We start from the raw sequence: 72,089 nt of genomic DNA on the forward strand, positions 1-72,089 counted from the left end.
TACAGTGGAACCATATTCTGAGGATAGGTTCAGAATCAGTGTATAATATGAAAATTTTGCATGGTCACTATAACCCTTGGAGGTCCCTTGAATGTGTACTCCAAAAGCAGCGGTACAGATTTCATTTAGTCCAATAAATCTAATTCCTCTTCCGGCATTAAAACAGCTTATTTTCTTTTTGATGAGTACCGTATGCACTAATTCCCCTGCGTTTAGGGACACTTTTGTTTAAAAAAATAAAATAAAAATAGAAGTCTTTTAACTTTTGAATCACACTCAATCTTGAACACTTAACCAAATCTCAAACTCTTTCTGGTACAATTTTTATAAGCAGATGGCTATATAATTTGACTCTGTCAGCCTCATTCATCCACCTGAATTGTCTCCCCTCTTTCCTCAGTGGTTCCCATGCAAGAACCAAAAGATACAATGTCTCTTTTTTTAAGAATCTTGAAAGAAAGTAATGTATGTTTTAATCAAAATTAAATTACCAGTATGCAATTACTATACTACCAGAGGCACAGAACAAAATGCACAGACATGCAATTGTTTGAGATTGCACAATTCAACATATTCATGTTAGCACCACCTACTCAAAATATAAATAAAACGTTGCTGTCTCACTAAATTAAATGGGCCTCTTACCAGTCATCCTCTTCAACCTCTTTTTGTTCTCTGTCCCCACAGATTAGTTTTGTCTATTCGTGATTTCATACAGTGGAACCAATAGCATGTAATTTGTGTGTGTGTCATTTCTTTTGCTTAGTGTGATATTCCTGAGTTTTATGCAAGCCATTTTTCATTCATGCAGAGTAGTACTCCCTTGTATGAATACATTACGATTTCTTTTTTCTATTGATGGATATTAGGGTTGTTTTTCATTGAAGCTATTACCCAAAAAAATCCTTCTATGAATATTGTGTACTTCTGTGTAAAGAAAGAGATTTGTGTTCCTTGGATAAATATTTTACATGACACTTCCAAACAGATCATAAAAGGTGCAACCCCAGAAAGGTGTGAGAATTTAATTTGCTCACCAACATTAGGTATTGTTTTTTTTTTTTAAATTTTAGCCCCATCAGTATATATGTAATGTTTATTCATAAACATTCTGGTTTTAATTTTTATTTCCGTAATGATTAGAGATTTTGATGATCTCTTTGTATATTTATTATATATCTTTTTTCATGAAGTGTCCAAGTCCTTTACCAATTATCTGCTGGGTTGTTTTATTACTGATGAGGGAATTTGTTATATATCCTGATTCCATTCTTTTTTCTTCTGTTTTAAAATTCTCATGTGCTTTTTTACTTTATTAAAAATTTTTTTCTGATGTTTGTTTATTTTTGAGAGAGAGAGAGAGAGAGAGAGAGAGAGAGAGAGAGAGAGAGAGAGACAGAGACAGAGTGCAAGCAGAGAGGGGCAGGGAGAGAGGGAGACACAGAGTCTGAAGCAGGCTCCAGGTTCTGAGTGAGGCGGGGCTCAAATTCACAAACCACAAGATCATGACCTGAGCTGAAGTCGGATACTTACCCAACTGAGCCACCCAGGCTCCCCTCTCACATGTTTTTTTTTTAATTATTTAAATTCCAGATAGTTAACATACAATGTAGTATTAGTTTCAGGCATATAATACAGTGATTCAACACTTCCCTTTGCTACCCGGTGCTCCTCACATTAAGTGCCCTCATGGACCCTCATCACCTATGTAACCCATCCTCTACTTCCCTCCCATCTGGTAACCATTAGTTTGTTTTCTGTAATTAAGAGTTTGTTTCTTGGCTTTTGTTGATACGTTTTGCTAATTTTTTCTTTCAATATGCGGCTTATTTAATAATAGTATTTTTTGACAGTGTAAATATTTCATTTTGACCAAGGCCAGCTACTCCATTTTTGTTTTCTATAGTTCATTTTATGCCCTGTCAGAAATTCTGCCCCCATTTTGCAGAGATAGTTTCCTATGTTTTGTTCATCATAATTTTGGTTTTTATACCTAGATCTATGATCCATCTCAAATTAACTTGTGTATGAAATGAGCTAGAGATCCCTGCTCTCTCTTTTTTTTTTTTTTTTTACATTTTAAATATTCGGTTGATATAGCAATATTTGAAAAAAGACTTAGGTTTCTTCGTGGAATTAACTTCTAACCTTGGTTGAAAACCATTTGTGTATGTATAGGTCTGTTTCTGGAGTCCTTTTTTTGTTCCTTGATGTGTTAGTCTATGCCAATAATGCATTGTTTTCATTACTGTAGTCTTAAAATCGGGCAGTGTAAGTCCTCTCAATTATTCTTTTGTAAAATGGTTAATGCTGGGGCACCTGGGTAGCTCAGTAGGTTAAGTGTCCGACTTTTGTTCAGGTCATGATCTCATGGTTTGAGTGCTGCACTGGGCTCTGAGCTGACAACTGGGAGCCTGGAGCCTGCTTCAGATTCTGTGTCTCCCTGTTCCTCTGTGCCTCCCCTGCTCATGCTCTCTCTCTCTCTCTGTGTCTCTCAAAAAGAAATAAACATAAAAAAAGATTGTTGAAGCTATTCTAGGGCCTTTGCATTTCCATAAAAAAATTAGAATTGGCTTTTTAAGAAAGCGGATGGAATCCATTAAGCAATTTAGACAGAATATTGAGTAGATATTTAGCTCTCCTATGTATAAAGATAGGTCTAATTATGTAATTAAAGTAAGAAAATAGAAAAAAATGAAAGAGCTAAAGATAAATTTTAGTATTTTTAAGAAAAAATATATTCTTTTTTTTCCCTTCCAGTGAGAAATTTTTTTCTTCTTTTTTTTAATAGTGTCCTAGCCATTGGAATACTGTTTATTTTTACACATACATAATTTACAAAAACAGTTTTCATTAGTTCATTTGGAATCTCTAATAATAATATTGATATTGAGAATTACTAATTTTCACATTTTTCTACATTTTACATTGTATGAGCAAGGAAGATACAAAAGACTTTTGGAGCTTTGCTATTCTTTATTCTTTGTCAGTGTAAGTTTAGATCAATAGAATTACATCCCTTCCCCCCACCGCCCCTCCTTAAGAAATAACTGGTTTTTAGTTTTTCCCAGCCTGAACTCTCACACTAACTCTCTACAAGGCCATGTTCTGTCCTCTTCCGGGGCTATTGCACATCCCTTTATCCTTTAATGTTCTTCTCCTTTATCTTTCCATGGCAAACCCCTCATTGTTCAGAGTGCAGCTCAAATCTGACCTCTTCAGGGATTCTCCCTAATAAGTGTGTCTAAAATACTTATTTCCATAGTTCTCTATACCAGCATCCTTTGATTTTCATTACTTAGTTTTTCACTATCTGAAATCACTTGCTTATTCATTGCATATTGACTATTTGCTTCCACTAAAGTGTAAGCTCTCAGAGGCAGGAACCATGTTATCCTCAGCATGCCTACCACATCAGCAAGGCAATAAATACCTGCTAAGTGAATTAATGGATTTTGAAGTTGGTCATACCATTTTAACTTACCAGTAAATGTTATTTGAATCCATTCATTCTACCTTTTCAGAGTTGAACATTGAAAAAAAAGTTAATGTTTGTACGTTCTATTTTTATTTCTGGTATTATTGACAATGCAGGACATTTTTACACACTGTAATAATAGTTATATTTACTCTTGTGTGATAAGGTGGAAGTGGATCTGACTTTAGAGTCAAAACAATGATTTCAAATTTTGGCTTTATCATTTACTAATTGTTCAAACTTGCACAGCCACTGAATATTCCTGAGCCTCAGTTTCCTCACATGCAGATTTCAGATAATAACACTTGCTCTGCTCATTCCATAAAATTTTTGTGAAGGTGAAATTAGATAATGTATTTATGAATGCACTTTGCAAATGGAATATGTAAGTTCTTATTATTAAATTTAATGTGCTAATGCATTGCCTAATGGACCGAAAGAGTTAATTGTTCTGCAAAAATTATCTAATTTATTTTCAGGGTTGGGGAGAATTTTATGCAAGGTGCTACTAATAGATAATAATAACTCATTTGTTCCTCTATCGCACCTTTCTTTAGAGGACTCAGAGAGCTTTATTCTATCTCATTAATCCTTAACAATGCCTCTGAATCATTAGACAGCCTGACGATAAGCATGGTTCTTCTGATTTTTACAGCTGGAGCAAATGGGGCACTGAGACGTTATGTGACTTTTTCAAAGTCACACAGAAATCAGTGAGGTTGCTGCAGAAAGGGGCTTGGGACTCCTGGAAGCATCCTGCCTATAACTAACTTCAGTAGACAATGCCCAATGCAGATCGCTGCTAAGGTCTAGCGGGAGAAACAAAGAGCATGACAGGTGTACTATTCTCAATGAGCTTCATTCTTAGAGTGAGGATAGGAACATAAATTGGCTGAGATGGGACAGAATTGGAATGTCATGATTTAGTTTTTTTAAACTGCCGTGAAATTTCAATGTGGGTAGATCTCATTAGTTAAAACAGAATAGGTTTCAGAGAAAAGGTGACGTTTGAAATAGATCATAAAATGTTGATAACTTTTGTAAGTAATAAAAGTAGAAAAAAATATACTAGGCAAATAAAACAAAATATAAGAGAAATATGGGACTTATCTGAAGAAAAGTAACTGTCCTTTGAATGATGTGATATATACAAATAACACAATGTATTTAGATACATGCTAAAATTACCTTAAAATGATAATATTTATTTTTATTTTTATAAGGAATTACCATAATTATTGATTCACAGTCATCATCATAGTTAAAATCATGTTCATTACCAGCATTCATCAAACATGAAAGGGAGTAGTAAATATATAAGGCTGTTGTGATACATTGAAGTTAAGTTTACCTTCTCTTCTATCTTGTGCCAGAGCATATTTCTCTGACCAGATCTTGTTTGGGCTTGGGATTCAGGTATGGGATTTTCTTTGCCAAATGGAACATGATCAGGTGTGATTCAAGTTTAGATGTGCTTACATACTTTGGCTTGCCTTATGCCATAAAACTAACATAAGAGATAAAGCCCCAAGGATGGTTTGTTTTTTAAAAGAGTATGAGTGATACATAGAGCAGATCTGGACCCAATGTTCAGTGTTGATCCAAAGCCAACAAAACTTCAACCTGAAGCAAAGCTATCCCACCTGACTCACAGATATGTAAGTGAGAAAAAGAATTGCTTAATTCTAAGTCATTGCACTTTAGAGTAATTTATTAGGCAATCATAGTTGATCAACCTAGCTGGTAGTGTCTAGTGGGGGTGTGCTGTAATGGGTCTTTATAACAAGTCCTTACCAGTAGTTCACTGACAGTTAAACCAATAAATGGGCTCCAGATCTCAGAAATGGAATAAAATGTTAATTTAAATGATATACACATTTTTTTGAGCTACTTCTTAAATGATAAGGACCATTACCCTGAAGCATTATGAACAAGAGAGTAGATAGCCACAGTTTTACTTTAGTAAGAAAGATTTGGCTGAGTATATAGGATACAGATGTAGTGTTGGGAGTCCAGGCAGGAGACTATTGCCAATGTCTAAATGATAGGCAGTGGTTAACTTGGGTGGAAGTAAGGGAAGAAAATGACAGAAAGAAAATGAATGTAAGACCTTTGCTGGAGTTGATTTCATTGGATGTGACAGTTGATGAGTTGATGAGGAGAAGCAAAATCAAAAGTGACTTGAGTCTTTGAAGCAGTTGTTGGTTATAAGATTAGTGATGTCATTCTCAGAAATGAAAAAGTCAGAAGAGCATGAGTAGGTGATTTGAATTATGGAGAGATGATGAGTTTCATATTTACCATGTCGAGTTTGAAGTACAGACAGATTTGAGCAAGTGGCCAGACCCCACTTACCTGATTGTCAAATGCCTTTAAATGAAGAGTGCTCTTATGCCTAGATGGAAAAGATTGCTCACATACTAAATTCCAAACTCCAGAGAAGTTTTAAGAAGCAAAATCAATGGATTCCTGCTTAGAGCCAAGAATATTAGGTAGAGTGTTTGGTATTCATTGAAATTCTATTGCCAGGAATATAAGCAATCTCTTAAGAAGAGAAAGTCTGGTTTGGCCGTGTGTTGCCACTTTTGGGGGACATTTTAACTACGGGACTGATAGAAGAGGCACAGGGCTTGTATACTGCATTGCAGAAAACTTTACAATTGGCTTTATATTGAAATAGGGAAATGCTGTATTCTATACCAGTTAGTAGTCAGTCGATGATACAGAATTTTATAGAGGTTTACTGGCCAGTAACTTGAGACATATTAACAAGTGATAATTCATGAAATAGTATTTGAGAACATTGGCTTTGGAAACAGCTCCCTCTGGTTTGAATCTATGTTCTACCGGTGTCAGCCTATTGATTCATTCTTTTAACAAATATTTGTTGAATTCCTGCCATTTTCTATGTCTGAGAAAAAAAACTTATGAAAACCACTACTTTTGAGAATTTACATCTTAGTGGGGGGAGGTATTCAACAAATAATAAACATAATAAATATGGCAAAGACTATAAAAAAGTTATGAACGATACGTAGAAAGAAGGAGAAGCATGTAAGGATTGGGCGTTTGGTGGGAGTAGGGGACAAATTGCGTTATTAGATAGGGTATTCAAGATCTCACTGAGATGTTAATATGTGAGCAAAATCTCAAAGGAGTTGAAAGAGATAGGAAGATATAAACAGATAAAAATATCTAGAGCACAAGTCCTAAGGTGGAATCGTGCCTGATAATGTTTGATGAACAGCAGAGAGGCTGGAGTATAAAGAGCAATTCAAGGAACAGGAGGAAATGAAGTCAGTGAGAAAAATGGGTGGGGGGTGGGCAATCAGGAAGGGATTTTAGCTTTTACCATGAGTGAAAAGGAGATTCATTAGAGAATTATTTTTCTTTCCTCTTTATTATAGAAAATTTCAAGCATATGTAAAAGTAGAGAGATAGTACGATTGAGCCTCATCATCCAGTTAAAATAATTGTTGATATAAGACCATTCTTATTTCTTCTGTATCCCTGCTCAGTCCCTCAATTCCTGATTATTTTAAAGCAGAATCAAGACATCATATCATTTGGCTTATAACTATTTGGTAATATCTTTGAAAGAAAAGACCTTCATTGTCTTAAACATAATCATAAAGCCATTATTATACCTAAAAATAAATATCTTGGTGTTACCAAATATCCAGTAAGCATTCACATTTCCCCCAATTATTTTAGAAACGTGTTTTTTATGGTTATTATTTGTGTAAATTAGGATTATAAAGTGTTTGGAACAAAGGGGTAACAGAAACACTCTGGCTGATGTGGTAAGAATAGTATATGGAGTGTCAAAGAAAGAAGCAGGCAGAACAGTTGGAAGCCATTGTAGTTATTTGGAAGAGGAGTAATGGTGGCTCAACCTTAGAATGGCAGCTGAGGAGGTGGTGATAAATTGAGTGCTGAATCTATTAGAGCCAATAGATTTTCTAAAGGTATTGGGTATGGAGTGAGAGAGAAATCATAGGGTGAGTATAAGGTTGTTGGGTTAAGCTGGCCAACAGTGTTGACAGGTTTGTGGGATTAACAGAGTTAAGTTTGGGCAGTTCAAGACTGTACCTAAAAATGAGAGTCCCCAGCATATTGTTGATATATAGAGAGAGCTATGAGACTGGATGGAATCACCAATGTCTTTAGTGTAAATTGAAGAGCGAGGATAACCAAGGACACAGCCCTGGGGTGTTGCAAGGTTTTAAGTAAGGGAGAAAAAACAGCAAAGGATACTGACGAGCTGCCAGGGAAGCAAATGTTCTGGGAGTTAAGTGGAGGCAGTGCTTTATGGCGTGGGTAGCCATCAACAGTGTCAAAAGCTATTGTTATGTCAACCAACATGAGAACTGTAATAAAGGATAATAGGACTTATTCTCTCATGTGATTTTGTTTATTTAAAAAATATTTATTGCCTACCTACTATATTTCAGCCCCTGATTAGACACTGAAGATAAAAATGAGAAGAGGACATAAGTTCTACCTTTAGAAATCATACACTAGTGGAGATGTATTAGAAGACATTTTAAAACACTATTATAACTTATCCATTTTATTCTCCATTTGGTTCACCTGTAAAATAGAGCTAATTGTACCTTCATTATATGTTGTGAGAATTAAACAATATTATACTTATATAAGGATGTGAAAAAAGTGTTACCCTCTAGAATTATTTGGTTAATTACTCTTCTTATTTAGAAGAAATATCAATACATTTGTGGTACAGGATAAAACCCAGAGGTCAGGTTTAATTGACAAAAGATTATCTTTAAGTCATAGGCTTAAGAAGAGGAAATAAACGTGAGTGTCTCTAAAAATAACTTTGGAAGGAGAGTGTGGAGACCTAAAATAAAAATAAGTGGGTAGAGGATGAGATCATGGGCTGGAGAAAGGCCAGAAGGAGAAAGGCTGGGTGGTCTCTGGTTGAAGCAAGGCAGGACAAACAAAAATATCTAAGAGGGAATTATAATGGATCAATTTAAAACCGTGGAATTGGATTGACAGAAGATGAAAACCGGGACAATTTGCAAAGGCACAGGACCAATTTCTCTAAAATTCATAAAAATGAATAAGGTGTAGAATTGTCCTAGGCTCTAGAGCGGGAGTTCAGCTCAATCCAACAAAGACGTTAAGAGCCAAGAAGGGCTGAGCTGACATCTGGGCTAAATATGTAGATAGCTTGGCGCGGAGTAGGTGTTTAGTAAATGGCAGCATTTACTGCAGCAGGATATACACATTCCCCAGAAAAGTCTTGTCTACCAAGGTGTTGGTAGCAGCTGTCTCGGTCATTAGGAATACACTTCCTTGCTTTTTACGTTCTTTGTGATTGTGTTTTTAAATTTTTTCTCCAAAAAAGTCCGTATTCGTTCGTAATAAGAAAAATAATATTAGAAACTTTTTTCTAGGAGAAATCAAAGTTAGCCATACAGTTTTTATCTAATCCTTATGGAGCCAATCTTAAAGTGGGAATAAATCCCCTCCTGAAATATGGCTGATGAAATCATTTTGAATGAAATTTTCTAACTTGAATGAGGTCCCAAGGCCTTGCAGGTATGATGATACCACCACCACCAATGGTGTCACTGAATCAGGTATTCTGATATTTCATTTAATGCTAAGAAAGTGTGTACATTTGTGAACATAATCACAACGTCCTCCCTCAATGTATTCCAACAACTTTAATTTTGATTTTGTTTTTTTAAATCACTATCTACATGGAAAGCAGGGTGATTAGGGTAAGGGTATATGGAAGAATAAAATTTTAAAATTCCTTTCAAGAAACTGCTAAAGTGTTGTATGTATAAAGGCAATACTGAAGAGATTATTCAATTCAATTAAAAAATTTCATTGAGCTTTGCTGCGTGCTGGGATTCTCAGAGTGAATCAGACACAGGGGCTATCTCCTACCAGGGGAAAAAGACATGTAAACAAATAAGTGACAATGTGACAAATGAGGCAATAGAAACACAGAGAAGCTACCTGAAAGTGCAAGGCTAAGAGTGATTAATTTTATCTGTAAGCTTAGGAAAACATTTCTGAAGTGAGGAATCTAGTTGCTGAGGACTAAAAAGAAAATACTCTGGCATCCAAAATGGAAACACTCATTCTAAATAAGGAATTGCACTTGGTGTTTGTTGAGAAGTGTGAGTGAGCAGGGTATCAGCATATGAGACAAGTAAGTTTAACAGAGGGCAAACTCAAGACCCTTGTGTTTATATGAAGGGCCCTGGTGTACAGTGGGCAGTATGGAGGGCAATGGTTAGGGAGATCATTTGGGACCAGTATGCTGTATGAACTGAAAAACATAAGTTTTGTATAACAAGATGATTATCACCCATCAAAAATGTCTAAACCAAGCAATATGATATGTGCATATACTGTGCAGTGGGGATGAAGAATGGGTGCAGAATCTGAGCAACTTCCAAGAGATGACAGTGTTGCACATAAGGAAAAAAAAGTGAAGATATAGGGAAATAATGAGTTTTGGGGCTGTAACTGGAAGCACTGGGGGATTCTGGATAGATGTTCCCGACAGCCAATAATGCAAGATTGAGAAAATCTTCAAAGTTTGAACATAGGAACTATGTAAGGAAGTAACAAAAAACTTGCAGCAACAGATTTAGTGGGATTTAAAAGTTTGAAAAGACTCTTTAAACATAAATTCTTAACGTTTCTAGGTTCTTTATAAATCAGAGGGGCCAAAAAGAGTATCAGAGGGAAAAAAACAAAAATAGGATTCATTGGCTTTAAATGGATGACTGCCATAAGAGTTTGTTTGTTTGTTTTAAGTTCAGTTCCACAGACATTTTTTGAGTACCTATTCTATGTCACACACTGTGTACTGTAGTGCTGGGGACATCAATTTGTGTAAGGTATTATACTTATGAAACTTAACGTTCTGTTTTGGTTATCAGACCTATAAACGGTTACACTGATAAAGTATTCTCAGGGATAAGATATATATAGAGGAAGAACAAAATATATCCAGAAGACTGTACAATTGAATAATCCAATTAGTGCAGTATACTAATCAGGTAACCATAGCTTTCACCATTTTTGTGTAAATTAGCTTAACTATGACACATGATGTGATTATACTCCTATAATCCAAACTAATATTGCCTGCCTTTCTTGATTTCTTTTTTCTTTTCTTTTTTCTGTTCTTTTGTCTATCTTTCTTTCTTTCTTTCTTTCTTTCTTTCCTTTCTTTCCTTCCTCCCTCCCTCCCTCCCTCCCTCCCTCCCTCCCTCCCTCCTTCCTTCCTTCCTTCCTTCCTTCCTTCCTTCCTTCCTTCCTTCCTTCCTTCCTTCCTTTCTTTCTTTCTTTCTTTCTTTCTTTCTTTCTTTCTTTCCATTTAAGACAGGGAATGCTTCATTCAAACTCATCAGAGAAATGGACAGCTTGGGTCTATAATAAAGCATTGTGTTTTAAAATATAGGCCAGTAATTGTATGTGAGAGTATACACTGCTACATGCAAATTAACTGATCAGAGCACACTTTTCAATGTTTAAAACAGACCAAGCTTCCCTGTTAAAGCAGCACCTATGTGACTTTTTAAACTTCTTCTTCAACCTCTCCTCCAACACAATCCATACCAACCACCTCATAATCCTTCTCAAGGGCAGCCATGTCCTCACAGGCCTTAGGAAACTCTCCTTCCTTCATACCCTCATCCACATACCAGTGAACAAAGGCACACTTGTCATACATCAGGTCATACGTGTGGTTCAGGCAGACCCAGGCCTCAGCAATGCTGCTCAGCAAGCACACATCCTGCTGTACTTTGGCCAGGTCTCTACCAGGTACCACAGTGGGAAACTGGTAATTAATGCCAACATTGGGGCCAATGGGGCATCAGTCCACAAACTGGGTGGTACACTTGGTCTTGATGGTGGCAATGGCAGCATTAGCATCTTTGGGGAACCATGTTGCCATGGTACAACAGGCAATAAGCCATGTGTTTACCATGGCGAAGGTCACATTTCACCATCTGGTTGGCTGGCTCAAAGGATTCATTGGTGATCTCTGCTATAGAAAGCTGTTTGTGGTGGGCTTTCTCAGCAGAGATGACAGGAGCATATGTGGCCAGAGAGAAGTAGATGTGGGGATAGGGCACCAGATGCGTCTGGAATTCTGTCAGACCGACATTCAGGGTTCCATCAAATCTGAGGGAAGCAGTGATGGAGGACACAATTTAATCTATTAACCTATATAGGCTACTGTAGGTTGGGTGTTCAATATCAAGGCTCCTACAACAGATGTCATAGATGGCCTCACTGTCTACCCTGAAGGTACAATCAGAGTGCTCCAGGTTGTTGTGGATAGTGAGGATGGAATTGTAGGGCTCAGCTACAACTGTGGAAATCTGTGGGGCTGGAAAATTGGAGAACTCTAGTTTGGACTTTTTGCCATAATCCACAGAGATGATTCATCAGCAGAGGAACTAGTTCCCCCTCCAAAGCTGGGAAAAACCAAGAAGCCCTTGTAGATCTGTGTACTGGTTGGCCAGTTTCTGAAATCGGTCCAAGACAAGGTCAGTAATTTCCTCGTCAGTGCTGTGGTGCCCTTGGGCATAGTTATTGGTGGCATCTCTCCTTGCCTGTGATGAGCTGCTCAGGGTGGAAGAGCTGGCTATTGGTGCCAGTGCGAACTTCATCAATGACTGTGGATTCCAGGTCTACCAACACTGCCCTGGGCATATGCTTGCCAGCACCTGTCTCACTGAAGAGCTCTTGATGTTGAAGGAGTCATCTCTTCTTCCAGTGGTCTTGTTACTTGGCATCTGATCACTGGGCTGGATGCCGTGTTCCAGGCAATAGACCTCCCAGCAGTCCCTATCAATCTGGACGTCAGCCTGGCCAACATGGATGGAGATGCATTCATGCATGGTTGCTGCTTTGCAGCTGCCAAGCAGATGGCAGAGAGGAAGAGAAGTTGTTGCTTGTTAGAGCATGACACTTAGGCAGTTGATGTTAGAGAAACTCCAAACTAACATTCTTTTACCTGCAGAGAAGATAAAATATGCAATAGGAGTGTGGCTAAAATCACATATACCTGTCTCAATTACTAGAAAAGCAATTTAAAGCATTTTCCACATGGCTGGTATCTACTGGATATTAGTGCCTTAATAGCCATCATTTATAGAGCATAGTTCTATGCTTGTACGTCTACTTTCTCATTTAATTCTTACATAAAGTGAACAGTTTCACAATTGATAGGTGATGGAGGCTGGGTTTGAACCCAGGCAGTTTGGCTCTGGAGTGTATATTCTTAACCAATCTATACTATTGCCTCTCAAAAGTCTTGCTTGTTCATTTTGTTTGTTTTTCAAAAGTCTTAAAAGACAACAGCTTTTTCAAGATTATTTAGGATGAAGAAACATAGGTGAAGAATAAAAAAAATAGCCCATAAATTTTTTATGTGGCTTTTTGAATGGGATAATTATTGTCTTATGTGGCAGTTTCAAATAATTATTTGATATTATTATTTTATGTGTTTTTTTCAAATTGCTAATGTGGTTCTTCTAGCTTGGGTAGAGAAGAGTATTTGTGGAAGAAATATTTATGAAACATTTTCATAAATAGTACTTGGAAGATTCTTTTTCCCATTTAAGACCGTTCTGGGGACATCTCTGTAAGGAGAAGAGGGCCCTAGGAGGCCATATTCACTTTAATTATAGCCATTGTCTATGCCACAGTTCTCAAACTTTCGGTTACCCGAAGCAACTGTTTAAAACACCTTTTTCTGGGCTTCACCCCAAAGTTTCTGACCTACTCAGGTCTGAATCAGTTTTCATTTGCATTTCCTACCAGTGTCTCCTTGATGCTGTTGCTGCTGGTTCAGGGACCACATTTTAAAAACTAAAGGTCTCTGCCTTTCTCGTGTCTTTTTTATGCTTACAAAGGTTGTGAGTTGCCCTATCAGTCTCCCCTCACACCCTGGTCCTAGCAGTAGTTTGATCCACTGAACTTAGCAACACAATGGGCCAACTCAGCCCTCACTTCACAGCTAGGGCACCAGCAGGCAGACCGACTGCCCATCGGGGCAGCATCCCAGAGACCTGTATTTACCTGCCCTCCACCCAGTGGAATAAGGAAATTCAGCCCCAACAAATTGGGCTCTCCCACCCCCAACAAAAGGTATCCACAAAACCGGGCAGCCAAGGGAGGTACTCTGTCTCCACAGATGACACCAGCAAGGATTGATCCGGAGCTCCAACGGCAACAGAAGAATGAAGGAGACCAGAACAGCATTGCATGGGCTCTGAAAACTAACCTGTCAGTGAAACTAAGCCCCACAAAAGTGAACCAGGGTTCACCTACTAAATCTAGAAGGGAAAATATCGGCTAAAAAAGAAGATTTAAGTACAATTAAGAGTCTCCTAATAATCAAAATATCCAGCATAAAATAGAAAATGATGTATTCTACCAAAGACCAGGAAAACCATGAGAAAAACAATAATAAGAAAATCATGAATGAGAAATGTAATAAATAGACGCTAATATTAATTTGAATCAAATGGTGACCCTATCTAACAAGACCCAAGGCAGTTGTCATAAAACACAGGACACAAGAGCAACACATAAAGTCACTATATGTATGCATATATATACTACTGATAAACAAGTGAAAACCAAAGTTTAAAAATACCACCCAAGAATTTCTCCACAGAGAATGAAGTATATAGGTATAAATGTAACAAATCATATACAGAATTTATATAATGAAATTTATAAGGTGATGAAATGAATCAAAAAGAACCTTAAGTATTTGAGAGATACAGCATATTTTGGATTAGAAGACTGAATATAGTAAAAATATCATTTCTTCCAAAATTTATCTATAGGCTTGATACGATTTCTATCAAAGTTTCAGAAAGTGTTTTTTATTTTTTATTTTATTTTTTTGGTAGACAGATAAATTTTCTAAAACTTATATGGAAAGGTAGAGTCCATTAAATAGCCAAAATAACTTTGAAAAAGTAGAAGGAATAATCACTTTGCCTAATGTTAAAGCTTCTAATATAGCTTTAGTAATCACGCCAGTGATCTACTGGAGGAGGGGTAGGAAGAGGGGTAGACCTATAGATCAGTGAAACAGAAGAGAGAATACAGAAATATACCCAAACAAAGATGGCCACTTAATTTTGACAAAGGAGGTTAAGTCAATACATAGTGTTGGAGCCACTGGACATCCATTGTCAAAAAAAAAAAAAAAATGAATCTCCACCTAGATCTTCTCTCTTACATAAAAATTAACTCAAAATGGATCATGGAATTGTAAGTGAAACTTAGGTACGTTGAGAAAATGTGGGGGACCTAGGGCTAGGCAGGAAAAATGTTCTTAGATTTAACACCCAAAACACTATTCATAAGAGGAAAAAGTGCTAAATTGGACCTCATCTAAATTTTAAAAATTTGCTCTTTGAAAAACTCTGTTGAGGGTATTTTTAAAAACCCACAGACTGAGAGAAAATATTTGCAAATCATGTGTTTGACACAGATCTTGTATCTAAAATGTGTAAAGAACTCTCAAAACTCAACATTAGAAAAAACAATTGATCCAATTAAAAAACGGGCAAAAAATCAAGCACAGACATTTCACTGATATGCAGAAGGCAAATGAACACATGGAAAGATGTTCAACATCATTAGCTAGTAGGGAAATGAAAATTAAAACCACAGGGAGGTTTCACTGCACATCTATCAGAATAGCTAAAATAAAAAATAGTGGCAACAAGTATAGGCAAGAATGTGCAGAAACTGGGGGCACCTGTGTGGCTCAGTCAGTTAAGCATCTGACTCTTGATTTGGCTCAGGTCATGATCTCAGTTTGTGGGTTCCAGCCCTGCACTGGGCTCTGTGCTGACAGAGTGGAGGCTGTTTGGGATCTGTGTCTCCCTTTCTCTCTGCCCCTCCCCTGCTTGTGCACGTGCTCTCTCTCTGTCTCTCTCTCTCTCTCTCAAAAATAAACATTAAAAAAAAAAAAAAGAATGCGGAGTACTGGATCACTCATACATTGCCGGTTTGAATGTAAAATGGTATAGCCGCTCTGGGCAGTTGTTTTTGAAACTAAAAATAAACTTACCATATGACTCAGCAGTGGCACTGTTGTGCATTATCCCTGGAGAAATGAAGACATTTACACATAAGAATTTGTATGAATGTTCCTAGCAGCTTTATTCATAATAACGCCAAGCTGCACACTATCCAGATGTCGTTTATAGTGTGAATGGTTAAACACACTGTGGTACATTCATACCACGGAATACTATGCAGCAATAATTTTAAAAAAGAATCATTTATACACTCAAAAACTTGGATGGATCTCAAGGAAATGATGCTGAGTGGAAATATCAAAATGATACATAACTGCACAATTACATGAATATAACATTTGTGAAATAACAGTTATAAATATGGAGAACAAATTAGTGGATGATTAGTGGATGGGGAAAGGGAATGTGTGCCTATAAAGAATAAACTTGTGTTGGTGACAGAGTGGGGTGTCTTGATTGTGGTGGTGATTATACAAAACTACACATGTGATAAAATTGTGGAGGATTTTATATGCAAAAACACAAATGGGTGCATGTATAATTGGTGACATCTGAACCTGCTTTTTGGACTGTGTCAATGTCGGTTTCTTGGTTTTGATGTTGTACCATGGTTCGGTGGGATTTTGGCATTGGGGGAGAAGCTAAAGGAAAAGTGTCCTTGTGTATTGCTTTGCAAGTTCCTGTGCAGCTGTAATTACTTCAAAATACATAGATAGTTTTTAATATTTGTTTATTTGAGAGAGAACACGCACAGGAGTGGGGGAAGGGCACAGAGAGTGGGAGAGAGAGAGTCCAAGCAGGCTCCATGCAGGGCTCGATGCAGGGCTCAATCTCAGGAACCCTGAAATCATGACCTGAGCCAAAATCAAGAATTGGTTGCTTAACTAACTGAGCCACACAGGCACCCCCACAATACATACTTTTTAATGGTTATGAATAGAACTAATACATTATTATGAGTTTTATTCTGTCGTATTTTCAAAACAATTTTCTGATGTTGATTTACTTTTGAGAGGCAGAGCACAAGCAGGGGAGGGGCGGAAAGAGAGGTAGACAGAGAATCCGAAACAGGTTGCATGCTGGCAGTACAGAGCCACATGTGGGCTTGAACCCGTGAACCATGAGATCATGACCTGAGCTGAAGTCAGACACCCAGCTGGCTGAGCCACCCAGGTATCCCTATTCTGTCATCTTTGAACACAGTCATTGTATTCACAGCTCTGGGTCCTTAAATCTTCTTATACCAAAAATTTCAGACTTAGGCTGAGGATATGGTCGGACACTTAAATTCTTTGCAGAGTACCCACATAATTGGTAACGCTCATTCCCTTCCATTTATCGTCAAGAGGAAGGGAATGGAGATTGGTGTAGAAAGAAGGGAAAAGAATTCAGAAGCCAAGTAAAAATTAGTGCTAGAATGATTTTTTTTTTTAATAATGGACAAAAAACCCTTTGAATTGTGGCACTATTTCCTTTTCATCTTTGTGAAGCCAAAATTCACACGACCATGTGGCAGTTTTATTTTTAAATATATTTTAATTGTTTGTTATGCCCAAATCCTTGGATTCTGTATAAATATATTTTAAAAAAGCCAAGGCCCTTAGTGCAGTAAGTGAAAAATCTAAACCAAAATCTTAAGAATCCAGGTGAACTTGATTTTAAAGACACAGGAGGTAGTAGTGTTCCTCTATTAAACTTGTAAACTTTTCTCTATTTCTTCTTCTGACATCTGCCTCTTGATTCTTAATATCCATTATTTTCTCCCTTTCCAATTGGGAAGGACTTAGACCAGAGGTCAAAGGTTGGAGCATATAGCTCCAGCTGTCATACGTTAGCTGTGTGATCACTCATTCATTAGCCTGTTTCTTCATCAGTTTCATTTTGAGACAAAGATGGCACAAGAAGCATTTTGCAATGCTATAAAAATTCAGGGCCCTGTTAGTAATAGCTTTTCAGCTTCTAGGAAATTGGCCAGTTTGAAAGGACAAAGAGAGAAAAACTAAAATGTTCAGATTAAGCCAAAGAACACTGTTAAGGACTTCAAGAAGAGATCTCTGGAAGCCCAAGATAAATCTGTCCTTGGAGTAAAATTCTATTTGTTTCCCATGTAAGGAATATGTGACAAAAAAAAAAAAATCTCATAGCCTGTAATATTGCCTTTTCGTTAAAGTTTTGTGAGTATTGATAAAATAAAAAATATGTAGAGAACTTACAACTGAAAAGATTTAAGCACAATAAAATTTAAAATATAGTCTTAAAACCACGGTTAAGGAACAAGAAGATGGTCAAGAATAGGAGAATATGACATAAACGCGTTATGTGATATGTTTTGAAACTATATATAAATTGATCCTTAGGTATAGATTTTCTGTAAGTTGGATATAAGTAACCTTTATTATCTTAGCTCATTTCTTTTCTTGATGTTGAACTCTTTGTGCTCTAATTCTCTTTTGAATAGTTTCTAACTGCTCTGGGTGAGAAGCTGCCATGCTTATAAGCACTTTCATCTTCCTGTATTACCAGAAGATAACAATCACCTGAATTTTTCTTTCAAACCCAAAAGTGGCAAATACTAAACCATGCCTTAGTGAAAGGTAAATGATGAACTTGAAAATATTCTGCAGCAGGGAGCATTTTCAGAGCAAGGAAGGAGAAGGTTTTGGGAGTCACAGATTTCCAAAGTAGCTACTGTGTGTTGCCACTCCAGAGATAAACAAAAGAATCCGCAGTTTCACAGATCGGCCAGCACTAGGCTATAGGTGGCATATGGCCTGAAAGAGCCAAGACCCAGAACTGGGCCAATGGTGCAAGACTGCTGACACAGTCATCATCTCAGAGAACCCAGACGGCAATTTACTGAAATAGGCCATTTAGAGAAATGCAGCCAATATAGGCCTTTTCCCAGAAATGGATATCACAGCCTTTCTCTGTGTGGCTTTGCACATGAATAGCCTAAAAAGTTAGAGGATGATGAAGGGAGAGCCTGAAAAAGCCAAAAGGTCATGGAAATGGAAAGACATGATGGGGAAAAGATTTGAGAATCTTAGGTTGAATAGTGGCAGCGGGGGGCATCGGCATGATTCTAAAGCTTGCAGCATGTAACCTTTGACAACCTTATTGACAAAAGATTCTGAAAAAATATTTAATAAAATGAAATTTGTTATCTGACATCATTATGCTCATAAGAATTTTTTTTTAAGTTTATTTGAGAGACAGAGAGAAAATCCCAATCTCTCAAACCGTGAGATCACAACCTGAGCTGTAATCAAGAGTCAGATGCGTACTTGATTGAGCCACGCAGGTGCCCCAAGCAGTTATTTATCTTTGAGATGGTCAAATTATTCTAGAAGTACCAGGATCCTGGATATAATGTATAACCCCACCCTTGTGTCCTGAGCTCTGGTGTGTGTTTGCTGACTTCTTCCTTTATGCCAGGCCTTCCCCATAACCTTCTGATTAGCCTGAGGAAAAGAAAATGAAAGATGTTTCATCTACATAAAGTTTTCTTTCTTTCCTGGCTAGTATGAGAGATTGTCATTGGAAAGCCCTATCCAGAGATCCAAAGTTGGAGATTTCTCTGGAGAATGAGAAAACCTACTGCTACCTTATCATACATTCACATGGCTGTTTCTAATCTTGTTCAATCTGTTCTCTCTGCCTGGAGTGACATTGCCTTCCTCCCCTTGTTCGGATTCTCCTTATCTTACAATGCCTACGTTAATCATCTCTTTTCCCCGAGAAAGCCAACCTCAATCTTTCCTCCTTTCTCCCCTCAAGCAATTAATTGTACTTTCTGGTAGTCCTTAATTATTTGCTTTAATACTATTGCCTTTATATTGTATTTTATGATACATGGTTCTGGTCCCCACTAGACTGAAAAATAATTTCTGGCATTAAGATTAGAGTTAAAATCCTGATTTGGCCACTTGGCTGGATAATACAAGACAAATCACTTACAAAACTTTTTGTGCCTTAGTATCTTCAAGTATAATGTGGGAATAAGAAAAATTAAAAAAAAATAGTAAGAAAGTCATACCATGTGCCTCCCCAAATGCCTTGAATGTAGTAAATAATGTCAGCTGTTGCTATTTTTATTACTTTTTCTGAGGACTTCCAAATATTTACATTTCCTTGCATATGATAGGCTCTCAATAATGTTTGCTTATGAATGAGCACCACTGATTTCTTCCTAACATGCACAGGCGCTTGATTGATACATATTTGGTGAGACGTGAGTACAGCGTACCTCTCTGACTGAGAGAGGCTGCCATGAGCCTGCCATGTGGCTGCCATGAGTCTGACAATGGACCTAGGCTCAGAGTTAGAGAACAATGTCAAATACTAGGGTTTGATTGGAGTTTAAAATGAGCCACTGCACTGGCATATGAATCCTGAAGGTCAAGATGGATGTGGACCAGGTATGGGGCGGAATAGGACATCCAAAAGGTTACATGAAAGTAAAGTTGAAGCATCATTAGAATATCTAGACTAAAGAGGTCAGGGTGAACACTGAGATAAAGAATAAGGGGATGAAATTTGGGCTGAAAATCTAGGAATAGGACCACAGCAGGCTGAAACACAGAATGTGGCTTGAATCTTCAAGCTTGGCAGTGCTCACTGGCCTTCCACTCTGGCTTTAAGCAGCCTCCCTGGTGTGTGCAGATAAGGAATGGCAGGTGTAAGCTGCTTCCTGGGGTGAGAAAGGTTTTTTCAGATGCCAGTGCCTGCAGGGAAGATTCTTCTCACCAGGGAACTAACAACTGATATTAAGTGCCCAAAGCTAATGAAAGATCCCTAAGAGCAAAGGCACACTGTGCTAAAATGCTTAGTCAAGGATTAAGTTCAATCATTCTGGCTAAATCCATCTTTAAAGACAGGGTGCTTACCTGAATTTGTTCAGTCATGCCTCCATTTTCATGATTTTTTTCTTAGCAGTTTCTTCAAAGGTCAATCTATAGTCAGTTTATTTACTCAAGTTATTATTCTTCATGCCTCTCATATTTTCTACACTATTTCTTTCACGCAATTGAGGTTACCTCACTAAGAACTTATACTAGTCATTACCTAATGTAAATAGGTGACATTTCCCCCCTTACCTCCGCAAACCATAGTATAGAAACTTCCCACACTCTCTTCTCAATATCTTCTTCCACAACCCATGCTGCTTGAGTAGTAGGCCATATGAACCACCTACCTGCCCATAGTCACTTGATCCAATAAATCAGATCTCTCTCCTAGGGTTTTGTAGTTGGCATTCAGAGGCTCTAATTGCTTTCCTGTGGATCCCTTGGATTGGGATGCTATTTAGGCTGCTGTAAACATTTTCTGCCATGTGCAGAGAGAAGTAAATAAAACTATTACATTAGGACTTTTGGTTGCAAAATAGAAATCCCATGCAGTTTAATCAAAGGAGGACACATAATGTTTCACTGAACAATCCAGAATTATGTAGTCTCACAGATGGTTAAAGCAAGGTGTTTATACATAGTTATAAAGAACTTTTCACCTTTCAGTTCTCTTCCTTTTTCTGTATGTTTGTCTTATTCTCTGCCAGGAATGATGGCCCCAATACATATTGTATACATGATTCTTAAACCTTTTGATCTCAGAAAGACTGAAAGCCCCCATATCTAAAATATATAAAGAATGCTTACAAGTTAACAAAAACCCAATTAAAAAAAAGGTTTGAATGTGTTACCAAAGAAGATCTATGCATTGAAAATGAACATGTATAAAGATGTTCAATATCATTAGTTATCATTAACTAGTACGGCTAAAATGAAAAAGACTGACTATGCCAAATATTGGAGAATATGTGAAATAACGGAAAAATGTGACACTTGGAAAAGTTTAACAAAATCGAACAACCTATTAATAAGACTCAGCAGAAAAATAAAAAAACTATATTGGAAATGTAAGAGAGAATAGATATTAACATAGACCCCTCAAACATTGAAGGGATAAAATGAGAAATATTGTGGACACATTTTGGAAATAAATTCAATAATATGAATGAAATAGGCCATTCCTAGAAAAAACATGGCTTACCAAAATTGAAGAAATAGAAAATCTGAATAGCTGTATATTAAAAAAAATTAACTCATAATAAAAATTCTCACAAGATACCAGACCAGATGTTTACAAATTACAGTTGACCCTTGAACAACACAGGTTTGAACTGTACAAGTTCAAATGTATTTTCAACTTTGCAAGGTTCGAGGGACAGAGGGGTCAATGCCCCTAACCTCCCCCCCCCCCAGCATTGTTCAAGGGTCAACTTTACAGCAAAGCTATAAGGAAGAAATGCTATACATTGCATAAAAGTCTTTTTGGAAAATAGAAGCAACACACCCAAACTTCTTTTATAAATCCAGAATAACTCTGATAAGAAAATCTGACAAGAACATTATAAGAAAAAATGATAGAACAGAATCTCTTTTAAATATAGACACAAATGACCTTTATAAAAGTATTGGCATGCGATATGTAGAAATATAAAGTAGGATTTGTTGTAGGAAGTTGTTTGGCTTAACAATAAAAAGATTGAGTAATATAGTTTATGTTCTTATATAACAAGGAAAGCACATGCATAAGAATTTCAAAGTGAAGAAAAAGGGGTTAACTTTATTCATCACTCATTTATGATGAATAAAAATTATCAGAAAACTGAAGAGAAAGGAATTTTCTCAATTTTTAAAAGGGTATCTACTAAAAACTGCAGTAAATATTCCTTAATGGTGAAATAATGAACACATTCCCCTTAAATTGAGGAACAAGTCAAGAAAGTTGATTCTCACCACTTTATTCAACATTTTACTGGAAGTCCCAGCTAGTTCAACAAGACAAGAAAAGGAAATAAAGGTCATAAGAATTGGGCAAAATAAAGCAAAACTTCTTTATAGGTGATAATTTTTCATTTTGAACATTCTTAGGCATCTGCAACACAAATACTGGAACTAGTAAGTGAAATTAACATGGTGGCATGAAACAAGATCAATATACAATAATTAACTGTATTTTTTATGAACAGGAAACAATTGGAAAATAAAATTAAGAAACCAATTCTAGGTATAATTACATCAAAAACATAAAATAATTTAATGAAATGCATACAAACATATAAACTGAAAACTAAACACATTCCTAAATAGAATTAAAAGTCCTGTATAAATAGAAATGAATTGTACATGGATTGAAAAACTCAACATTGTTAAAATGTCAGCTTCTTCCAGATTGATGAATACATTCCATATGAACACAATCCCAATTCTAAGACTTTATTGCCAAACTGGTTCTAAAATTTTTTGGAAAAGCAAAGGATCTGGAAAAAAATATAGTTGAAGAAGAAAAACAAAAAAATGGAAGAACTGACATTACCTGATGTATAAAACAGTATGACATTAGCATAAAGACTGACAAATATATTAACGCAACAGCATATGGAGCCCCAAAATAGACCAACATGTATATGGTAAATAGTTATTTGACAGAAGTCCAAGCCGATTTAATGGAGAAAGAAGAGTGTTTAAAAAAAAAAAGTCATGCTAGACCAACTGTATGTACATTTGGGAAAAAATAAAACTTCACTCTGGTACCACCCCTAACGCTTAATTATATACATTGATTATATACATTGCTTGTGGGAAAGTGGTACAGGCAGTTTGGAAAATATTTGCCATTTTCACATAAAATTATAACTAAAACTATAAATCCTATGAAAGAAAATATTAGAGAATATATTTTCAGTCTAGGGGTACGCAAAATTTTGTCAGAGAAGACCCAGAAAACACAAAAAAGAAATAATCAATTTGACTTCATCAAATTTAAAAACACCCATTCACATTAAGCCCATATGACAAAAACAAAAAGGCAAGCCACAACCTAGGAGAGAATTTTCAAAATAAATACTTCTAGTAAAGGAGTTTTATTTAGAATATTTAAAAGTCTTCTACCTACAAATTAAAAAGAAAAAAAAACCCAAACAAAACAAAACCAAAAACCCAGCTCCATATGAAAATGGGCAAAACACTTCTAGAGACATTTAACAAAAGATATATGAGTGGCCAATGAGCATGTAATACCATTGGTCACTCTTGAAGTGAGAACATAAGCCCACTGAGACATCACGCATACTGGAATGGCTAGAATTGAAATGATTGACAACATCAATATTCGCAAGACTGTGGTGAGACTGAAACTTTAATACATTGCTCCTGTGAGACTAAAATTGTATGTCTGTTTTGGAAAACTCTTAGCGACTTCTCATATAATTAAAGATTCTTCAATTTTATAATACAACAATTTCCTTTCTAGATATTTACAAAAATACTGAAGACATACATCCACAAAAAGACTTGTATAAGAATGTTTATAGCAGCTTTATTCATAAAAATAAAAAATTGGAAATACCCCAATGTCCCTTAATAGTTGAGTGGATAAATAAATTGTGGAATAGTCAAATCGATACTACTTAGCGATAAAAAAAATCTACGGATATATGCAACAATATGGATGAATTTCAATGTTTGTTTATTTTTAAGAGAGAGTGAGAGAGACAGAGACAGAGTATGAGTGAGGGAGGGCCTGAGAGACGCGCACACACACACACAATCCAAAACAGGCTCCGGCTGTGAGCTGTCACTACAGAGAGCCTGATGTAGGTCTCGAACTCATGAATTGCGAGATCATGACCTGAGCCAAAGCCAGACACTTAATGGACTGAGCCACCCAGGCATCCCAATGTGGATGAATTTTTTTTAAAAAAGTTAGGCAGGAAAAGCCAGACACAAAAAAGCACATACCACTGTTCTATTTATAGAAGTTCAATAGCAGGCAAAATTAACTTTTAATCACAGAAATTAGAAAGTGGTTGCCTGGAGGATAGGACTGACTTGAAAGAGGCACAGGAAATTTCCTGGAGTGATAAAAATGTTCCATGTCTGGTTTTAAATGTGGTTATATAGGTATGTGCAATTGTTACAACACATATGTGTTTCATTGCTTGTAAAGTATCTTTAAATTAAAAGCAAACATAAAAGAAACGAGATATGTTTTAAAAGTAGAATTAGGAAGAGAAAACAATCAACAGAGCCCCAGCTAAAGACAATTGTCATTCAGTTCGATTGTAGGCCAAACTTTCAGGCAGCTTGCAATAATAAGCCTGAATTGCAGGTTGATATACCTGAATTTCAATTTCTCTCTCTCTGCTTTTTGGTTGTGTGACCTTGGGCAAATATCTTAATCTTTCTTGGTTTTAACAGGTAAAATGAATAAATTGGATTTTAATTTTTGTTTCCTTCAAATGCGGTGAGAGACATGTTAGGCATATGCTGAAAGTTCAGTCTCTTCCAGTAATATGGTATTCAGCCATGTTTCCAAGTATTTTATTACTGGCACATCACTTATCATCCAGACACTTGTTGTTTTATCCCAGCACTGTATCTGTCCCAGTTAAGAAACAGAAATAACAATGTGTCCCACATGCAGAGATTCTTTCTTGGGTGGTGGATGGGGGTGGGATTTAGTCCTACAAAAAAGAACAGGACTATGTGGCTTTTTAGATTTTTCAACATATTGGAGGGAGCTGTTTAGAGTTCCAATCCTGGTTCTGTGACTTTGGACAGGTCATTTAAAAATAACCCATTGGTCCTTATTTTCATTACCTTCAAAATAAAGAATTTTTCCTAAAGGATATTCAAAATTCATTACAGCAATAACAAATCCCCGCTCAATTAGAGTCTATGCACTTTAGTCTCTTTATGAGATTACCTTTTCTAAATGTCAAACTAATTTTTACTAGTCCACAGGTTAAATCTTTGACTTCTCATCCACCAATGTACCATGCAGAGCCTTGCACCTGCACATATTACCTGTGCTATCTCCAATTACATATCCACCTGCAGTCTTTTGAACCAATGAACATTAGGTGTTTCTCAAATGCACTACAAAGTCAAATGTCTTCCTAATTTTGCTCATCTGTTCCTTCTGCCTGAGAATCCATTGACAGCTTATTGAATTAGCTTATTTCTGTGTCCATGCTTCAGCTAAAAGTTTTCCCATCTTTGAAGAATGATTTGATCACTTGCCTCTTTTCTGCCTAGCTAACCTCTCTCTAACTTCTATGTGGAGTTGGAAGTCACTTTTTAGTGCTCTGATTTCCAGAATATTCTCACAGCTTTTCATATCCTTACTGAGAAGTACCATCATCTCCACCACACACACAACATTAATCTGGAACAAAGGAAAGCAATTTACTATTTCCTAAGCCAGGGAGAACTGCCCACCAGGACACAGACTTTATGAACAAAGCAAGAAGTCACCATAGATAGGTAGGGTTAGAAGAAGTGTGCTGCTTAGGAATTGGCAGACTTTCAGAAGTAATAGTTGAGAGAATGATGCACCTTCCTGTGCATGGGTTTTGAAAGGAGGCTGCCACTGATGGGTGAGATTAACACTGCTTCTGTGGTTACTTACTTACGGTTTGGGACTAGGGCCAAAAAATAGATACTTTGAATTCCTACCTTAATCACAGTACTTAACATTTTTGCATATTAACCATTGATTTTATTTTTTTGGTCTCTCTTCTCACTGGACTTAAATTCTTTGATCGTAGGAGGTCTGTCAAGTTCATCTTTGTATCTAAAAGATGCTCAAAAATGAATGAATGTTTGAAAATATAAAAATGAAAGTAAAAAAAGATATAGATTATATCCATGTTTACCAATGGAAACACACAAATCTAGCTCTTATATGATGGTCTTAATTCAATGTATGAAAAGGTATGAAGAGAATCTAAAAAAATTGACACCACTTTAAAAATTCTTACATTGGAAATTTGGCAGATTTTTTTCCCTAATGCCTCTTTAAAAAAACAAAAAACAAAAAACATATCTGAGTTAAACCAACCAATGTCCTTTGTTATCTATTATAAATCTGTTAATTTCTGTTTATTATTCCCATGTAGAACATGGCTGCTGGAGAAACAGGGAGGGGACCCTTAACTAGATGACAGACAGCCTAAGGATCAAGGAATTGTTAAATGTCTTGCCTTTATGTTTAGAATTTTAAAATCCAGGAAGTAAAATAAACCACAAGCAAAGGAGTGTAAGTTAGTTTGTCATCAGATAGTTTTCACATGTGGAGAGGTGGGAGCATGAAGGCATTCTATTCTTATCAGTGTCAGGGTTGCTGCTATTTGATGTATCTTATAAGCGCAATCTCACATTTGCTAAAAACCCATTGATAGGTATTGTCAGGACTGTTTGTAGAAGGTGATTTACCATCTCTCCTCCACCTGTACAGCTCTAAAAGTTGAGATTTATCTGGAAAAAAAATGTTGCTTAGAAATACATCAACCCATCATCATAGAATGACTTAGACACAGAATAAGTTCTATGGCATTTCGGAAAGGAGCAGGTCCATCTTTTATATAGAATGAGCCAGAAGGCATGGAGAACCAGACAGCTCATGCACACATACAGCTTTACACTGGACTTTTTTTTCTGATGATCTTTCCAAAAGGGATCATTGATCTCTGTCGTCTGTTTTCTGCTTACCTAAATGGTATATTTAGAAAAGAATTTTGTGCTTCTATGAAAATGCTAATAGGTGATCTGCCATTTTACTATGGCCAAATAGTTTTCTCAGTCATGTTGGAAGACATGTTCTATGCAAAGATAAGAAAACATTCCTTCAGACATCAGTGCCTTTATTTGACAGAACTTTTAAGTACTTTGAACATTTTGTGAGCCCACAAAATGGTGTCAGTAGGCATTAGCTAGTGTTCAGAGACACTTTGATTTTAGGCATTGTTCACACAGGAAGCACCAGCAGACTCAATACTTGCTTTAGAGTGCAATATGGAATTGAACCTAAGTCCTACTCGACTATAAGAACTATTTATATGGTTGATATTCAAGCTCCAAAATGGGTCCAAATTTTCATGTCCTTGGGGATTTTGGGAGAGTAATTGTGAGCTACTAAGTATCTTCTTCGCCAAGAGAACTCCACTGGGTTTGCTCGGTTGAAAGTTTAGGGAAGGTTCTGAGTCAGAATTATCATATTAGGACTCAAGAATATCCTCAAGAAGGTAACCAATACCTGAAATGCTAGTTTTGATAAGGGAACCTTGCCAACAAAGTTGGCAACAGGGCCAGCTTCGTGAACACACAACCTCTGCAGTCAAGAGAGACCCACACTTAATGTAATGGCTTGCTGTTTGCTATCTTGAATTTCTTATTTTTTAACATGAGATTCCATATTTTTATCAGGCATTGGGTTCCACAAATTATATCCTCGGTCTGCACACTCAAGTCAAGAAAAATCCAATGGCAGTTTGTCTTATTCCAGGAACACAAAGGGGTGTGGGAGAGAAGCATTGCAGTGTTAGGCTAAATAGATTTACTAATATGACACTATGAGCAGTAGTGTAATTCCTACAGCACAAGAAACTGTACAGAGTCTTGCAAGGGAAAGGTAGCTTCCCAGAGTTGACAGCAACGTTGGCAGTGATAGGCAAGGTCACTTTGGGCTGGCACCGAGAGACCACAAGCTTGAAAGCAGTCCTGGAGATGAGGTCTGCAGTGTCTCTGGGCCAAAGATCCTCTTGTTTTGAATACTCACATGGAATCAACTTGAGCCACTCAGGATGCACGTGGGAAAGAGACAACTGTCATGATTGTCCTCCCAGATGTACACATTCTAATACAAATGGAGGGAACTATAAGGGTAGGAGGAAGGGGAGACCTGTTGAAAGAAGAAATTAGAAATTCGAAGTAAAGTTGGAATCTGGAAGAATGGGAAATAAAATCCAGATGGAGACTTCCTTCTGCCAGGTATAATCTTGGAAACCAGTATCTCGTTTGAAATTTCTGTGATTTTAAAACTTCTATAAAAATAGAGCTGCTCAGGGTTTGAAAGAAGTCAAGGAGAGGCCCTTCAAGAAATATCTGCCGCTCAACTTTGCATTTCTATTACGGTTTGTGAAAACTGGGAGGAAACTCTTCTTTTTCCTTCGTGAAAATATGAGTATTGTGAGTAGGGATCATATTAAAATGTCTTCATGAGAAAAGGCCGTAAGATTGGAAATTTGTGAAGCCTAGTAGAGATGAAAATATAGAATAGGTCTTTCACACAAGAATAAGCAGATTTTTAAAATATGTCTCTAAAGCTGGCTTGGACTCTGTTGTAGAAACAGATGGTCTTGTAGACAGTTTAGATTGGGGTGAAAAAGAAATATTGCTTGCCATGAGATGGCCTGGAATTCAGATGAGAGTTGTACCTCAGTAGTGCAAGGTTGAAATTTGACTGTGAAAAGGCAGATGGGGGCCCAACAGTTGTCTTACTGCTACACTTAGATTGAGAACTACCTGAGGACAGGACCAGCATCTATCATGATGCTGTGGATAATAACATACATGGTTCATGGTGATAAGCAGAGCTGTGTTCATGAGCCACAGCAACAAAGAACAAATAGAGGAATATTACATCTGGTCATGGAAGTTATGTTGCTTATATGGAAAAACAAGACTCCAATTTAATTTTTAGAGCATTTTTTATTGAAGTATAATTGGTATAAAATGTTGTATTAGTTTCATGTGTACAACGTGTTAGACAATTCTGTACATTGCTCAGTGCTCACCAAAAAGTATAGCCACCGTCTGTCACCATAAGTTATTAGGATATTACTGACTGTATTCCCTATGAGATGCATTTCCATGAATTTAAAAAATTATAATTCCAGTGTAGTTAATATACAGTGTTATTTTGGGTTCAGGAGTATATTATAGTAATTCAGCAGTTCCATTTATTACTCAGTGATCCAGAGATATATATACTCTTAATCTCCTTCATCTGTTTCACCCATCCCCCTCCCACCTCCCCTCTGGTAACCATGAGTTTGTTCTCTATAATTCAGTCTGTTTTTTGGTTTCTCTCTTTTTTTCCCTTTGTTCATTTGTTTCTTAAATTCCATATATGAATGAAATCATAAGGCATTTATGTTTCTGTGATGGGTTTATTTCAGTTGGCATTATACTCTCTAGATCCATCCATGTTCTTGCAAAGGACAAGATTTCATTCTTTTTTTTTTTATGGCTGAATGATATTCCACTGTGTATATGTACCACATCTTCTTTACCCATCCATAATTGGTGAATGTTTGGGTTGCTTCTATAGTTTGGCTCTTGTAAATAATTATGCAATAAACATATTGGTGCATGTATCCTTTTGAATTAGTGTTTTCATATTCTTTGGGTAAATACCTAGTAGTGTGATTGCTGGATCATAGTGTAGTTCTATTTTTAACTTTTTGAGGAATCTCTATACTGTTTTCCAAAGTGGCTGTACCAGTTTGCATTCCCACCAACAGTGCAAGAGGCTTCTGCTTTCTCCGCATCCTCACCAACACCTGTTGTTTCTTGTGTTGTTGATTTTAGCCATTCTGACAGGTGTGAGGTGATATCGTGGTTTTGATTTGCATTTCCCTGATAAGTGATGTTGAGCATCTTTTCATGTGTCTGTTGGCCAGATGTCTGTTCATGTCTTCTCATTTTTTTATTGGATTATGATTTTTTGTTGTGTTTTTTTTTTTTTGGTGTTGAGTTCTATAAATTCTTTATGTATTTTGGATACTAACCCTTTATCAAGTAAGTCATTTGCAAATACCTTCTCCCATTCAGTAGGTTGTATTGTAGTTTTGTTGGTTGTTTCCAATGTTGTGCAGAAGTAGTTTATTTTTGCTTCTGTTTCCTTTGTCTCATGAGATAGATCTAGAAAGATGTTGCTACAACTAATGTCAGAGAAAAACTTCCTATGCTTTGAACAAGGATTTTTGTGGTTTCAGGTCTCACATTTAGGTCCTTAATCCATTTTGTGTTTATTGGTTTTTTGTGTACTATAAAAAAGTAGTCCAGTTTCCTTCTTTTGCATATTGCTGTCCAGTTTTCCCAGCAGCATTTACTGAAGAGACTGTCTTTTTCCCACTGCATATACTGGCCTCCTTTGTTGAAGATTAACCATATAATCATGGGTTTATTTCTGAGCTTTCTGTTCTGTTCCATTGATCCATGTCTATTTCTGTGGCAGTACCATAATGTTTTGATTACTATGGCTTTGTAATATAATTGGAAGTCCAGAATCGTGATCCTTCCAGTTTTGTTTTTCTTTTTCAAGATTGTTCTGGTGATTCGGATTCTTTGGTTGTTGCATACAAATTTTAGGGTTGTGTGTTCTACTTCTGTGAAAAACGCTATTGGTATTTCCAAAGGATTGCATTAAATCTGTAGATTGCTTTGGGTAGTGTAGACATTGTAACAATATTTCTTTTTCCAACCCATGAGCATGGAATGTCTTTCCATTTTTTCATCAATTTCTTTATGAATCTTCAATTTCTTTCATCAATGTTTTATAGTTTTCAGAGTACAGGTCTTTGACCTCTTTGGTTAAGTTTCTTCCTAGGTATTTTATTATTTTGGGTGCAAGTTTAAATGTGTTTCGTTTCTTAATTTCTCTTTCTGCTGCTTCATTATTGATGTATAGAAAGGCAATGGAATTTTTTATTTGATTTTGTATCCTGGGATTTACTGAATTCATTTATCAGTTCTAATTGTTTTTTGATGGAATCTTTAGTATTTTCTGTATATAGTATCATGTCATCTGCAAATATTGACAGGTTTATTTCTTCCTTGCTGATTCAGATATCTTTTCTTTCTTTTTGTTGTCTGAATGCTGTGACTAGCACTTCTAGTAATATGGTGAACAAAAGTGGTCATAGTTGACATCTTTGTCTTGTTCCTCAGCTTGGGGAAAGAGTCTTGATTTTTCTCCATTGACTATGATGTTTGCTGTGGGTTTTTAATTTAAGGTTCTTATTATGTTGAGGTGTGTTCCCTCTGAACCCACTTTGTTGAGGATTTTTATCTTGTATAAATATTTTATTTTGTCAAATGCTTTTTCTGCATCTATTGAAAGGGTCATAGGGTTTTTATCCTTTATTTTATTGATATGATGTATCACATTGATCCATTTGTGAATATTGAACCACACTTGGATCCCAGGAATTGGTCATGGTGAATGATTTTATTTTTTTAAAGTAAGTTCTATACCCAATGTGGGGCTTGAACTCATGACCCTGAGATCAAGAGTCATGTGCTTTACCCACTGAGCCAGCCAGGCACTCCATGATGAATGATTTCTTTAATATATTGTTGGATTTGATTTGATAATATTTTGTTGAGGATTTTTGCATTCATGTTCATCAGACATATTGATTTGTAGCTTTTTTTCTGGTAATGTCTGATTTTGGAATTAGGGTAACGCCAGCCTAGTAGAATGACTTTGGAAGTTTCCTTCCTCTTCTATTTTTCTGGAACAGTTTGAGAAAAATAGGTATTAACTCTTCTTATAATATTTGGTGTAGGCTTTTGTTAGTTGGGAGTTTTTTGATTATCAATTCAATTTTGTTACCAGTAAGGGGTCTGTTCAAATTTTCTATTTATTCTTGATTCTATTTTGAATGGCTATATGTTTCTAGGAATTTATCCATTTCTTCTGGGTTTTCCAATTTGTTGGCATATAATTTATCTTAATATTCTCTTATAATCTTTGTATTTCTGTGGTGTCAGTTGTTGTCTTTTCCTTCATTGCTGATTTTGAGTCCTCTCTCTTTTTCTTAATGAGACTGGCTAAAGATTTATCAATTTTATTTTTTTAAGAAACTCTTGGTTTCATTGGATTTTTTTTTGTTTCAATTTGATGTATTTCCACTCTAATCTTCATCATTTCTTTCCTTCTAGTAGCTCTGGGCTTTGTTGTTCCTTTCTAGTTTCTTTAGGAATGTAGTTAGGTTATTTGAGATTTTTCTTGTTTCTTGTGGTAGGCCTGTATAATATAAACTTCTCTCTTAGATCTGCTTCTGCTGCATCCCAAAGATTTTGTGCAGTTTTTCCATTTTAATTTGTCTGAATGTATTGTTTTATTTCCTCTTTGATTTCTTCATTGACCTATTGAATTAATTATTTTATCATTATGTAGTGCTCTTCTTTGTTTCTTGCTACAGTTTTTGTTTTAAAGTCTATTTTGATATAAATATTTTCCTACCCTTTGCTACCCTGGCTTTTTTTTTCTCTCCATTTGTATGATATACATTTTTTCATCCCTTCTCTTTCAGTCTGTGAAATGTGTATGTATCCTGAAGTCTGAAGTGAGTGTTTTAGGCAGCATGTAGATAGGTCTTGTTTTGTTTGTTTGTTTGTTTGTTTTTTAATTCATCCACTTACCTTGTATCTTTTGATTGAAGCATGTAGTCCATTTACATTTAACGTAATTATTGATAGGTATGTACCTATTGCCAATTCTTTGTTTTCTGGTTTTGGTTTTTGGTTTTGATTTTTGTTTTTTTTTTTAATTTTTCTTTGTTCCTTTCTTCTTCTCTTGGTCTCTTGTGGTTTGATGGCTTACTTTAGTTCTACGCTTGGATTCCTTTTTCTTCATTTTTTTGTGTATCTGTTATATGTTTTTATTTGTGGTTACTATTAGGTTTATAGAAAACAATTTATATATAGCAGTCTATATTAAATTAATAGTCACTTTGAACACATTCCAAAAGCACTAATTTTTTCCTTCCCCTCCAGTTTATGTATATGATGTAATATTTTACATCTTTTTATTTTGTGTATCCCTTGACTAATTTTGGCGGATATAATTGATTTTACTACTTTTGTGTTTTAACTTTTATACTGGATTTAAAAGTGGTTAATCTACTACCTTTGCTATATGTTTGGGTTTTTTTCCTATGAAATTTTTACTTTTCACAATTTTTTACTCCTGATTATGTCTTTTCTTTCCACTAAAAAATTATTTTTATCATTTCTTGTAAAGCCGGTTTAGTAGTTATGAAGTTCTTTAATTTTTGCTTGGGAAAATTTTTATATCTCCTATTCTGAATCATAACCTTGTCTTGTAGAGTATTCTTGGTTAGAAGTTTTTTTTCTTTCAACATTTTGAATATTTCATACTATTTTCTTCTGGCCTGCAGTTTATGCTGAAAAATCAGCTCACAGCCTTATGGTGTTTCCCTTGTATGCAACTGTTTTCTCTTGCTGCTCTTAAAATTTTCTCTTTATCATTTACATTTTTCCATTTTATTTTATTGTATTTTTGAAATGCTTCTGTATTTATTTTGAGACAGAGACAGAGATAACATGAGAAAGGAAGGGGCAGAGAGAGAGAGAGAGAATGAATATCTCAAGCAGACTCCATGCTGTCAGCACAGAGCATGACATGGGGCTCAGTCTCACAAATTGTGAGATATGACCTGAGCTGAAATCAAGTGCCGGACATTTAACCAACTGAGCCACCCAGGTGCCTGAATTTTTTCTGTTTTAATGATGATATGTCTTAGTGTGGACCTCCTTTGGTTTATCTTGTTGAGGGCTTTCTGTGATTCCTGAATCTGAATGTCTGTTTTCCTCCCAGATTGAAGAAGTTTTCAGCTATTATTTCCTCAAGTAAGTTTTCTGCCCCCTTTCTCTCTCTCCTCCTTCTGGATTCCCTATCCTGAGAATAGAATGTTCTTATGCTTGATGAGGGTGTATAGTTTCCTTAACTATTCCCATTTTTTATTCTTTTTTCTTTACGCTGTTCAGCTTAGTTGATTTCCATTACTCTGCCTTCCAGATCACTGATCCATTCTTCTGCATCCTCTAATCTGCTGTTAATCCCTTTTAGGGTATTTTTATTTTGTTATTAAATTCTTCAACTCTGACTAGTTCTTTTTAATATTTTCTGGAGCTTTGTTGAAATTCTCACTGAGATGGTCCACTCTTTTTTGCAAGTCCAATGAGTATCTTTATGACCAGTACATTGAATTCTTTTGTTTATTTATTCATTTTGAGAGAGAGAGGGAGAGAACAGGGGAGAGGCAGAAAGAGAGAGGGGGTAAGAGAATCGCAAGCAGGCTCCATGCCATCAGCATAGAGCCCGACATGGGGCTTGAATCCATGAACCATGAGACTGTGACCTGAACCAAAACCAAGAGTGGGATGCTTAACTGACTGAGCCAACCAGGGACCCCATAATTAAATTCTTTATCGGACATATTGCTTATCTCTGTTTCATTTAGCTTGTTGATTGTGATTTTTGTCTTGTTCCTTAATTTAGGACTTATTTCTCTGTCTCTTCATGTTTTTTCTTTCTTTTTTTTTTTTTTTTTTTTTATAACTGTCTGGGTGTGTTTCATATGCATTAGGTCAGTCAGCTACATCTCTTGGTTTTGAAAGCAGTGGCCTTGTATAGAAGAGGTTCTGCGGTGTCCTATAGTGCAATCCCCTTGGTCATGAGAACCAGGTGCTCCAGGGATGTTCTCTCTGTGGGCTGTAGATATCTGCTTGTTGTGGCTGAGCTCTGATTGCCTTTACTCCAGTTGGCTGTAATGACTCTTGTGGCACATGGGCAAGGTTTGCTCTCCATGCTGTTGAGAGACCTGTCTGTGCCACCACAGGCACATAGGTGGATGAGGACAGCATTTAGTGTAGCTGTCTCAGTTAGCCTCTCTACCACAAGCGTAGGCACACCAAAAGGCAGAGCATCCTCCCTGCACAGCCAGCTAAGGGGCTGGGCAGCTGAACTGTGAGTGCATTCATGTGTGGTTTTATCTTCCCTGCCTCCCCAAGGTAGCAGTCACTTTGGAGTGGTGGTAGTCCTTGCCAGGGCTTCCTGCTAGTTGTGGCAGGGCACAAGCTACTTTGGAGGGACATGTGCAGAGCCAAGCACGTTGGGTGAGTTCATAGGGGTCAACGGGGTGAGCCATGGTGCTAGTGAGGTAGTTGGAAAGGGCTAGAAGTTGCTTCCACGAACATCCAACTATCTACACTGGAGGAGGGGAAGAGGAATGATGTCCACAAGCACTTTTGCTCCCAGAGAAATCTGTACATCCCTTACTTTCTGGCACACATTCTAAGATTATTCAATAAATCTTCTTCATGTATACCCCATGAGTTTTTCAAACTGTTGTTTCTAGGCTATGTTTCAAGCCAAGTTATTTAGTACTCTGGCTCCTTAAGGGCAGAGACTCAATTTCCTGTTGCCCTCATGCTATCCTAGAGTAAAGCCCACTGATTTATAAAGCTCTCAGAGTTAAGTTCCTCTGGTTTTCAAAGCCATATATTAATGGGGACTCATCCATAGTGTGTATCCCCAGTTGTAGAGGTGCCTGGCATGGGGTCTGATCCTCATTTCCCCATGCTTGTGATATCCTTTGTAGTTAGTCATGCAGAGTGTTTGGTTCCTAATCACATCTCTGCCCCTCTTGCCCTTTTCAATGTGGCCTCTCTAACTATAGGTCTGTTCTACCAGCCTTCAGGTTGTTTTCACAGTCACATAACGGAGCTGTTATCTGGGTGTGTTCTTGTCACAAGGTCAGTTCAGGATCCTCCTACTTCATCTTCTTCCCCTGGAAGATGGGGACTCTAATTTTTAAGTTTAATTAATGATCTGAAACCTCTCCTGAATTAGTCAGTATGATGCTTGTGTTAAGTTACTGAAACACTTTTCTCTGGCTAGTTATCATGATATCTGATGAAGAATCTCTACCAGAGAAATTCAACTCTGTCATTATAATTCAGTGGAGACCTAAATGACAGCAATTAACATGCTATCCATTTAACTGCTTTAAAAATATAATATCCTGTAGTATAACTGCTCACCTGAAAGAAATGTCTCCAGAATTCTGAGTGTCGATGCTATGTCTCTTCTAGCTCTAAATGTATGTGTGGTCTTCAGACATTGAGGAGGTGGAAAACTCTTCAGCTTGCAACATAACATGGTAAAGCAAAAATGACATGGGGCCTTGATCAAATAAACTTGGGTTTGAATTATAGTCCCATCAGTCACTGGCCGTGTTATATAGGCAATACCTATTTCTTTCTGTCATGTGAAGGGACATTATGTTCTTCTTAATAGGCCAGATTATGTTGCTGTACAGACATTTCCAAAACCTCAATTGCTTTACACAAAAATGTTTATTTACTGTTTATAATATCTTTCAACCTGGATTGATGGGGGTCTGTCTGCATGTTGTAGTCACTTGAGGATCCATGCTTTTGGAGCTTCTAGTATGAGAGGTGCTTCTATGGTACCATGGAAAAAGGAAAATTTCATGCATATCATGTATTAGATCTTAGTAACCATGTGTCATTTCTGGGTAGAAACTATCAGTCATATTTCACTGGCCAAACAAGTCACCTTGCCATGACAAAATTCAAAGGAAGTGGAAGGGTGAAGTCCCAGTGTGGGCTTATTTTTGAAAACTACCACAGAAAAATAATGCCTACTCCATAGGGTTGTTGTTTAATCATATATAAAAAGCATCTTAACAGTAACAGAGGCCCGGGGCACCTGGGTGGCACAGTTCATTGAGCATCTGACTCTTGATTTCAACTCAGGTCCTGATCCCAGAATCATGTGATGGAACCCTGCATTCTCTGTCTCTCTCCGTCTACCTCTCTCCCCCACTCATGTGCACTGTCTGTCTCTCAAATAAAAACAAACAAACAGTAGTAGAGGCTCAATGAGCTGTAGTCATGGTTAGAGGTAGGTTTTATTAAATGAAGTATTTAAAACCATGATTTCTAGGTAAGTGTAGCAGATTCAACAATAATGCATAAGTGTAAACTTCCCCCAAATTTAACTAAATTTGTAATTGTAGTTTAATTATAATTAAAATTAAGTGTAATAACTACAGTTTTTTAAAAAGTTATAAACCCACAATAATAAGGAAAATGGGAGAGTATACGAAAAATGCCGAGAATTTTTAGACTCCTCAAGGCATATGTGAAAAAGCAGTGAATCAAAGCCAGGAAGGAGGTATGGATGCCAGGTCTCCCCTAGGTTTGAGGAACCTAATGTTTTCAAAATTCTTAAACATGAGGGAACTGGAAGAGTAGGCTTGGGGAATGTAATGAGCTAGCAACTGGACTCAGAGCTATACATCTAGCTAGAACTTTTGAAGGTTTGAGAGCTTCTGTGAAATATGGGTTGGAAAAAGTTGTGTGCCAGCTAAGTCCACAAGGAAATCTGTCAATCTTTGCCACAGTTCTGAATGGAAAAATGTCTAATAATAAAAATATTCTTCTATAGAATATTGAAGTATGATGTATTCCCAAGTTGGTCTTGGCTCTGAATTTATATTCTCTGAATAGTTTGGGAACTTTAGAGCCCACTAAATTAAAGTGCTTCTGGGTTAGTGGCTCTCCCCTTGTGCCCAGGGGAAGCAAATGTTATCTGGAGAAAAATTGGTTGCTGTGATTCCCATGGGTTAAATTCAACCAAAACAATGAATCTACTATACAAAATTAACACACACACACACACACACACACACACACACACACACACATACACACACACACACACACACACACACAGAAAAGTCACCATAAACAACAGTAAAAGTATAGTAGTGCTCAGTACTATGTTTGCTCTAGAACTCATGGTTGCAACTCGACCCTTGGGTCTTTTTTTCTTTAATTGATTAATTTATAGCAAACTAATGAGCTCTAATACTATGTAGTTCTATGGTAGCTGATGGAAGATAGATGATAATAGCAGAGTCTAAGCCTCATATAGTTTACAATCAAAAGAGGAAAACAGACTAAATGACAACTAAAACATAATAGAAAATTTATAATAGAGTTATCCAGGAGGTATTATGAAGGCCCAGTAATAAAAATGACTAATTTGTTTACAAGGATGCAAAATTTTATTAGTTTATGTATAATAAAACACAATAAATTATACCACATTAGAATTGCTTCATGGCATAGTTACTTGTGAAGTATATCAGAGTTGAATTTTGGATTATGACTTGACAATCAAGGGTGAATGTGGTAGGTCCTGTGTAGCAAGTGGTGTCTTTGCTAAATCAGAGGAGAAAAGGAACATAACATTGGAACACTGTTAAGTGACAAATTGAATGGCTTATTTATATGTATAATACTTAATAACTTATATAAAATATATGATATTGTATATTGATATTTTATATATTAAATACATTATATGTTTTATATTTTGATGTCTTGATATATCACAATTAAATGTATATTATATATTATAAAATAATAATACATATTATATGTAATAATCGCATTTTTATAAACCATAAAAGGAGTGCATGAGCTTATTTATATACATCTGTATCTTTACAAGGAAGAGATCTTAGAAGAAGGGGTTGGTGGCCTTGAGGTAGATACTTTTACTTCTTACTCATTATAATTTTTAAAATGTGACTGTTCTAATGGAGATTTTCCTTTTTTTGTTTGTTTGTATATTAAGTCAAAATCTGATAACAGGCACTTGATTTCTGCATAGAATATAACTGGGAGCCCAGGTCAGAGTCAGCCTTGAGTTTAAGGACCAGGTTCTAGAATTACTCCTGTGAAAAATGGCAACCTGTTGAATCTCTGAATGATTTCAAATGGGAATTGTTTGTTTTATGATTTTATTTATTTCTAGAAAAGAAAATTTCACACCCAACAAGTACATCTGACACCAAAGATGATTATTCTCCTTATGTTCCAGCGAGCTTAGATGTTAGCTTAGCTTAGGTTCTCATATATATGTACGTACGTACATACATGCATACATACGTATGTATCTACAGGACCACCTGGGTAGCTCAGTTGGTTAAGCATCTGCCTCTTGATTTCAGCTCAGGTCATGATCTCACAGTTAGTGAGTTTGAGCCTTGCATCAGGCTCTGTGTTGGCAGCCTGGAGCCTGCTTGGGATTAACTCTCTCCCTCTTTCTCTGCCCCTCCCCCACTCACATGTGCGTGTTCTCTCTCTCTCAAAAATAAATAAACATTAGTAAATATTAGTGAAATGTCATTAACATATGTATCTATATGTACATATATAATATACATATTATATATATATATATTTGAATGAAGTCAGAAACTTAAATATTGTTTTTTCATATATGTGTATAACTAAAACAGGCCTCAAGTCACTTTTTATAGTCCATCGAGTCTTTTTAGCACTTTCCATCTTTAAATATTGCAAATACTTTGAGCAAGGCCAGTGCAGCAAAGGTAAAATAAAATACTCTAAAGGACAATGCCTGGTTTGATTCTGTGGTGTGTTTTTTTGTTGCTGTTTCTTTTGTTCTGTTTTGTTTGAATTGACCTATCCTATTCCAGTATTTGCTTTTGTTCCTTCTTCCATTTTTAATGGCAGCAATATACTGGATTCATAGCTTTAAGGATTTTTCTACAACTCCCTTAAATCTCGTTTTAGTCATTATCTTATATGACTCAATATATTCTGTGTTCTCATTTCTGTTCCCTGTTTCTAGACTTATTGCTATTCTGAAATTTATGTTCTGCTCAGGCATATTTTGTCGTCTGTAGATGTATAGTTGAATTTCTAGGACTGCTGATGTTGTATTTTATATTTCCTGTTCTTTTAAGTTATTCACTTTTACAATGAGGAAGAGGTGTTTTAAAAGTGACCCTTGGAAACATAGTCATTTCCCTAGCCAACACTGTGTCATAAACCCTCTCCCTCTTCTCGTATTACCCTACTCTTCTGTGCATTGCTCCTTTGTGTATCTTAATGCTGTGATCTTTTATGGACACTCATCTGATCATTGCTCTAATGTGACAACATTTACTCCAGGTTCTCCCTTGGTTTTGGAGCGAGATTTCTCTGTGACTGTGGAATTTGCCGTGTGCTAAGTGAGAATGAGGATTTCTAAGCTTTGCTTCTCACAGAAAATGCTCATTTTTTTTCATCTTTACTTTTGGAATTAAGTATGTGTAAAAACTAATTATGTTATATAAAGCAATTTGAAGGAAAATTAGGGTTTTATTTTAAGAGAGAAGACAAAAGTAGAGAAAGTGAGAAATACGGAACAAGAGAAAGAAACACTTGTTAAATACAGTGTTATCTTTAATTTTTCTTCACCATGACAAATAACGAATTCAGATGACTTTTATTTTTAACCGTCTCTTCAAGACACTCCTGAATTTAAAGTTAAGCTGGATTGTGTAAAGAAAAGTTGTAATCATGGTCTCAGAGCAAATTCGCTGTTAACCTTGAAAAAGTGATTTTGACTTTCTGGGTGTTAGTTCCCTCATGTCTAAACTGAGGATTTCTAAACTATTTTACTAAGAATCTTGACAGCTCCACGGAGGTGCTTGGTGGCCCATCCCCAGTGAGGTCTACCAAAGCGGCCATGTGTTTAGCTGTTTTTATCTATCCAGCTTCTACTTAGGAATTATTTTTGAGGAAGCCTTCTACTACTAACAAAGGTAAAAACTAAACCTCTCCGTGATCTGTAAGGTGTCTTTTTTTTTTCTTTTTCTCTCCTTCTCTAACATCCTATGGATCGATGAGAGCTACAGTCTCATTGATTCTTATAAAAGGGACTTTGGGGGGTCAAATCACTGATTTTCAAGTCGCTTTAGATATCACAATCATCTTTCGAGGGTGTTTGTGTTAAACAGAGTTGCCTGCCTTTCCTTTCCAATTACTAAATCAGAATGGTAGGAAATGAAAAATAATTTTCTTCTGTTGAAATAAAATTCTAGGCCCAAGATGGATCGGTTCCTGCCTGGGTGCCACATTAGCAAATCAAAACTTAGATAACTTTTGGGTCCCTGTAAATGCTCTGCTTGACCAGAAAGAAACAGTGTATCTGGTCAGTCAGTCCCCAAATACCAACCTAACACTGGCCTTTATACTTACTTCTTTGCTCCTTCTCGCCCTAAACAAGATGGACTTTGTGGACCCAGCCAAGCAGGTTTTCTCTATTTGTGTCTTCCTTGTTCTTTGCTCTCTATCCTATAAAATCTTCCCGCCTTCTGCCCCATTTTGCAGTTCTCTGAAAGGAGACTGCTTCATGAGATGTTAAATAGTTTATTTGTGTCACTTCAGTTGTCTTCATTAATCATTTTTTTTTTAATTTTTTTTTCAACGTTTATTTATTTTTCGGACAGAGAGAGACAGAGCATGAACGGGGGAGGGGCAGAGAGAGAGGGAGACACAGAATCGGAAACAGGCTCCAGGCTCTGAGCCATCAGCCCAGAGCCCGACGCGGGGCTCGAACTCACGGAGCGCGAGATCGTGACCTGGCTGAAGTCGGACGCTTAACCGACTGCGCCACCCAGGCGCCCCTCATTTTTTAACACTTCTATCCTTCATTGCTTTTGGCTGAGACCCCTCTGTAAATTTTAATTCCTACTATATGTACAGGAGTCCCACAAAGATAGAAGTCTCAAAAGGCAGTCTGTGCTAGGGACAGGAATAGGGCTCTGGGATTTCAGAGGAAGGGAAGGTAATTCATGGTAAGGTGAGAAGAGCAAATGTGTGGTCATTACAGGTTTTCCTGACACACAAAATAAGTTCCCCACAGGAAAAATTTATCTTTGGTAATAGCTCTCTTCCTGGGACAGGGCCCCTTTCTAATGTAAATTTCTCTTCCAAAAGTAACTTCTACTTTGTTTTCAGAGCTCCTCCTGTTCCTGCAGTTTAAATAATTGGTTCAAAATAATCTTTATGCCAAAGAGGCACATTTGGGGATGGCATATTCCGCCCTGTCTCAGATCTCTGAGACAGCTGGAGAGCTGCATTTTTCAAATCCCTGCCCAGGTCATTTGCATGTGCAGGTGACATTGGAACCACTAAGCTCCAAAGTGTAGGGTTGAACTTAGGAAGTCAAATGAGCCATACCTGTAACTTGATGTAATAGCTAACAGTTTCTAAGTGCTCCTCATATATTCGCTATTAAACCTAAAGATTGGTACAGTAGGTCTGACATAGGCCCCAGGGAAATTTGAGGAAAGAGGTATTAGTATATAGTTTTTTAAGCTCTTTTCTCTAAAATGGACTATACATGTAAATATTTTTGATTTTTTGGTTTTTTTGTTTTATTGTGTTTTGTTTTTTGTTTTTGCCTTCCACACATATTGAGTTTACCTTACATAAGAGGTAAGTTACCATCTTACCTAGATGGTAAGCTAGGTAACTAGTAAATGTGATGCTTGGGTGACCTAAAATTGTAACTCACATAAGACAGGTTAACAGGAGAAAAGTGTGTACATTTATGTAAGTTTTCATGTGACATTGGAACTTCTTATAAGGAAGACAAACCCATAGAAATGATGTAATCACTATGCTCTTATAGTAGGTTGAACAAACAGGCAGTTGTAGAAAAGTAAACTATGTGGGGAGCTTGAAAAAAGGATAAGAATTATTGAATAAGGTCTGTTTGTATAGAATTCTTTAGGTCTCAACTTCTTGTCCTTGATGTTAAGAGTGTCACTTTCTGGGGCACCCTGGTGGCTTAGTCAGTTAAGTGGCCAACTTCAGCTCAGGTCATGATCTCACATCTCGTGGGTTCGAGGTCCGCATCGGGCTCTATTGACAGCTCAGAGCCTGGAGCCAGCATTGGATTTGTGTCTCCCTCTCTCTCTGCCTTCCCCACTTGTACTGTGTGTGTCTCTCTCTCAAAAATAAACACTTTTTAAAAAAATGTCACTTTATTTCTGGCCCAGGGAGAATATCTTTCAAAGGGGAATTTCATGTCCTGCTTTTCAGAAAAAGAAAGATTACAGTTTTTTCTTGCATGTCTTGTTTTTTCAAGTATTTTTTAACTCAAATGAAGCCAAGTGGCATATTTTGGGGTAGCATATTGTGCCCCCTTTACTACATACCAATGTTATAAATTAAAACAATTTTTTTAAGTTTACTTATTTACTTTTGAGAGAGAGCGAGCCAGGTAGGGGCACAGAGAGAGGGAGTGAAAAAGAATCCCAAGCAGGCTCTCCACCAACAGTGTGGAGCCTGATGTGGAGCTCCAACCCATGAACTGTGAGATCATAACCTGAGCCAAAACCAAAAGTCAGACCCTTAACTGACTGTGCCACCCAGATGCCCCTATAATTCTTGTTTAATGTATTACTTTACCATCATAACAATCCTGAGAATGAGATAATCATCATACCTATTTTATAGATGAGGAAAGGAAAGCACAGAGTATACAGGACATTAACAGAAAGTTGAAAAGCTGGTAAATGTCAGAACAGGGATTCAGCATAATCTCTGACTTACAATATGCTGCTATAATGTATTTTGCCTTACTTCAAAGTTATTTGGAAAGCACTAACTGTGATTCTAATTGGCATAATTGTGTCTATCAAGTCTCAAATTCAGGGAAGGAACTGACCTTCAGTCTGATGCCTAGGAAAGCCCACCCATCCAATTTTGGTGACTTTATTCATTTCTAGCTCTGGATTTGAGAAGAAGAGTTTGAAAGTGTATCTCCCTTTTCTTTGGAGAAAGAAAGATTTTCTCACTTCAGTAGACATGATCAGATAGGTGTCGATAACCTTGGTCCTCTGAAAGTTTGTCTGATTGGCTCTTTCTGTAAATTAATTGTACAGAATGTACCTATAGTGTATATGTAGGCATTCTACTCTCCACTTCCTCCTACCCTTTTCATCCTGCTCTTTCCTTGGATAATCTCTTGCAGTGATCTTTGAGTTAGTGAGAATGTACAGTTTCCACCAAACAAATGCTAAGTGTCAGCAGTCTATCTAATCTTGAACAAAAATACACTCTGGCATCGCAGCCCCTACTCTGTGGAAGGGAATGGACTTTTGGGCTCTTTTCAGAGTCAATCTGGGCAGGATTTATGATTCAGCTATTTTGACTCAAATCAGGCTGAAAATTCCTGGAACTTACACAATTTTAACTCGATTAAAATTTGGCCTAAATATGTCAGGCTGTTCTTTTGGCAGAATATATTACCAAAGCAGGAAAGAAAATAAAAGTACCTGGGATTTTTCTTGAACTCATTGAGGGTGGGGTGTGTGGTATATATCTGTGTTTCCGTGTGTATATGTTTCTTTCCCAGTTAGTTTATACAAATTTGATTGATTTGCTCTTAAAGTGCCATGAAATGCTTCTTTACAACTGTTTATCTTGAATTATTTAATTCAGTGAATATAAACTGATGTATAAAGTGATTTACTTGTATGAAAGATAATTATGTGACTAAGGATCCTGATTAATTGCATTATTCAGTTTACGTCAATACTGAATCTAAAATGTGGAACCATTTTATTCCACTTAAATGGGGGGGGGACTAGCATCGTTTTTTAAAAATGAGAGTTGAAGACAGGGCCTTTGTTGCTGTGATTATGTTTGTGATTTTAATTGCTGAGATACTCAAGTTTCAAAAGGATCGGCTGTCAAAGCAGAGAAGCAGTAAATGTTCATATCGCTTTTTGTACAATGGCAATTATATTGACAATCCATTTTGAGAATAACCATAATGGTTCCATTTAGTGTGTATTCCGTAAAGGATCGTCAGGGTCAATATAGTGACTATGAAAACGTCTGATACAACAGATACTTCTATTATGTCATTTCCATTGATGTTATGGAAGGGAGAATGGAGACCTGATCCCTGAAATAATGGAGAAGAAAAGCAGCCTTTTATTATGCTACTATTAACACATCTGAGAGGCACTTCTTTGGGAAGCCAGGTAGCAGAAACTTCTATCTGCAAAATTTTAAGGCTGTTTTTCTTTAGAAAATTGAAAAGAAGAAAAAGAAATATTGATTTTAAAACATGCATGCAAAATCCCTGGGAGATGTTGAGTTATTAAAGCAGATTAGTGATCTACCTCTCTTAGCGTTTCTTAAATGAAGCCCTGCCTGGATCCTTTAGGAGGGATAAAATGACTTTGTGACCCATTTTGATTCTTTTTTTTTTCTTTAAGTTCATTTATTTATTTTGAAAGAGAGAGAGAGAGCTCAATCAGGGGAGGGGCAGAGAGAGGGAGAGAGAAAAATCCCAAACAGGCTCCGTGCTATCAGTACAGAGCCTGATGTGGGGCTCAAATGCAAGAACTGTGAGATCATGACCTGAGCTGAAACCAAGAGTCAGACACTTAACCAACTGACCACCCTGGTGCCCCTGACCCATTTTGATTCTTAAATAATATACAGAGAAGCTTTTTGAAAACTTAGAAAAGTAACATCAGCCTTGAAATAAAACTAAAACCAAACACATAAAAAACTAATCAATCCTAATTAGCTTACTTAATTCCAAAGTTATTTTACTACATTTTACTATTATCTGTGCTCTTGAGGTAATTTATGTGCTACTGTACATTTCTTCTAACACTGTGTTCATGACTTCTTGGTAGTTTGACATTGACAATGGTAGGAGTATTTACAAGTGGTTGTGGTGATAGTCTCTACACCACAGATATCTCTAAATCCTAGAAGTCAAGGCTTGATTTATTATGGTCCAGACATGAAAAGGTGATGGAAAATGTGAAAAATTCAGGTTAAACTTAAAAGTATGCAATATTGGGACACTGGGTTGCTCAGTTGGTTAAGCATCCAACTTTGGCTCAGGTCATGATTTCACGGTTCACGAGTTCAAGCCCTGCATCTGGCTGTCAGCCCACTTCAGATCCTCTGTCCCTTTCTCTCTCTGCTCCTCCTCCACTTATTCTCTCTCTGTCTTTCAAAAATAACATTAAAAAAAGGAAAATATGTAGCGTTGATTAAAAATGGGCCAATGACAAAGAAGTCAAATTTTCACGATTTTCAGATGACATGATACTCTACATGGAAAACGTGAAAGACTCCAAAAAAGCTGCTAGAACTGATACGTGAATTCAGCAAAGTCACAGGATACAAAATCATTGTACAGAAATCGGTTGCATTTCTATACACCAATAACGAAGCAACAGAAAGAGAAATCGAGAAACTGATCCCATTTACTATTGTACCAAGAACCATAAAATACCTAGGAATAAACCTAGCCAAAGATGTAAAGGATATGTATGCTGAAAACTATAGAAAGTTTATGAAGGGAATAGAAGACACAAAGAAGTGGAAAAACATTCCATGCTCATGGATTAAAAGAACAAATATTGTTACAATGTCAATACTACCCAAAGCAATCTGCACATTCAATAAAATCCCATAAAAATTGCACTAGCATTCTTCTCAGAGCTAGAACAAACAATCCTAAAGTTCGTATGGAACCATAAAAGACCCCACATAGCCAAAGTAGTATTGAAGAAGAAAACCAAAGTGGGAGGCATCACAACCCCAGACTTTAGCCTCTACTACAAAGCTATAATCATCAAGACAGTATGGTATTGGCACAAAAAAACAGGCACATATACCAGTGGAATAGAATAAACAACCCAGAATTGGACCCACAAATATATGGCCAACTAGTCTTTGACAAAGCAAGAAAGAGTACTCAGTGGAAAAAAGATTGTTTAGCAAGTGGTGCTGGGAGAACTGGACAGCAATATGCAGAAGAATGAGACTGGACCACTTTCTTACACCATACACAAAAATAAACTCAAAATAGATGAAAGATCTAAATGTGAGACAGGAAACCATCAAAACCCTAGAGGAGAACATAGGCAACAACCTCTTTGACCTGGGCTGCAGAAACTTCTTACTTGACACATCTCCAAAGGCAAAAGAAATAAAAGCAGGAATGAGCTATTGGAACCTCATCAAGATAAAAAGCTTCTGCACTATAAACTGAACAATCAACAAAGCTAAAAGGCAACTGATGGAATGGGAGAAGACATTTGCAAATGACATATCAGATAAAGGGTTAGTATCAAAATCTATAAAGAACTTATCAAACTCAACACCCGAAAAACATATAATCCAGTGAAGAAGTGGGCAGAAGACACAAACAGACACTTTTCCAAAGAAGACCAGCTAGGTGGCCAACACACACATGAAATGCTCAACATCACTCATCATGAGGGAAACACAAATCAAAACCACACTGAGCTACCACCTTACACCAGTCCGAGTAGCTAAAATTTATTTACTTAAAAAAAATTTTTTAATGTTTATTTCTGAGACAGAGAGAGACAGAGCATGAGTGGGGGAGGGGCAGAGAGAGAGAGGGAGACAGAGAGTCAGAAGCAGGCTCCAGGCTCTGAGCTGTCAGCACAGAGCCCAACCCAGGGCTCAAACTCACAAACCTTGAGATTATGACCTGAGCCGAAGTCAGTCACTCAACTGACTGAGTCACTCAGGTGCCCCCCGAGTGGCTAAAATTAACAACTCAGGAAACAACAGATGCTGCTGAGGATGTGGAGAAGATGGAACCCTCTTGCACTGTTGGTAGGAATGCATATTGGTACAGCCACTCTGGAAAACAGTATGGAGGTTTCTCAAAAAATTAAAAATAGAATGACCCTAGGATCCAGAAATAGCACTACTAGGAGTTTATCCAAAGGATACAAGAGTGCTGATTCATAGGGGTACATGTACCCCAATGTTTATAGCAGCACTATCAACAATAGCCAAATTATGGAAAGAGCCTAAATGTCCATTAACTGGTGAATGGATAAAAGATAATGTGGTTTGTGTATATAATGGAATACTACTTGGCAATGAGAAAGAATGAAATCTTGCCATTTGCAGCAATGTGGATGGAACTGGAGGGTACTATGCTGAGTGAGTCAGTCAGAGAATGGCACATTTCATATGTTTTCACTAATATGTGGAATTTGAGAAACTTAACAGAAGGCCATGGGGGAAGGGAGGAGGAAAGATAGTTTCAAAGAGAGTGGGAGGCAAACCGTAAGAGACTCTTAAATACAGAGAACAAACTGAGGGTAGATGGGATTGTGGCAGGGGAGAGGGGAAAATGGGTGATGGGCATTGAGGAGGGCACTCTTTGGGATGAGACTGGGTGTTGTATGTAAGCGATGAATCGTGGGAATCTACTCCCGAAGCCAAGAGCACACTGTATACCCTGTATGTTAGCTAAGTTGACAATAAATTATATTAAATAAATACGTAAATAAATAAAAATGGGCCAAACATCTTTCTGGACAACTCATCAAAGAAGATACACAGATGGCAAATAAGCATATGGAAAGATGTTCCACATGATTAAAACAACAATAAGATACTATTAACCACCTATTAAAATGGCCAGAATCCAAAACATGGACAACATCAAATGTTTGCAAAGCTGTGGAGAAACAGGAACTCTCATATGCTGCTGGTGAAATGCATAATAATACAGCCAGGAAGACAGGTTGGTGGTTTCTTACAAAACTAAACATGGCCTTCCTATATGATCTAGAAGTCATCCTGTTTGGTATTTACTCAAAAGAGTTGAAAACTTATGTCCACACAAAACTTTATACATGGATATGTATAGCAGCTTTATTCATTCAAGCCAACACTTGAAGAAATAAGATGCCCTTCAGTAGGTGAATGGATAAACAGGTACATCCAGACAATGGAATATTAATTAATTTTAGAAAGAAATGAACTATCAAGCCATGAAAAGGCATGGAGAAAACTTGAATGCATATTACTAAGTGAAAGAAGCCAATCTGAAAAGGCTATGTACTCTACGATTATACCTATACAACGTTCTGGAAAAGATAAAACTGTGGAGACTAAAAATTTCGTGGTTGCCAGGGGTTGGGGGGGAAAACAAGGTGGGGGGAAACAAGTAAATGCGCACAGCAAAAAGGATTTTGAGACAGTGAAAATGCTCCGTATGATATTTTTATGATGAATAGATGCCATTATACAGTCCAAATCCATAGAATGTACAACACAAAGGGTGAACTCTAATGTAAACTATGGATTTGAGGAGATTATGATGTGTCAGTGTATCAGTTGTAATAAATGTACCACTCTAGTGGGGGTTGTTAACATTGGAGGAGTCAGTGCATGTGAAGGGGCAAGGAGTGTAAAAGACATCTCTGTGGCATCCTCTAAATGTTTCTGTGAACCTTAAATGGCTCTAAAAAATAGTCTTAAATTAAAAAGATGTGCAGTCTCTATAGCAATTACATTGATACAAATTATAATAATTTGTAAATTATTACAAATTGGGGGAATATGCTTATAGTATCAACAACTAGTATACAGTTCAGCAAAGAAATCACTTAGTCATTGAAAAACAATGAAAAACAACTTCATTGCTTCACTTTTATCCTACCAATAAACATAAAAATATCAACTGACACTCATGTAGAAGCTACACTTGTTCATCAGTTGCAACCGTTGACTGTTTATGGATACAAAAATTGGACCCAAATCAATGAAAGGATTCTGTGAGAATCAATTGGATGTATGAATTTACAATAAAGAATGTTATGTGTTTTCTTTTTTGCAAATAGAGTGCCATATGTCCTCATTATCAGCAAGCTTATAATCATCTAGGTGTGCATGTGTGTGTACATACATGAACTTAATTTTTTCAGAGAAACTGTTGTTAAGTATTACCAGCACATCACTGTGTATCAAAATGCTATAATTTCAAATAATTTATCCTAAGAACATCTCTCTCCCACCTTCCTATTCTGGAGCCTAAAAATTTTCCATTAAAAATAATCTCATCAGCTTAAAATGTTGAGCCCTTTCAGAAGGCAACTGTAAAGGGTACTCAAGGAAGCTCAATCATGTATACCTTAAGTTGGAATTTACTAATCAGATACAGGTTCATTTTAGTGCATGGAAAGTTCATGACAAGTTTTTGGTTTTTTTTGATATTTTATGATTTTTTGACTCATAAGAGATAAAGCCCAGAGGCGAAACCTAAGGTTCAGAAAGATTGATAACCAAAATATCACAGAACTATTTAAATAACAACATCATGAGTTCATTTATTGAGTCTTCATTATGTGCTATGGTCTGAATGTTTGTGTACCCTCGTGTACCCACAAAATTTGTATGTTGAAATTCTAACATAAAGGTAATAGTGTTGGTAGGTAGGGCCTTTGGGAGGTGATTGGGTAGTGAAGGTGGAGCCCTTATAAATGAGATCATTGCTCATATAAAGGAGACCCCATGTGACTTCCTATCCCGTTCTGCTATGTGAAGCCATGATGGGGAGTTTGTGATATGGAAGAGGGCCCTCACCCAACCATGCTAGCAGCCTGATATCAGACTTCCAGTTTCAAGGACTTTGAGCAGTAAATTTTTGCTGTTTATAAGCCACCCAGTCTATGGTATTTTGTTATGGTGGCCTGAACAGAATTAAGACATGATATTCATTCAATATACTATGAATTTAATGTGAATTGTTTTAATTCGCATGTTGATCCTCAACTGGTACTTCATTTTGTCCATTTTACAGATAAGAATACAGAGATACAAAGACTTTTTTAAGATAGTCGTTTCCAAGGTCCCATAGCTGGGATCATAGAACTAGGATGTGGGCCCTAGCTATGTAATTAAAGAGACTGTTTTCCCCCCAGCTTTACTGAGATAAAAATGACATATGGCATTGTATAAGTTTAAGGTGTACAATATGTTGCTTTGATACACCTATGAATTGCATAATGATTACCATCATAGCAGTAGCTAACAGCTTCATCATGTCACTTAATTACCATTTCTTTTTCTGGGGTAAGAACATCTGAGATTTACTCTTTTAGCAACTTTCAAGTAATAATACAGTATTACTATAATCACCCTGTTTTACCTTAGATCCCTAGAACTTATTCATCTTATAACTGAAAGCTTATACTCTCTCCCCAACATCTCCCCATCTGCCCCAACTCCCAGCCCTGGTAACCACCATTCTACTCTCTATAAATTCAGCCTTTTTAGTTTCCACATAAAAGTGGTTTCATATAGTAGTACTTGTCTTTCTCTGACTTATTTAGCATAATGCCCTTGAGATCTACCCATGTTGACACAAATGGAAGCATTTCCTTCTTTCTTTTTTTTTTTTTAATTTTTTTTAACGTTTATTTATTTTTGGGACAGAGAGAGAAAGAGCATGAACGGGGGAGGGGCAGAGAGAGAGGGAGACACACAATCGGAAGCAGGCTCCAGGCTCCGAGCCATCAGCCCAGAGCCCGATGGGGGGCTCAAACTCATGGACCGCGAGATTGTGACCTGAGCCGAAGTCGGATGCCCAACCGACTGAGCCACCCAGGCGCCCTGCAGTTCCTTCTTTCTTATGGCTGAATAATCTGTGTGTGTGTGTGTGTGTGTGTGTGTGTGTGTGTGTGTGTGTGTGTGTGTTTCATATATTTCTTAACCATTTATCCATTGATGGACACTTGGGTTTTTTTCATAGCTTGGCTCTTGTGACTAATACTACAATGATACTATATCTATATATACAACTACTATAGATAGATACATGGATAGAGTATATATAGATACAGTGTATATAGATATATATAGTTATATATAACTATATAGATAACTATGTATATAACTGTATGTATACTACAATGATACAATATCTATATATTTAACTATCATAGGATAGTTATATTTTTAACTTTTTGAGGAATTTTCAGGCTCTTTTCCAAAGTGGCTGGACCAATTTGGATTCCCACCAAGGATTCCCTTTTCACCATACCTCAGGCAACACTTGTTATCTTTTGTTGTCTTGATGAAACCCATCTCAACAAATATGAAGTGATACCTCATTGTGGTTTTGATTTGCATTTCCCTGATAATTAGCGATGTTGGGTACCTTTTCATGTAACTGTTTGCCATTTGCATCTCTTTGGAAAAATGTTTGTTTAGTTCTTCTACCCATTTTAAATTGGATTGTTTTTTAGTATTGATTACATGAGTTCTTTCTATATTTTGGGTATTAACAGATACATGATTTGCAAATATTTTCTCCTACTCCATAGTTTACCTTTTCATTTTGTTGATTGTTTCTTTTGCTATGCAGAAGTTTTTAAGTGTGATAGAGTTTCACTTATTTTTTTGTTCTTTGGTTGCATGTGTTTTTAGTGTCATATCCAAAAAATAACATTGCCATGATCAATGTCAAGAAGATTGTCCCGTTTTCTTCTAGAAGTTATATAAGAACTTATGTTTAACTTTTAATCCATTTTGAGTTAATTTTGTATGTGGTAAAAGATAGGCATTCAATTTCATTCTTTTGCATGTGGTTGTCCTGTTTTCCCAACGTCATTTATTGAAGAGACTATCCTATCCCCATTGAATATTGTTGACTAATAGAGACTACTCTTTATCCATTATTTTATACCACTCATAGAATCCAGACCTTTAATTCCTGAGTTAGGATTTATCACACCATTTTGTGTTACTCCCTTTGGTAGAAATATTACCTAATATAAATAAAGGGAGAAAAAATGTTATACTAAAATATTAACTGACAGGAAGAGGTTCAAAGATGGAGGCGTAGGCTATTCCAATAATAAGGAATTAAGTAGAACAAGAGAAGCAAGGAGAGGAGACTGCATCTCTTAACCAGGGTTGCATCATGCAAACCACAAAATCTCATTGGTGTATAATAATAAGTATTTTTTTAACTTAGAAGTCTTAGAATGAGCGGTCCTAGGCTGGGCTTGGCTGATCTCGGCTGCATTCCCCCATATATCTGCTGACTGGTTGGAAGCTTTGTTTTAGGCAGAGCTGGACCAGGACACCTTATCTGCAGCAGCTCTGTTCACATGCCAGTCCTCCTTCTGGGACTATTGGGTAAGTCCTGGGAAGTCTTTTTCATGGCAATGGCTTTTTGCAGATATTTGCTAATGAATCATTGGCCAAAGCAAGTCACACAGTTTAACCTGAACTCAAAGAGAAGTAAGCCATGTACACAATGAGAAGGAATTGTAAAGTTTTTTCACAAGGATGTATGCAAAGGTGAGATGAATGATTTAGTCTTTTAATGCAGTCTCTCTCAGAATCCAAGGCTGAGTGACCAATGACTTTGGAAAAAATAGACTGTTTCACTAGAAGCCAAGTGAAGAACATGCATCAAGGAGAATATGATCTTCAATGTGAAATGTTGCTGATAGGGAAAGTAATATGAAGACTGAGATTTGACACTGGAGGATACTAGCGACTTTTTAAAAGGTTTTTATTTTTATTTTTTATTTTTGAAAGAGAGAGCAGGGGAGAGGCAGAAAGAGAAGGAGAGAGAGAATCCTAAGCAGGCTCTGTGCTCGAACCCACAAACCGTGAGATCATGACCTGAGCCTGTATCAAGAGCTTGACGCTCAACCCACTGAGCCACCCTGGCATCCTGGAGGTTGTTAGTGACTTTGAAAAGAACAGTTTCAATACATTGTTGAGGACAAAATTCTGATTGTGAAGATTTAGGAGAGAACAGGGCAGAGATTGGAGAGAATAATTATAAAAAATACTTTTATAGTTTTTTGTTCTGTAGAAGTGTATAGAGAGATGGACTGAGATGGACTGACTGAGAAATGGGGTTGAAAGAGATTTTTTAAGTATTTATTTTAATATGGGATAAATATTAGCAGGTTTATATGCTGAAGGGAGTCACTCAGTAAATGAGGGGAAATTGATGATGTCGTCCAAAGAACAGAGAATTGTTGGTATGAATGTCTACGAATGTCTATTCATATCTCAAAGGATGAGATAGAATCTAGTTCATAGTTGGAAGCGTTGTCTTTATATAGGAGCCTGGGGAATTTATGTATAGTAACAGAAGAGAAGGTAGAGCATATGGTAATAATGGTTGGCTGTGGTCATGGGTGTCTGCAGAAGCTCTTTAGGAGACCACAGACTTCCAAACTCTGGAATTCTGTAGTATGAAAGTGAGGAAACCCACAGCATAATCATCTAAGCTGAACATTTTTCCTCTCTGTGACAAGTCTCAATTATACCTTTTTTGACTTTCAACTAGCATATACTGGAAATCAGCATATAAACATTCCTCCCTTCACTTCAAAGACAAGAAATCACATTAAAGCACATTCATTTCTCAGTGCTACTTTAGACCTGAGAGTTTGTCTTTTTTATCCAAACTGAACCAACTGCTTGGTTGAAATTACTCTTGAAGTGCCTCTTATAGGGTTAAATATCTGAAACACTTAGCAACAAGAATCAACTGCTCCCTTTGTAGTGATTGGGTATTATGGCTTTTCTTTCTCCTGAAACTGGAGGTTGATTGACTCAATGGATAAGAATTCCCAAGTACACTTGTAGCGGCCAAAGAAGAGGAAAAAACAAAAAAAAAAAACAAAACTAAATTAGAAGAAGAATAGAAGTTAAGGATGAACAAAATATCCTATATCTTAGGACTCAAATGGAATCTTCTAAAGGATGCTATTTGTTCTCTTTATTATGAATTTTGTTTTCAGAAAGCAGCAAATAATGTGTCCTGCCTAAAGTACCTATAGACTTTAACTAGAGACTTTTCATATTTAGTCACAGAATCTCTGCTTTCCCTCCTCCCTGCCCCCCCCACTTCTGCCATCAATGAAAACAGCCACTTGCAATAGTCTGGGGTGACCTTGCTTTCACACCAGATTGCTTAGCTCAATGTTGGAACAAAAACAGATAACGCTACAATATAAATCTGTCCTTATAATAAAAAATTGGAAATGATGAAGGGTGGCAGATGGATTCCAAACTAAAGGAATCCATCCTCTGTGAGTTTATCATTTAGAAAGCAAATTCTATGCCAGGGACACGATGGACATTTGGGACACCTTTGGCCAAGGATCTTGTCCTCATTTCTAGCATCAGGACCATCTTTGTGACTGCAGGCATCCACACATATGCTGCATAGTATGGCCTCAGATTTATCCTTTGCCAGGTTAGGCAGACTTGCTGTGAAGGCTCTCAGTCATTATCACCATCATCATCATCACCATCATCACCATCATCACCATCATCACCATCACCATCACCATCATCATTTGGGTATTTGTTTAGAGGGAAAAACTGCAAGGTTTTCTAACTTCCTATTACAGCCTGGCATGAGAAAATCATTTTCAAAGACTGCCTTAAAGCTGAGCTGTCTTTGATGAAATTTAGAAATTGGTTTTCTTTACAAAAAAGATATACCCATGTAAAGTTCAAACCAGACTTACAAATAAGTGAAAACTATTTTTTCCTATTTTGACTAAAAAAGTCAAGTATCTTTGTACCAAATCGTATGTAAAGAAAATATAATACAATTTTCTCAGAAAGGAACTGGGGCTGCTCATGGCAATGTCTGGAGACATTTTTGCTTGTCACAGCGAGGGGTGTGGGGATGCTCTTGGCCTGTGGTAGGTAGAAGCAGGAATACTGCTAAACATCCTGCAATGCCTGACAGTCTCCTCCCCCTCCCCCACCACAAGAATGTCCTCAGAATAGTGCTGAGGTTGAAAAGGCCCCTGTAAGGTGAAAATCATGTCAGATCCTCACACCATTTCCTAGTGAGTCCAGAAACATTACTTTCCCCCCTCCAACACTAAAATAGATTTTCAGCGGATGTCCACTTCCGGTATAGAATCTGAAAAGACATGTAAGAAAGACCTTCATTTATGGTAACACCAAGTAAAATATGGATGATGTTTTGAAGTGACTTATGTGAGTGATTTGTATGACTATTGAAGGATTCTACGTTCAAGAAAGCCTTGATGATCCTGACATCCAGAGGATGAAGCCCCTGCACGCTAGAGCCGCGGGATGAAGGTTCTGGGGCAAAAATTGGTTCTGGATGTAAGTGATGGAGAAAGCGTGCCAGAAACCTTAAACTCTGAGGTTGAGAGGAAGGCAACAGAGCCAGTGGCAATAATAGGAGCAGGTGGGATGGTTTGGAGCTTGAAAAATACGCTAACACGGTCATCGTTTGGCATAACAAAGCTCCCTGCTTCTCCTTTTGCGTATTTTTTATATGAAAAAGGAAGTGAAAGTAGGACTGACAAGCAGAAAGAACCTAGGTAGTCTCGCATTCTCTCCCTGTGGCTGGAACCACTGAACCAAATTATTCAACCTCAAATTCCACCTTCTGGTCTTTGGGCTTAAACACTCGTTTAAAAAAAAAAACTGTCGAACCCCTAGGTGACGGATGGTTATGGTGATAAAAGCAGCAATAGCACAAGTGGTTGGGTTTAATTTTCTTGACATTGTGGTTCAGTTACAGACTCATGGTGAAGTCTCTACTTTGGCAAGCCAGTGTTAGAGTTTCCACTGTTCAGGGAGAAGAAAAGAAATAAATTGATAGTATCCCTCAACCTCTACTATTCTTCCATAGATAATTCCCCTATAAAATAAAACATTGCAAGACATGCAAAGAAGCAATACATAGACGTTGTAAAATAGTGTTCGCTTAGACTAACCCACAAGTGATGCAGATACTACAAGTAGCTGACGAGCACTTTAATTATTGCAAATATGTTGAAAAATTTATAGCAAGAGGTGGGAAGGATGCAAGAACAGAGAATTTCATCAAAGAAATGAAAACTGCAAAAGTAATTGAAAGCCTACAAAAGGATATATGGGAAATTTAAAAACACATTAACAGAGTTACTTTAAGTGAAATGATCAATCAGCGTAAACGGAGATCAATAGAAATTGTCTGAAATGAAGAAGAGAGAGAAAAAAGATTGAAAAAGAGCACAGCATACATGAATTATGATACTCAGTAAATTATCAACTGTGTACTAGGATTATCAGAAGGAGAAGAGAAATTTGGCCTGAAAAATAATTACGAAGATAGAAGAGTGTGTACCTTATTTTCCCATTTATCTGAATTTTAACATTCTTTAAAAGTAACTACATATTAAAATAATTTACAAAATGCATAATATGAATATATAATTTATAATAATAAATATATATTATAATAAACTCATAATAATAAGTTTAACTTATTATAAACTTATTATAAACTTATAAACTTATATATACTTATATATACAAATATATACTTACAGTGATAGCAATCAGAGCACTGGTCCTGGAGGAAAATAAACGGGAAGTGAGCATAAGGTACTTTCTAGGATAATTTCATGGCTTTATATCTTGAATGGGGTATTGGCTACAGGATGAATACATATGTCAAAACTCACTCTGTGCACTTAATATCTTTATATCCTTCTTTCATCTGTGATTTAAAGATAAAATAGTGTTAGAAGCCAATAGTATATACAACTTACAATGACAGAGCAAAGATGTCAGATACCTTCAAAAACATTTTCTGATAGCTTTGTTCCTAAGACTTTTCTCTCTACTACTTGAATAGCCACAAATACAGGCTTTTGGATTATAATTAACATCTCAGTATACTCCCCCTCTCCTTTCCACTCGCTACCTGTGCACACAACTGAATAGAATCGCTTTCAGGATGCAACTCTGGGAAAAATCAGAATGCAGTCCTATACCTTCACTCTCGGACTTACTCTAGTATAAGAAAATAACAGAATTTGAAACTTGGCAGAAATCTTTGAAAATTTGGTATTCTCTGATGAAATTAGAAATGATAAACTTTTATGCCTTCTGATTTGAATAAAGTTTTTTCTTAAAAGTTTTATTTTTATCATTTTTGAAGAATAACATGCATGTGGAAAAGTGTACAAAGTACACAGCTTGATGTATTTTCTTGAAGTGAATACATGCACGTAACCATCATCCAGATGAAGAAAAAGAACAATTTAGAAGGCCCAGTTTGCTCAAATCTACCTCTAATGGTAACTAGTAGCCTGACTTGTAAAAACCTAGTTTATTTTTGCCCCGTTTATTACTTTTGTATTTATGGGTCTATACACTATGTGTCATTTTGTGTCCATTTTCCTTTGTTAAAGCACAAATGTGAGAGTCGTGTATTGTGTGTAGTTTTAGATTACTCAGTCTCATTGCTGTATAATATTTCATTGTAGGAATACACCACAGTTTATTTTTTTATTTTTATTTTTTTAACGTTTATTTATTTTTGAGAGAGAGAGAGACAGAGCATGAACGGGGGAGGGTCAGAGACAGAGGGAGACACAGAATCTGAAACAAGCTCCAGGCTCTGAGCTGTCAGCCCAGAGCCTGACGCGGGGCTCGAACTCACAGACCACAAGATCATGACCTGAGCTGAAGTCAGACCCTTAACCGACTGAGCCACCCAGGCGCCCCATATACCACCGTTTATGTCCAGTTAGGGGAAATTATAAATAGTGCTGCTATAGACTCCCTAGAGCATAAAAAGGTCTTTTGGTAGACATCTATGTGACTTTCTATTCCCATATACCTGAGTATAATTGTTGAATTGTAAAATATGCATATGTTAAACAACCAATTTTCCAAAGTAATTGTATCAAATTATCCTCCCATCAGTAGAAAATGAGAGTTCTGGTTGTTCCACAGTCAAGGCAACAATAGGTATGATCTGACTTTTCCATTATAACTATTTTATATGTGTATGTGTGTGTATAACAATTTTATTAAGGTATGACTGACATTCAATAATCTACATGAAAACATACCATTTGCCAAATTTTGACAAGTATATACACCCATGAAACCATAAGCATGATCAAGATTGTGGACATATCCATTGTGCTACAAAAGTTTTATAATCTTTATATATCTCTTCTTTCCATCTTTCTTCTATATTCAGTCTTTTGGTTGTTTCAGGGAGTAGGGTAAATCTGATGCTTGTTACTCTATCTTGGCTGAAAGTGACCGTTGTGTTGTGGTTGTAATGTGCATTTCCTTGACAGTGAATAATATTGAATAGTTTTTTTTAAATCTAAGTATTATTTTTTCAGTTTTCTTTTGAATATAAAGAAAAGCATAATTGGTGGAATCTCTAATATAACCACATAGACAGAAAGTGTATCATTTTTTTTTCTATGAGACAGTGGCTCAGCTGCCATCATTCACCTGGCATCAACTTATTCATATTTTATGCATAGTACTTACCATATCCTGGGCATACACATATGCCCATGATCTCATAAGCAATCCTCCATAGATCTCAGTAAGGGAAAAATTTGATTAAACACCAAGGCAAGGAATTCCATAGGTTATAACTTTTAGGAATCTTTGAGGTGGTCTCTTATTAACTAGAACGCTTCCACCTAGTTATAAAAAAAAATTGAGAAATAGAAAAAAGAGTAAGGCATAAAAAAGTAAAAATATATTGGAGAATATAATTTAAATATGTAAGGAAGCAACCCTTCTAATTCCAAACCCAGACTTCTGGTTTCCCCCTCAGTCCAGTCATCGTGGACTGGAGAAGGTTTTCCCTCACATGTACCCACATGTGGCAAGAAAGAACAGGGGAACATGTGCTGTGTAGAAGCTTGCTTCCAACAAACATGGAAAAAAGAGTCTGGGCCACACATGCTCAGATTTTCCTTCTATAAGCAAGAATTTTATGTCACTCCTCCCTACCCCCAGGAGAGCCGTGAATGATGGAGTGAGAGAGAACTGTCATTGCAGTGAACTTCAAGGGATGGATGGAAACTTTGCGGGTAGAGAATAAGCTGCTGCTTCTTATTTTTTTTTTTAAATCTGGTGCTTAACCATTAAACGTGTGGTCAGCTAAGAATGAGGCAATCTGTCTCAGGGCAGGAGAATTCAACTATCTGAAAAATCCAGGTTCCATGTTCATGAGACTAAGTCTCCAAGAAAAAGCACCGTTCTGTCAGATATCCTGGTAAATGACAGAATTTTGCCTTTGAGGGCTTTACAGTGGGTCCAAAGTATCTGTTCACTAAAACAACTGAGGCTCCAACGGAGGCTAAAACCCCAAAGCTTATTGTTGTATTTAACATCCTAAATTATATCTAACATTGTCTAACTGGCCCATCGCAGTTTGCACAACAAGATCAATTTGTAAAAATATCTAATGTCAACAGAGAAATGCAGCAAATCCTACTACTATAGATTTTATGAGGGGAAATTCAAATCCTTAATGTTTTTATAAGCTGAAGCCAAAATAATTTAAATTGAAAACCAAATTATCTGTCATGAGTTAAAATTCAAAGAATTTAAATCCAAAATTCACACTCAGGAACTTTTTATTTGTAGTTGCATCTGTTCTCTGGGTATTGCATATGTTTCCTTTAGAATTCAAAGTTTTGTTTAATACCAAATTTCTGATTTGTGTCACTTTTTAAATAATGCAGTATTTTAAAAAGGTGCACAGTATTATCACTGGCCTCACTGTCGCAAAATTTAGAAAATGCTAATTCTCAGCTCAAGATCAATTATCTCTGGACAATGAGGTGTCCAGAGTCTAGGACTTAGTGCTGACAAGGATTACAGCAAAAAATGCATGGTATCTCAGTGAAGAAAGTTACATGAGGAAAATCTTGGTGTCAGCTTTAGATGCTAGCTTATGGCAATTGTGTGGAATGGTTGCATGAGTGAATTTAACCTCAACTGGGTGAACTCTCCTAGTGAGAGCTTAATTCTGGCAAAGGAAGTATGCATGCTACCTTCTTTCCCTCTGGGAGGGGTATTTGAGATGCCACCACCTTCTTACAAAGCTTAGAAATTTGTTCCAGTCCCTTGGTTTTAGTTTTTCACATATTTATTTCTTTTTGAGAGAGCACAAGCTGGGGAGGGGCAGAGAGAGAGGGAGACAGAGAATCCGGAGCAGACTCCACAATGTCAGCGTAAAGCCTGACACAAGGCTCAAACTCAAGAACCGTGAGAGCATGACCTAAGCTGAAATCAAGAGTTGGAGGTTTAATCGACTGAGCCATCCAGGTGCCCCTCCAGTCCCTTGGTTTTAAAAGAAGTTCCTTTTGGGGTGCCTGGGTGGCTCAGTCGGTTAAGCGTCCGACTTCAGCTCAGGTCACGATCTCATGGTCTGTGAGTTCGAGCCCCGCGTCGGGCTCTGGGCTGATGGCTCAGAGCCTGGAGCCTGCTTCAGATTCTGTGTCTCCCTCTCTCTCTGCCCCTCCCCCATTCATATTCATTCTCTCTCTCTCTCTCTTTCTCTCTCTCTCTCTCTCTCTCAAAAATAAACGTCTAAAAAAATAAAATAAAATAAAAGAAGTTCCTTTCTTACCCATCTTAAAACCCCTTAATCACTAATTGACCTTGGCACACTTTTTCTGGCATCTCAGTGCTACATTGAAGCTGACCTTAATCTAGTCACTAATGGCACAGCCTCTACCAGAGTAGTTCTCAATTTTGGCAGTGAGTTTTAATTACCTGGGGAGCTTTACAGTACTGATGAGCATACTCCCCCAGAGTGTCTGCAGCCCAACTTGGGCAATGGGAGTTTTAATAGCACCTCAGGTGATTCTAACATGCAGCAAAGCTTACCGGCTCTACTCTGGTAAGCAAGTACAGTATATTTGCTTCAGGCCCCACTAGCAACTTCCTTCACTTTTTGCTTTGGAATTAGTAAGGGTGAAACCTGTCTCCAATGAATGTTTTCTCGCTGAACCCCACATTTGTTGTAACTGGAGAATCACTTCCTGCAGATTGCCTGAATTGTAGCTGCTACTGATGTTAATGAAACTTGTGGCTCTAGAAATATACAATGTCCAATGTTTGAACGGCAATTTTTTATAATACATTTTTGCCATCAGTAGTAGGATATGGCTCCAATATTTCATTTCCCTTTGCTGTTCTGTTCTTTCGACAAGGCTCAGTACAGTTTCTAATGGTTTAATGTTTTAAAAATTGGGCTATTTTCTTTTCTGTCGCACATAGAATTGTTTGATGGATTTTAGTGTACTATTTTTTCTTTCTCTTTGATTTTTGGTCCAGAAATTCATCTTCAACACTCTCTTCTAGATTTTGCCATCAAAGCTTACTCTGGGTCCTCATATGGCCAGGTAGAAAGTTTTGAGTCTGCAGACCTGTTGTCCACCTAAATCTTGTCCAATTTCACCTCCCAGAAGGAGATACTCTTATGTCAAATCAACATCCGATTCAGGCTTGGACCGGTGCTACCAAACTCCATTTGACTTCTAGGCAAAGGTACACCATGTTTGTTGGGATTTCTCTTTGTTATAAGCCTATAAATTTCTTAAGATCCAGGAAATACTGTAGCTACATAGGTAATGGAGAAAACCTTCCGATAGAATTCTGATTATTCTGTAATAATCTTTCATGATTCTGAGTCCATCCAGAATTTCTGTAACCCTTGATCTTACTGTCCAAATCTTTGAAAGACAATTCTCTAATTTTTCTTATTATAGACTGCTTATGGTATTAAGCCATTTGCTTCTCTGTGAATTTCTGGACCTGGATGCTTTTGGTGGTCATACCAGGCTGCTCTCTGAGAATACACCTATTCTCCTTTGTTTTATTACTTTGGACCCTGATCTAATAATACTTTAATTCTCCTTTTTTCATCCCTTTTCAAATGGACTCAGATTTTCATTTCATTTATATCTGGTCAGCTGTTAAGATTATAGTCATTTTTCTAAGGAAATATCTCTTTTCCTCTGACTAAATCAGTCCTGTATTTTTTATTTTCCTTTAGTAATTACTCCTCTTGTAATGGTGAGACAGGAGCAATTTTTGTTGTTGTTGTTGTGGTTGTTGTTCATTTGTTTTTTAAACCGGTCTTGTTCCTGCTCGATTTCCTGAGCAAACATGCTTGGAGACCCAATCTCAGGACTTACGTTACTCCTTTGCCTTTGGAATTGTAATAATTTCACTGCATTGTTTCTTTACCTTAACCCAAGAGTGTAGCATATTCTCATTATAGTAAGCTTCCTTGCTCATTGTCATTTGTTTGTGAAGACATTCTTTCATCTCCTACAGGTGAAATTACATTGTTGACTTTGGAAATCCAGAACTTGGGTCAAAATTTATATAATTAACACATCCAAAGCAAAGTTGAGAGTGTAGAATTTTAGATGGATTAGCCCCATGTATTTCAAGATTTTCCTTCCGGGTTCTTCCTTTGGGCCTGAAGATAGTTCAAAGCACACAAAATAAGGACTCAATCTGATATAGTCTATGTGTATTATATACTTAAACTTGCTACCCAGAATTTTCTCCAAGCCCAACATCTTTTTACTTTGCCTCAAGTGTGCCTGCTTAGGAAAAGATGCATTTGTATAATTCAAAGACAGACTGTAGCAACTACATCATAATCAAATAAAAATGCTTCATTTACTAAGCGCCTCCTTTGTCCCATATCACTTGGGTAAATGTTATCAACGACTTATATAACAGGCATCATTATCCTTATTTGCTAGACATTGAAACAGACTCAGAGGTTAACAAGTTTGTAAAAGTACATACAACTGGGAGTTGGTGAAGCTAGGATTCAAATCCAGGAATGTAAGAGATCATGCTAATCAGGACATATAAGATGTTCAGAATAATGTACACTGAGACTCTGGAGTATCACATGCCTATGGGAAAAGGTAAAATCAAAAACCATTTTCAGATGTAATGGGATTAGATGTCTGAATTGAGCAGATTCTGAGCTTGGGCAGTAACACCAACAGAGGCCTTTGGAAATGAAAAGTGCATTGGTCTTGTAAAAACAAACACATAAAAACAACTCCCCCCCCAAAAAAATTCCCCCCAAAACAAAAGTGCCTACTTAGGAATGTTTCCAAAATTTTTACACAAATTCTGTTACTTACTTGGAACCTCCAATGGATGTTTGGAGTCTTATTATGAAGAACATGTTCTAGCCTTAATGGCCTTTCTTACCATCTTTTTTCCTCTTTGGTTCACATCTTAGAAGAAATCTGAGTCTCATAGGGGTACTTGGTTTACATCCACTTTTAAAGAGATATGAGTCATAAAGCCATAAATGAAGGTTGCTAGATGTATGATCCTTCTTCTCTAGAGAAAAATAGGTAGATGAAAAACTCATATAAGTACATATCCTCACAGGCCTTGGGAATTCTAAGGGTGACTTGATTCTCCTGCAGGAGCCTATGAAAACAAGATTTGTAGTGAAGTTCACTGAAAGTACTGTTGCACAGATTTTTATAGTTATCCTCCTGTAAGAGGAGATCTAAAGGACAATCTCCAAAACTTAATCTCCTAAAATTTCAGTTAATCTTTTCTCTCTAAAGGAAATATCGTCAAACACAGTGAAAGCACTTTTAGAAACTTTCCTATCAATAAATTATGTAGAGTGTAAAATGATCATGTAATGACCTATCCTTAATATTACACATTTCCTAGGTCTACTTATTGGTTATTTTAATTATTTTGGAATAAGGGATGGTAGTTATTTCTATTGGAAATAGAAGGGAATGGAAATAAAGATCAATTGTGGCATGCCCAAGATTATAAGAAAGAAAGAAAGAAAGAAAGAAAGAAAGAAAGAAAGAAAGAAAGAAAGAAAGAAAGAAAGAAAGAAAAGATTTGTGAAAGAGTGAGTTTGGTTTTCTGTAATCTAAATTGTACATCTTACAAAGAGCCTCACTGGTACTTACACATAGAGATTCTGTTTTTGTGTCCAGAGGCATATGGGCCATAGTTTCATTTTTTAATAAATCCTACAGGTTAACAACTACAAGCATTCTGGAGGTAGTTGAGGGAGAATTAAGGTAAAGGAACTCAGGCACAGAGAGGAAAGTCATGTGTCTTTTGTTTTAAATTTTACCAGGTTCTCATTCTTACCAAAACTGGTAGAATCTTTTTTAACATTGTTAAATGTATTTATTTATAACTTTTTTTTACTGGCTGCTAGGAATTTATTTTCCATTTGGGGCAAGGCATATGGTTATAGGGTGTCATGAAAGCTTGTGTGTGGCTGGGATAGTAAAGAGTGGGGTTCTCTCAACTTCCTTTTTGGTGTTTTGCTATTTTTATATAAAAGAACCAACTGCTTCTGCTTGCTGCATCCTGCTTAGACTATGGGGAGGGGAGAGGATGGGCTTTAATGAGCTTAGCGTCTTTTCTGCCAGCCTGGCCACCAGGCTGCTTCCTCACAGCATCCAGAGTCAAGTCATGGGTGATTGTGCTGCTGGAGGCCTGGGAAGATTCTGAGAATTCTGGGGACTCCAACCCTGTAGCCATGAACAGGAGAGTGACTTCCCAAAAAAGAAGCTTGCCCACCATTGACCTGGGTTGGCTTTAGGGAGACCTGAGAGAAGCAAAGTGGGGGCATGCTATCTTGCAACAGACAAGTTGCGAAGATAGTATAGGGAATTCTAGAATAGTTTTCATTCAATTTTCCCCATTGTTAACATTTTATACTATCATGATATATTTGTTAAAACTAAGAAACTGTAATTGGTACTATTAAGTAAACTCCAGATTGTGGTTTCACTAGTTGTTCATCAGTGGTCTTTTTCTGTTCTAGGATTCAGTTCAGGTACATTTCATTGTCATGTCTTCTTCATCTCCTCCGGTGCATGGTAGTTTCTCAGACTTTCTCTGAAAATATGGTAGGATTTTGTTATGGTAGAATACATTATATGGGATACAGAAAAAAGGGGGGGATAGGTATATTGCTTTGAAAAGTTAAAGGAAAAGAAAATACAGAAAAATTGAGTATCTTATTTTGGGGAAAAAGAGGGAATGAAGATCTTTTCTCTAAAATATATCCCAGGAGACAAAGGGACAAATTCTTGCAAAGTACTTTGAGGGTTTCATACCTCTAGGAGAAGGAGATTTTGTCATAGACTCTAGATCTGGAGTTCTGTCTTATCCAGCAAGAGAGTGGATTGAAATGTGAGAGGCTAATATCCGGGAGGAAACAAGAGCCCCGAGTAAGGGTCCTTCCTCTGTTTTTATTAGGATCAGAAGGCTTACAAACGTGATGGACGTGCACAAACAGACAAGGAAACCATGAGCTTAGGAATTACCTGAGCTTGCACCAATGGGTTAACAAGGCATAAAGAAACAGAAAGTCACAGGATGAATGCATCCAATATTAGGTAAACAAGATTAGGTAAATGGGGCAAAGGCCCCAGTATAGGACAAAGGTATAGGAATAGGAAATCTCAGGATGAAAGCATCCAAAAATTAGGTAAACATGATTAGGTATTCAGGTCTGAAATGCCCCCCCCCCCCCAACTTACTACAGTAGCAGAAAGCTGCTTTCACAGGAAGAAAGGACCAAAATGGGTATGAGGGAAAGGGGGTTTTGAAGATATGCAGCATTAGGGTTTGGGGTCAATAAAAAACAAAATTCTGGTGCCGGGCAGCTGGTTGTTTACTGCAGGCATGAGGTGCCATGTCTGTTTGTCTTAGCTAGCCTAGGGGACAAGACAGAGCATGCTACCTCAGGGTCAGCAAGGCACCTTTTGCTAATTAGCTCTGCTCTTGGCAACTTTGCCTTGCTGCAGTCTATAGCCCTGTTGACCTATTTGGGTCCTTCCTTCCTGTGAAAGCAACTTTCTGCTACTGTAGTAAGTTGGGGGGGCATTTCTGACCTGAATACCTAATCATGTTTACCTAATTTTTGGATGCTTTCATCCTGAGATTTCCTATTCCTATACCTTTGTCCTATACTGGGGGCCTTTGCCCATTTACCTAATCTTGTTTACCTAATCTTGGATGCCTTCATCCTGTGACTTTCTGCTTCTTTATGCCTTGTTAACCCATCGGTGCAAACTCAGGTAATTTCTAAGCTTATTCCCCACAGGGTTTGACCTTGTGGAAGCTAATATGCTGGCATTTTTATCATTTACATAGTTCTTCTCATGTGCTAGTATTCTTCAAAGTCTCAAAAAATTCCATAAGATCTGAACTATTATTAGACCTCTCTAATACAGTGATTCTTAATCAGAGGCAGTTTTGCCCCCAGAGGATGTTTGGTAATATCTAGAAGCATTTTTGATTATCACAACTTGGAAGGGGGGTGCTAGAGACAACTACTGGGCAGGGAGCCTTCCAAAATAAAATCTGATAATAACTGAGAAAACAAGGCAAAAATAAGTAACTTGTCCAGGATTACACATCAGGTAAGTGATGGATTACACCAGAGTCTGTGCTGTGCCATCACGTTGTACGTCATCTTTAAGGGCATCACAAGAAAGGGGTTTAGCAAGAACAAAATACTCCGGTAATAATGAGAATAGAGCGTGTGTGTGTGTGTGTGTGTGTGTGTGTGTGTGTGTGTGTGTGTTGGTGGTCGTAGTGGTACTAAATATAAAGTATTGGGTATTCAACTAAATATGTATTTCTCTAAAGAGAGACAGAAGTGTCCTTTCTTATTAACAAGATGAATATTTGGGACAGTAATTTTAAAACTATTTCAGGTTTGGTGTTCAGTTATTACTGGACCTAGACTGGGGTGCTGAGAATAAAGAGAGCATATTAATACAAGAGGTATGGTGAAGAGTAAACAAACAATGAAAAGGGCCTGAAGGATGAGTAGCTATTCCAAGCAAAGGACAGAAAAGGAGTAAAAAAAAAAAAAAGATTTTGCTGTCCTAAAATATAGGGCCTAGAAGAATTATGGTACAATATAACTAGATGGGAAAATTAGGGAAATAAACTGGTTTGGGGAAAGAAACATTGCTTGCTCTCTGAATGGTGCTGCCTTGTAGCCATGGTGGGGGTGGGATACAGATTGCAGGCATAATATAGTTTGGGTCTAGATTTATCCTGGTTTGCCTCAGAAAATCCCAGTTTAATGGTGGGAATTATCTTTTTTTTAAGTTTATTTATTTATTTTGAGAGAGAGAGAGAACAAGAGAACAAGAGAGAACAAGCAGGATCGGGGGCAGAGAGAGGGAGAGAGAATCCCAAACAGGCTCTCCACTGTTAGCATGGAGAATCTGGGCATTATTATTTAAAAAAAAATTTTTTTTAACATTTATTTATTTTTGGAGAGACAGTATGAGCGGGGAGGGGACAGAGAGAGAGAGAGTCACAGGTTCCAAAGTAGGCTCCAGGCTCTGAACTGTCAGCACAGAGCCCTATGCAGGGCTCAAACTCACAAACCGCGAGATCATGACCTGAGCCGAAGTCAGACACTTAACTGACTGAGCCACCCAGGCGCCCCTGGACATTATTTTTAATATTGTTTCTTTCATTTCCAAAGTGTTGTATTTGGAAAATAAATTATGCAGTTACCCTAACAGGAATAAGGTGTGGAATCCTATAACCCTTTGGTATTTCCAAATTATCCCAAATTTAAGAAATAATGCTAGAGAGTGTTGACAACAGCAGAACACAGTCTTATCAACAGGCAAGCTATGTCTCAGACTGGGGAACGTCTCTTCAAGATCACAGTGAGACAATATCTAGAAGCTAAATTCTTAGTTTTTGTTTTCCAGAGACACAAAAACATCATACTTTAAATGTAATTAAGTAGAGATGGATAGAAGAAAATAATACTGGAAATATATTCTCGATGATAGGTACCTATTGGAGGGAGTTTATTCAATGACACAGAGGCAGGAACTGAAAACAATGGAGCTCAAAATGGCTTTAATTTATATTATTCTTAACGTTGTAATATAACATCTGTAGTACACATGAGTGATGTGCTAGTCTCTACCTGAGTTTGGGAATACTTGACTATCTTGACACAACTTTAAACTTTATTTGAACCTAAGTTGTATTTCAAACACAGGAATAGGTATTTCCCACCTGGTTGCTGTCTGACTTAACCAATGGGCTTGAAACATTTGGGTCAGGCAGAATATTGGAAACAGAAGGAAACTAATTTTAGCTTGATTGATTATAATACGATATCTTCAAATCTTTCTTATTCTCACGAACCTTACATATTGCATCTGTTTAGGGACCTTTCTCAATGGAGCAGTATATAAAACAGATGCAGACTTTGGAGGATGTTAGAAGCACAAAGAAAATCATATGGACTTCATTCAGCTGAGCACAAAATTCAACATCTGGAGGAGTCAGATTTTGATCCCCGTTCTGCTATTGCCTTGCCATATCATTCATGGAAAAAATCTCTCATTCCCTTTGGGCTCCAATACACTCTTAAGAATGGGAAGCATCCTGACATCAATAGCATGGGCTGAATATAGAACAAACTAGTTAATTTCAATATGAGTTGGGAAAACTTACAAAAACATGCAAACTACTATGAAATTTAGGTCAAGACCCATAGTTTGTTTTTAGAGATGCCATTGATGGCATGCTTTGCTTGATACTATAAACCTTCAAATTCTGCTCCATGAATTTTTAACAAAATCTTTGGATGATAAATTGGGAAGATGCTCTTTTCATGCAACTTCTTCACCTGATTATTCCTACTTCTGGGCTTAGCCAGATTATTGTCTCTAATAAATTAGTACTGTCCTGTGACTCTTAAAAAAAAAACCCTGAGTCCTTAAAAATCTGATAGTAAAAATTGTTTTAGTAAATATCATTGTAGAAAAAAGAGAAACTTAAAATTTTTTAAATTAAATTATCTGCTATTTCATCATTCAAGGGACAACCTCTTTTAGCACTTTTAGTGCCAGTGCTAGTAAAATTTTTAGATTGAGGATGTTTCATTTCATTTCTAGTTTATCTTTTAGCGCCTATTTTAGTATTGTATATATCTTGTCTCATTTTTGTAAGTGGATTTTTATCTATAAGTATAGTGTGTGTGTGTGTGTGTGTGCATGCACGTGTACATGAGAAGGAGAGATTTTGTATGTATTCTTTCATTTTTCTGGTTGATGTACAAAATTTCTTAAAAAGTTTGATTTAAATATTTTCCAAGCCATTTTTAATGCTATTTCTGCCTCTTTGTCCTCAGCAAATGACCTCACCTCTAACACCTCTCAGTTGGGAATTCTCTCAACTTTCTTGCTGCGAGACCTACAAATTGGACATTTCAACTTCTTGTTTGCCATGTAGTTAGGGTGGTAAATGTGTTGCTTTTTCTTTCCATTGACAATGGTTCCAACTGAATATATTCTCAGGAATATCATTGTAACAGTTGTTCTTTCATCTCCTTCCTCTTTAATTTTTTCACTCACATTGACTGACATTTAATTTTTTTTTTTTCAGATGTAGAGAATGTTGTTTGTTTCTATGGCTCTCCGGTGCATATCTGAACTACTCATAGCTCCTAGGTTTATGACTGGCAATCAGCAATTTCAGTTTCTTCCTTTAACCTCAAGCCAGTTCCCTCCAACCAGAAGGACCTACCCAGTCTGTTTATCCACACACACATTGTTATCTTCGGACATGTATAAAATATACGGTGTATTTGTGTTGGAATTTTGGCCTCAGATCAGAGCCAAAAAATATATTATCAAACAGATATGGAAATGTGATTTTTTTATGACTAGGGACAAAGAACTAGATGGAGATTTTGGCCCTGGTGTAAGACCAAAGGGACTTGCTGACACTACCTACTACATTTTGTTTCCTTTTCTTTTATTGCTGTATTGCACTGGTTAACAGGCTAAAAAAATTTTGAATCAAAATGATTAGACATCCTTGCTTGGTTCTCAATCTTAGGGAAAGAACATTTCTTTCACCATTATTTAGAATATTATCTGTAGGCCTTGTGTGTGCCTTTTTTTTTTTTTTTTTTAAGTTGAGGATGTTTCATTTCATTCCTAGTTTATTGAGTGTTTTTATCAGGAACTCTATTAACTTTACTGCTTTTTCTGCACCTATTAAGGTGGTTGTATGTTTCTTTATTCTCTAACATGTTAATACTGTGAATTTTATAGGTTAATCTTTATGTTAAATCTGTGTCATATTTAAGGGATAAACTATGATCTATTTACCTTTTTATGTATTGCTAGATTCAACGTCTAACATTTTGTCAAAGAATTTCTTGCCTATATTCATAAGAAATATTGGTGTGTAATTTCCTTGTTACATCTTTTAAAGTTTTTGAACAGAGGCTATCTAGGATCATAAAGTGAATTGGGTTGTGTTTTCTTATCCTCTGTTTTCTGTGAGAGTTGGTATGGAGTTGGCATTACTTATTTTTAAATGTGTGTTACAAGTCCTGTGCCTAGAATTTTCCTTGTGTCTTTTATAATCCTTTAATACTGTAGGATGTGGATTGATAACTTTTCTTTCATTCTTCTTTTTCTAGATTCTAAAGTTACAAATTTAAATTATTTGAGATCTTTCTTCTCTTCAACATAATTGCTTAATGATACAATTTTCTTTCTAAAAATTGCTTTAGCTGAATCTCACATTTTGATTTATTTTCATTTAAATTTTCTCTAATTTTCTTTGTGATTTTGTCTTTGATCCATAGGTTTCTTAAAAGTTTTTAGGTTAATTTCATAATACTTGGCAATTTTCCAGTTATCTTTTGAATGTTTTTTTTCCTAGTTAATTCTATTTTAGTCATAGAATACATTTTTTAATTTGTTTCAGTCATCTTGAACTGATTAAGACCTTTTTTATAGCCCTGAACATGTATGGTCTATCTGGGTGACAGTCCCATGTACATTTGAAAAGAAAGTGCAGTCTGCTGTTGCTGGGGATGTTGTTCCATACAGGAAAGAGAGAGAAGGGGGCAGAACATTTATTTGAGAAAATAATAGCTGAAAACTTGTCTAATCTGGAGAAGGAAACAAACATGCAGATCCAGAAGGAACAGAGAGTCTAATAATATTCATTTTGTAGGAGACCCAGAAAAAGAGAGAGAAAGGGGGGCATAAGTTTTATTTGGGGGAAATAATGGCCAAAAACTTTTCTAATCTGGTGAAAGAAAAAGACATCTACATCTAGGAGGCACAGAAAACTCCTATTAAAATCAACAAAAGCAGGCCAACACTAAGACATATTATAATGAAAATTGCAAATTATAGTGATAAAGAAAAAAACCTTAAAAGTAGCAAAACAAAAGAAGTCAATAACTTATAAGGGAAAGCCCATAAGATTAGTAGGAGATTTTTCAACAGAAACTTTGCAAGCCAAAAGGAAGTGGCA

The 72,089-nt window shown here is 36.8% G+C and overlaps 1 pseudogene; it reads right to left on the minus strand.

Moving 5' to 3' along the window:
- Positions 1-11,054: 11,054 nt before the first annotated feature.
- LOC101085066 lies at positions 11,055-12,387 on the minus strand (annotated as a pseudogene).
- Positions 12,388-72,089: the final 59,702 nt, after the last annotated feature.

The sequence above is a fragment of the Felis catus genome, chromosome C2, assembly GCF_018350175.1.
Source record: "Felis catus isolate Fca126 chromosome C2, F.catus_Fca126_mat1.0, whole genome shotgun sequence".
In the NCBI taxonomy this organism is placed as follows: Eukaryota; Metazoa; Chordata; class Mammalia; order Carnivora; family Felidae; genus Felis; species Felis catus.